Raw genomic sequence first — 68080 nt, forward strand, 5'->3', positions numbered from 1 at the left:
TGACACCAGATGTCAGAGGCTTTAGTTCCTGACACCAGATGTCAGAGGCTATAGTTCCTGACACCAGATGTCAGAGGCTATAGTTCCTGACACCAGATGTCAGAGGCTATAGTTCCTGACACCAGATGTCAGAGGCTATAGTTCCTGACACCAGATGTCAGAGGCTATAGTTCCTGACACCAGATGTCAGAGGCTATAGTTCCTGACACCAGTGTCAGGCTAGTCCTGCACCAAATGTCAGAGGCTATAGTTCCTGACACCAGATGTCAGAGGCTATAGTTCCTGACACCAGATGTCAGAGGCTATAGTTCCTGACACCAAATGTCAGAGGCTATAGTTCCTGACACCAGATGTCAGAGGCTATAGTTCCTGACACCAGATGTCAGAGGCTATAGTTCCTGACACCAGATGTCAGAGGCTATAGTTCCTGACACCAGATGTCAGAGGCTATAGTTCCTGACACCAGATGTCAGAGGCTATAGTTCCTGACACCAGATGTCAGAGGCTATAGTTCCTGACACCAAATGTCAGAGGCTATAGTTCCTGACACCAGTGTCAGAGCTTTCCTGACACCAGTGTCAGAGCTATAGTTCCTGACACCAGATGTCAGAGGCTATAGTTCCTGACACCAGATGTCAGAGGCTATAGTTCCTGACACCAGATGTCAGAGGCTATAGTTCCTGACACCAGATGTCAGAGGCTATAGTTCCTGACACCATGACACCAAATGTCAGAGGCTATAGTTCCTGACACCAGATGTCAGAGGCTATAGTTCCTGACACCAGATGTCAGAGGCTATAGTTCCTGACACCAGATGTCAGAGGCTATAGTTCCTGACACCAGATGTCAGAGGCTATAGTTCCTGACACCAGATGTCAGAGGCTATAGTTCCTGACACCAGATGTCAGAGGCTATAGTTCCTGACACCAGATGTCAGAGGCTATAGTTCCTGACACCAGATGTCAGAGGCTATAGTTCCTGACACCAGATGTCAGAGGCTATAGTTCCTGACACCAGATGTCAGAGGCTATAGTTCCTGACACCAGATGTCAGAGGCTATAGTTCCTGACACCAAATGTCAGAGGCTATAGTTCCTGACACCAATGTCAGAGGCTATAGTTCCTGACACCAGGTGTCAGCAGCTGTCCCTCCTGACACCAGGTGTCAGAGGCTATAGTTCCTGACACCAGGTGTCAGAGGCTATAGTTCCTGACACCAGGTGTCAGAGGCTATAGTTCCTGACACCAGGTGTCAGAGGCTATAGTTCCTGACACCAGGTGTCAGAGGCTATAGTTCCTGACACCAGGTGTCAGAGGCTATAGTTCCTGACACCAGATGTCAGAGGCTATAGTTCCTGACACCAGATGTCAGAGGCTATAGTTCCTGACACCAGATGTCAGAGGCTATAGTTCCTGACACCAGGTGTCAGAGGCTATAGTTCCTGACACCAGATGTCAGAGGCTATAGTTCCTGACACCAGATGTCAGAGGCTATAGTTCCTGACACCAGGTGTCAGAGGCTATAGTTCCTGACACCAGGTGTCAGAGGCTATAGTTCCTGACACCAGATGTCAGAGGCTATAGTTCCTGACACCAGATGTCAGAGGCTATAGTTCCTGAGACCAGGTGTCAGAGGCTATAGTTCCTGACACCAGATGTCAGAGGCTATAGTTCCTGACACCAGGTGTCAGAGGCTATAGTTCCTGACACCAGGTGTCAGAGGCTATAGTTCCTGACACCAGATGTCAGAGGCTATAGTTCCTGACACCAGATGTCAGAGGCTATAGTTCCTGACACCAGATGTCAGAGGCTATAGTTCCTGACACCAGTGTCAGAGGCTATAGTTCCTGACACCAGGTGTCAGAGGCTATAGTTCCTGACACCAGGTGTCAGAGGCTATAGTTCCTGACACCAGTCAGAGGTATAGTTCTGACACAGTGTCAGAGGCTATAGTTCCTGACACCAGATGTCAGAGGCTATAGTTCCTGACACCAGATGTCAGAGGCTATAGTTCCTGACACCAGATGTCAGAGGCTATAGTTCCTGACACCAGATGTCAGAGGCTATAGTTCTGACAGTGTCAGCTTCCTGACACCAGTGTCAGAGGCTATAGTTCCTGACACCAGATGTCAGAGGCTATAGTTCCTGACACCAGATGTCAGAGGCTATAGTTCCTGACACCAGATGTCAGAGGCTATAGTTCCTGACACCAAATGTCAGAGGCTATAGTTCCTGACACCAATGTCAGAGGCTATAGTTCCTGACACCAAATGTCAGAGGCTATAGTTCCTGACACCAGATGTCAGAGGCTATAGTTCCTGACACCAAATGTCAGAGGCTATAGTTCCTGACACCAGATGTCAGAGGCTATAGTTCCTGACACCAGATGTCAGAGGCTATAGTTCCTGACACCAGATGTCAGAGCTAGTTCCTGACACCAGGTGTCAGAGGCTATAGTTCCTGACACCAGATGTCAGAGGCTATAGTTCCTGACACCAGATGTCAGAGGCTATAGTTCCTGACACCAGATGTCAGAGGCTATAGTTCCTGACACCAGATGTCAGAGGCTATAGTTCCTGACACCAGGTGTCAGAGGCTATAGTTCCTGACACCAGATGTCAGAGGCTATAGTTCCTGACACCAGATGTCAGAGGCTATAGTTCCTGACACCAGATGTCAGAGGCTATAGTTCCTGACACCAGATGTCAGAGGCTATAGTTCCTGACACCAGTGTCAGAGGCTATAGTTCCTGACACCAGGTGTCAGAGGCTGTTCCTGACACCAGATGTCAGAGTCTCTAGTTCCTGACACCAGATGTCAGAGGCTATAGTTCCTGACACCAATGTCAGAGGCTATAGTTCCTGACACCAATGTCAGAGGCTATAGTTCCTGACACCAGATGTCAGAGGCTATAGTTCCTGACACCAGATGTCAGAGGCTATAGTTCCTGACACCAGATGTCAGAGGCTATAGTTCCTGACACCAATGTCAGAGGCTATAGTTCCTGACACCAGGTGTCAGAGGCTATAGTTCCTGACACCAGGTGTCAGAGGCTATAGTTCCTGACACCAGGTGTCAGAGGCTATAGTTCCTGACACCAGATGTCAGAGGCTATAGTTCCTGACACCAGATGTCAGAGGCTATAGTTCCTGACACCAGGTGTCAGAGGCTATAGTTCCTGACACCAGGTGTCAGAGGCTAGTTCCTGACACCAGATGTCAGAGGCTATAGTTCCTGACACCAGATGTCAGAGGCTATAGTTCCTGACACCAGATGTCAGAGGCTATAGTTCCTGACACCATGTCAGAGGCTATAGTTCCTGACACCAGGTGTCAGAGGCTATAGTTCCTGACACCAGATGTCAGAGGCTATAGTTCCTGACACCAGATGTCAGAGGCTATAGTTCCTGACACCAGGTGTCAGAGCTATAGTTCCTGACACCAGATGTCAGAGGCTATAGTTCCTGACACCAGATGTCAGAGGCTATAGTTCCTGACACCAGATGTCAGAGGCTATAGTTCCTGACACCAGATGTCAGAGGCTATAGTTCCTGACACCAGATGTCAGAGGCTATAGTTCCTGACACCAGGTGTCAGAGGCTATAGTTCCTGACACCAGATGTCAGAGGCTATAGTTCCTGACACCAGGTGTCAGAGGCTATAGTTCCTGACACCAGATGTCAGAGGCTATAGTTCCTGACACCAGATGTCAGAGCTGTCCTGACACAGTGTCAGGCTGACACCAGATGTCAGAGGCTATAGTTCCTGACACCAGGTGTCAGAGGCTATAGTTCCTGACACCAGATGTCAGAGGCTATAGTTCCTGACACCAGGTGTCAGAGGCTATAGTTCCTGACACCAATGTCAGAGGCTATAGTTCCTGACACCAGATGTCAGAGGCTATAGTTCCTGACACCAGGTGTCAGAGGCTATAGTTCCTGACACCAGATGTCAGAGGCTATAGTTCCTGACACCAAATGTCAGAGGCTATAGTTCCTGACACCAGGTGTCAGAGGCTATAGTTCCTGACACCAGGTGTCAGAGGCTATAGTTCCTGACACCAGGTGTCAGAGGCTATAGTTCCTGACACCACATGTCAGAGGCTATAGTTCCTGACACCAGGTGTCAGAGGCTATAGTTCCTGACACCAGATGTCAGAGGCTATAGTTCCTGACACCAAATGTCAGAGGCTATAGTTCCTGACACCAGGTGTCAGAGGCTATAGTTCCTGACACCAGGTGTCAGAGGCTATAGTTCCTGACACCAGGTGTCAGAGGCTATAGTTCCTGACACCAGGTGTCAGAGGCTATAGTTCCTGACACCAGTGTCAGAGGCTATAGTTCCTGACACCAGCTGTCAGAGGCTATAGTTCCTGACACCAGGTGTCAGAGGCTATAGTTCCTGACACCAGGTGTCAGAGGCTATAGTTCCTGACACCAGGTGTCAGAGGCTATAGTTCCTGACACCAGGTGTCAGACGCTATAGTTCCTGACACCAGGTGTCAGCAGCTGTCCCTCCTGACACCAGGTGTCAGAGGCTATAGTTCCTGACACCAGGTGTCAGAGGCTATAGTTCCTGACACCAGATGTCAGAGGCTATAGTTCCTGACACCAGATGTCAGAGGCTATAGTTCCTGACACCAGGTGTCAGCCGCTGTCCCTCCTGACACCAGGTGTCAGCTGCTGTCACACCTGACACCAGATGTCAGAGGCTCTAGTTCCTGACACCAAATGTCAGAGGCTGGGCGAGAGGCGGGGTCACCTGGACAGGTCGCCAGTCTGTCGCAGGGCAACACACAGGACAAACAACCAGGCACACACACACACACACACTCACTCACACCTAGGGACAATTTGGAGAGACCAATTCACCCTGAAACAGCAAAATAAAACAATAAAAACAAGAAAAGTTGTGAAGTTACTTGGGATTAATGGTTTCAACATTTTACTGCATCGACTGGAGAGTTGGGTCGGACTCTCCGGTCCAGTGCTCAACTGGTTTGAATCTTACATAAATAACAGAAAAAATTATTTTTTGTTGAAAATGGAACACCTCAGGGAAGCATAGCGAGTCCTTTGTTCTTTTTCTATTATGATTAATGATATGTTTGATAATTTGGAGAGTGGAATTGGCTTTTCTTTATTTGCTGATGCTGGAGCAATCTGGAAGAGGGGCACACATTTAAATTTAATTGTTAAAAAGATGCAGGAAGCAATAATATAGAAGATTGGTCTTTTAAATGGGGATTTAAAATTTCTACAGACAAAACAAAGACTATTTTTTTACGAGAAAGTATCTGATAATTTAAAACTGCAAATAATCATGAGTTAGAAAGGGGATTAAATGCTTTCATGCGTTACATTTTAAACACAGAAAATTTAAATTACGGAAAAAAAATTCTGCTGGAAATTCTGTAAAAACGCAGAAAATATCCTGGCAAACAGTTACCAGGACATTTTCTGATTTTGTTTTTTTTCCAGGATTCCCATCAAAATATTTTCCATAATTTAACAGTTCATGTCAAATTTATCAATATTTTTTCAACCCAAAACTGAAATTCTGTGTCTTTACTCTCTTTTGTAATATATTCACAAACATCAAGAGTTAAACATATTCTTGAGCTTGCTAATGTTTATCTTCTGTACATCACAGCTAATTTATTGCATTTCACTATACAAATTTCAACATATAAATTAAATGTAAAGCAATCTTCTAGTCTTTGAAGTCAAATAAACTATTTTGGTAATTACTATAAGATGGAACATACAATTGCCTTTGGATCATGAAAATCATAGTTGTTAAAAGGACCAACATACTTCAAAATAAATGCTGAAAGTCGACCACTATTTTTTAAATAAAATACAGGTATAAATATTTAGTTAAAAATCAAATGCTACATAAGCAGCCTAATGCCAACGACAGTGGAAGACACTGGATTCATGAGTGTGTGCTCTCATTACCTCTAGTCGCTGTGAACATAAAACAAAACAGTCCATTTTATGTTTATGTTCTGCAAAAAAAGGTTAATCCGTCTCTTAGGTCCAGTTACCAAGAGCTTGAAATGTTCTGTGACCAGTTCTTGTGCTTCACAAAGGTTCTTGGTGCACCAGGTTTGATGAGATGATCCATCACGTTTAAACTTCAAAAGGCTCAAATTTTCCATAGATTCCCAGTCATTCAGTTCATGAAGGGACTTGAACCATCTTGGTAGGATGCAAAGCTGCTTCTTCACCTTCGTCTGCGTCGTGTCAGTCGACCTCATTCAGGGTTTGAGCCCAGAAAATCTCTAAACAAAGAGAATGGATACTCAAGTTTAACACAGAAACACTTCATGTTATAAACACACTTTTTACAAAACGCTTCTGAATTACATTACAGCAGCATATCACCTTTCTCATCAGCCGTCGCTGTCAATCAACTTACCATTACAGGAAAACTGTTTATCCACCGTCATCGGTGTCCATGCTAACTATCCTTAACATTCATCTTTAACAATCATGAGAGGTTCCGTTAGCTGCAGCGTAGCCAAATGCAAGAGATCAGGGAGAAGTGGGATGAGCAGCACCACAAGAGTTTGTGATTGACACCTAAAACCTGCCCCGTGGCTCTGACTGTTTGAATCCAGTTAGCACTGGCTAACAGAAGAGATACATTTTTTTCAGATTATCTCTCATGCAATATCACGACACAGTGGCAGTTTCAACATATATGTAAAAAAATGTATCATAAGTTACATAGTGCTGCATTAGACATTATTAGAAAGACACATAAAACATTATGCCTGTTATTGTAGAAAGCACCACACACTTAATTGAAACTAAAGGTTCAACAGGTTGAGTAAAACTAAAACAAATGTACAAACCTATTTTAAAGATGTCTTGTTGCTTTCCAGGAAAAGTTCAGGAGTGTCTGGATGCAGCTGTTGAGGAGAGGAAACAAAATAACCATATAAGGAGAAAGAAATATAAACACCAACACATGCAAGTCTCACAATAATTAAATCAATCATTGGTATTTTAACAATTAAATCATTTGTTCTGACAAATTTAACTAACAGTTTATCCACCTAATCTAATCTCAACACGCCTGATTATATCACCGAACATGCAGCAAGTTTAACGCTGACTGAAACACGAGCCCCAGTCTAACCGTCGATCCCTGGTCTAATGGCCGCTCCCAAGTTTACGTTCGTCGGTGGTTCGAACCCCCCATCCTCCCCACCCGCGACATTTCCCATATTCTAAAACCCCAAACTTGACATGGAAAGTATATTTACCGAAGTTAAATGGCCACCTGCTTTTATGTTAACAACCGGGACGTCAAATCATGTTTAGCAAACAACCAAACCGCAGCTTGACATTTTTAAAAAGCAGGATTGAGACATAAGTAGCATGACGCCATTAACGGTTAGCTTTCACGCGCCCAGTTCAGTTTGACTTGGAGAAAAAAATGGCCGGTACTTTGAGTTCGGTAAAATACATGAATAGTAATACAACAATCACCGCGTTTTACGTTTATAATACACAAGCAAACACAGCATTTTAATAAAATATACCGTTTTTGTAAAAAAATAAAGACGGCAAAATAGTTTGTAAATTTAGACTGTGCCGTATTATTCACAGAAAATAATGTGTTTTTATTTATTTTACTATACCAGGAGGTGCCAGAAAGGTGACTCAAACTCTTGGCGAGCTTGAAATGTCGTCTGACCAGATTTCGCGCTTCGTGAAGGTTCTTGTTCCCATGATGCAATGCGTAAAATTTAAAATACAGTACAAATACCTGTTAAAACTAAAAACGGAAAAATTCCTTCACATTTCTACTGTACATTTACCTGTTTTTTTGTGTTTTTTTTACAGTGAGGGTTAAATAGTTCATTATTTAAAATGGGGAAAACATCCAACAGGAAATTATGATTGTTGTCTTCAAGAAGAGACAATAAAACATGTTTTGTTCTGCTCTACATATTCTGTTGAGAGAAGAAAATTAGAATGTCGATTTATAGGAAATAAATTACAGTTAAATATACACGATATTTTGGACAAAATTTCTTACTGCTGAATTTTTTTAATTAATAAATTACCTTAGGAAAACTAAATTGATAGGATATAAGTGTTATAAATTGTTTTATGTATTTATTTTCTTTTGTGGGAGATTATATATGTTGCATCCCGATCCACACTCCATTCCTGTAGGTGGCGGTAATACACATCAATACGTTGTTTGTCAACCGCCATAAAAGAAGAAGAAGAGAAAATCCTCTTGGGGCGGAGTGACTCCAACAGGAACATCCGGGAAAAACCGGAAACAGTTTAGAGAGAAAAGTCGGAGGAGACGCACGTGGGATCATTTTCGGCTCGGACTGAAATCAAACTAACACTGAACAAGGAGAACAGAGAGAGAACTGAGCGACTAGAGACACAAACTGCTGGAGGACGAAACAACAAGCAAATCAATGTGAAAGTAAGTTCATAAAGTTTCTACAGGAGAGAAAGTGACTTCCTGGTTTAACTTTCTTTCTGCTATGTTTTCAGCTTCACTCTGAGAAGACAAAATGGCGTCCAGATCAGACGATGATCTCTGCTGTCCGATGTGTCTGGATATATTTAAGGATCCGGTTCTTCTGTCATGTAGCCACAGCTTCTGTAAGGAATGTCTGCAGAAATGTTGGAGAGCAAGACCTGGTCGCTCATGTCCTGTTTGTAGGAAACGATCAGCATCAGTTGCTCTCCCTGTAATCTGGCTCTGAAGAATCTGTGTGAGTCTTTGTTACAGCAGAGAAACCAAACAGCTTCAGAGGATCTCTGCTCTCTGCACTCTGAGAAACTCAAACTCTTCTGTCTGGACCATCATCAGCCAGTTTGTCTCGTCTGCAGAGATTCAGATTTACACACCAACCACAGATTCAGACCCATCGATGAAGCTGCTGGCCCCACTGGAAGAACCTTCAGGAAACTCTGGAGCCTTTAAAGGAGAAGCTGGAGCTCAGGAAGAAAGTTCAGGAGGAGTTTGATCAGACAGCAGAACACCTGAAGGTCCAGGCCCGACACACAGAGAGGCAGATTAGGGAGCAGTTTAAGCAGCTTCATCAGTTTCTAGCAGAGGAAGAGGAGGCCAGGCTGGCTGCACTGAGGGAGGAAGAGGAGCAGAAGAGAGGGATGATGAAGGAGAAGATGGAGGCTCTGAGCAGAGAGATAGCAGCTCTTTCAGACACAGTCAGAGCCACAGAGGAGGAGCTGAGAGCTGCAGACGTCTCATTCCTGCACAACTACAAGGCTGCAGTGGAAAGAGTCCAGCGCTGCCCCCTGCTGGAGGATCCACAGCTGCCCTCAGGAGCTCTGATAGACCAGGCCAAACATCTGGGCAACCTGGCCTTCAACATCTGGAGCAACATGGAGACCATGGTGACCTACACTCCTCTGGTTCTGGACCCAAACACGGCTGTTAAAGAACTCCATCTGTCTGAAGATCTGACCAGTTCGACTTTTGGAGAGGAACAGCAGCTTCCTGATAATCCAGAGAGATTTGATTGTTATTGCTTCTCTGCTCTGAGTTCTGAGGGTTTTAACTCGGGGAACCACAGCTGGGATGTTGATGTTGGAGACGGTTCATACTGGGGCCTTGGTGTGATAGCAGAGTCTGTAGAGAGGAAGGGAAACATAGAGTCTGGATTGTTGGATTTATTTAACTCTTCAGGTCAACTCTTTGCATGTTCTCCTTCAGCTCCTTCCACTTGTCTCTCAGTCCAGAACAAGAATCTCCAGAGGATCAGAGTGAATCTGGACTGGGACAGAGGAAAACTGTCCTTCTCTGATCTGGACACTAACACACACATACACACCTTCACACACACCTTCACTCACAAGATGTTTCCATACTTCGGTACGACTAAAACACTAAAGATCCTACCGATGAAGATCTCTGTGATCAAACAGCAGCTCTGATGATCTCAGCATGAAGAACAAATTAATCATTGATCAGATGATTGATTGGTTTTATGATTAATAGTTTCCTGGTTTGGTGAATTTATTGTTTTTACTTTTAAAGTCAGGAAACTGGAGACGATCTGATCATCTGTGTTCTTCACATCTTTCTTTAGACAAAAATCAAAATATATAAATACAACAATTTATTATTCATGAAAGTTTCTGATTTCAGCATCTGGACATTAAAAAATAATGAATTTTCTTTAGTTTTAAGCTTTATTGTTTGTACAAAATGAGCCGTTTCTGATCCAAACTTGAAGTAATTTTGTGTTTTTGTTCATTTTGTAAGAATTTCATGTAACAAATATATCAGCTGCTTCATGGGAACAAATGATTATTGATCCATCTTTTCCAGGCTTCGTATGTAAAATAATTTACGGTAAACTTGTTTTTATTCTCCCAGGTTTGTTTTCAGACTTTTGGCCCAAAAGTTGATATAAATCAGAATTTCAGTTCAGAGAGAAAAAAATAACCAAATGTTTTGTTTCTTTTCCCTCCATTTAACAGTAAAAACAAGCTGCTAGGTTACAAACAGCAGGGCTGGATTTAAACTGAATTATGTTTTTATAAGTTCATCCAGTTTGAACCAGATTCAGAAAAGAAAAAGAAAATTTAAGCTGATTAACACGTTATTGTTTCTGATTCTCAGTATCTGAAACATCATGTAAAATCTGAGCGTTTCTGGTTGAAGATAACTGGTAAAACATTCAAATGCTTCCAGTCTGGAGATAAGTTGATTGAATCAACGAGTTTCTCCTTCTGCTCCTGTAATAGAAAATTTCGTTTTCAGTCTTACTTCATTTTTGAAGGAGCTGATGATACATTTCCTTAAGTTATTTACGGATTATATCTGCTTTGTTTTTGTATTTCTGCAAGATGTTTGTCCATTAAATAAGTTTGCAGATGTTTACGCAGCTGAGATAGACCTGAAGACATCTTGGGTGAAATGCTTGATCTGATTATTGTCATCAGTCCTGATGAAGGATTGTACCTTGTTTGACCTGAACCCATGACTAACTGACAAAGAATTGGACGTTTCTCCTGAAATCCTTATCGGTTCTCTTTGCTGCCATAAAATCATCTCCTCCAAGAGGTGAGAGATAATTCATGAGGTGGGGTCAGGGTGTCTCTGTGGCCATCTGGTAATGGAGATGAGATCAGACTTTGGGAGGGTCTCTGTCTTGCTGTGACTCTATAACGATGTGATGTGTGTCGCTCAGGGCTCTTCTACTGACTGCGCTCAGTGAGACGGGTCTTTGAACGGTTTTGCCTTCGAATAAAGAAACTTAAAGACAAAAAGTTTAATCGTTCTCTTACTATTGAAACAGATTCTCGTTCCTTGATAATGAAATTTCCGTAACACTCAGAATCTGTTGAGTTCAAGAAGCTCAAAGCTTTGATCATCTGGGGTTCTGACTCCGTCACTCTGACTGAATTACAGAAACGGCAGAGAAATAATTGGTAAGAAGCAACAACACAGATTCTGATCAACATGAATGTCCAGATAAATAAAGATATTTAGCTGTGAAGAAGCCGCCAGCATGTAGATAAATGTGTTAAAAGCAGGTTGAGCTCAACCTGCGTCTCAATCAGAAACCCTCAGATTAAAACGCTGCTCCATCTTCAAGTCAGTATTACTTTCCATTCAGTTCTGCACTTTGACAGGAGAACCGAACATGAACTGGGAAGTTAAACTGGTAACAAATCATGTTCTACACAAAAGAAAGTTTTTAAATAAATTTAGAGGCAGCAAAGCTTCAGGCTTGATGGTGATTTTAATTGTAGAGTTAAATCAGGTTGCAAGATGTTTACAAATTGCTCTAGAATAAATCAGATGCTTAATCTGAGCCCAGTTTGGATTAAAAATGAGATTAATTCTTAAATGAAACCAAGTAAACCAGCAAATCGTGGGTTAGACTTTGTTATTAAAGCTTCAACTAAATAAAGTAAAATGAGTTGAACCACGGGCTGCACAGTGGCGCAGTTGGTAGAGCTGTTGCCTTGCAGCAAGAAGGTTCTGGGTTCGATTCCCGGCCCCGGTCTTTCTGCATGGAGTCTCCATGTTCTCCCTGTGCATGGTGGGTTTTCTCCGGGTACTCCGGTTTCCTCCCACGGTCCAAAAACATGACTGTCAGGTTAATTGGCCTCTCCAAATTGCCCCTAGGTGTGTGTGTGTGTGTGTGTGTGTGTGTGTGTGTGTGTGTGTGTGTGTGTGTGCATGGTTTTGTGTCTCTGTGTTGCCCTGCGACAGACTGGCGACCTGTCCAGGTGACCCCGCCTCTCACCCAGAACGTTAGCTGGAGAGGAACCAGCACCTCCTGACCCCACTGAGGGACAAGGGTGCAAGAAAATGGATGGATGGATGGAGTTGAACCACCTGGATCTGAAGTCATGTAGTAAAGTTGATTGTTGTATCGAAGGAGATGCTTCAGGGTTACTAATTTAATCCAAAGTGAAATCCAGGCCGTAAACTTTAATATTTATAAATGCTGAGGTCTGGTTTCAGAATCATAATGTCAAAATCTGTACATGGTGAGAGAAATACTCCTGGATATGGACAGCTTAAGATTTCATTATTTTAAAAAAAGTCCCTTTTGGGATTTCAAACTTTTGTCGTTTAAATGTTTTATTTCTATAGATCTATAACACAAGCTGTTCATTTCAACAGGGGAACCAGAAATGTTCAGAACAGGACGATGCTTCAGATTGAGAGGAAATCTGGATTCAAATTACAAAATTATGACTTTATTATGCAGCATTTCATTACAAAAACACCAATAAGCAGAGAGGTGAATGACTAGATGTTAGCAGGGATGAATGCTAAGACAGAAGTTTGTGATGAAACCTGATGGAGGACGAGGCTGTGGGAGCAGAAAGTGATCGATCAGGTGTGGAGTCTGTGGCTGACATGATGATCCCACCTTGGACAGACGGTGATAAAATCAGTTGATCTCTTCATCGTTTAGCTTTTGGCTTCATGTGTCGGATAACCTGAGACCTCCTGCATCGCTGCATTTAGCAACATCATCAAACGGCTGGAATGGTAAAACGAGCTCAACGAGGCTTCAGAACCAAAAATTAGAAATATATAAAATCCTGAAACAATCAGATTCCGAGGGTGGAAATTAGCACCCGCTACTGGCCAAATGCGGGTAAAAGTGTTAAGTAAATTGCAGCAACGCATCCGTCACTGTGGCGGGTTGACAATTTGAACAGGAAAAACTAAAAACTCCATTCAGTTTGGACTTTTGTGGGCCCTACGCTGTCAGAAGCTGAATGCTGCTTCTCCACGTTTGGTTCTGGTTCTGGGGATGCAGAGCAGAACCAGAAGATCTGAGGGGTCCAGACGGTTGGTACAGTAATAACAGATCTTTAATGTATTGTGGTGCTAAACCATTCAGTGATTTATAAACTAACAGTATTTTAAAGTCTATTCTCTGAGCTACAGGGAGCCAGTGTAGGGACTTTAAAACTGGTGTTATGTCTCCATCTTCCTGGTTTTAGTGAGAACAGCAGCAGCAGCTTCTGGATCAGCTGCAGCTGTTTAATTGATTTATTAGTCAGACCTGTGAAGACGCTGCTGCAGGAATCAATGCGCTAAAGATAAACGCATGGATGAGTTTCTCTAGATCGTGCTGAGACATGAGTCCATGGAATTTGATTAGATGTAGTGGTGTTTTTAAATGTATGCATGATAAATAAATGGATAGTATAAAAATGTATATAAAAGTATGTATATTTATATGTGTGGGTGTGTATATTAAATTACGGATAGAGGAGGACATGAGGAAATGTTCCTATGTATAAATAGTATGAATTAGACCTCTAAGATCTACACTCCATACCAGCAGGTGGCGGTAATGCTACTAAACGTTTGTTGCCAACCGCCAATAAAACCAAGAAAAAGAAAAAAGAAACAGTAGAAGAAGAAGAAAAGACAAAGAAGAAGAAAAGAAAATCCTCCCAGTAGGTGGCGGTAATACACATCTATAAGTTGTTTGCCAACCGCCATTAAAACAAGAAGAAGAGAAAATCCTCTTGGGGCGGAGTGACTCCAACAGGAACATCCGGGAAAAACAGGAAACAGTTTAGAGAGAAAAGTCGGAGGAGACGCACGTGGGATCATTTTCGGCTCGGACTGAAATCAAACTAACACTGAACAAGGAGAACAGAGAGAGAACTGAGCGACTAGAGACACAAACTGCTGGAGGACGAAACAACAAGCAAACCAAAGTAAAAGTAAGTTCATAAAGTTTCTACAGGAGAGAAAGTGACTTCCTGGTTTAACTTTCTGTCTGCTGTGTTTTCAGCTTCACTCTGAGGAGACAAAATGGCGTCCAGATCAGACGATGATCTCTGCTGTCCGATGTGTCTGGATATATTTAAGGATCCGGTTCTTCTGTCATGTAGCCACAGCTTCTGTAAGGAATGTCTGCAGAAATGTTGGAGAGCAAGACCTGGTCGCTCATGTCCTGTTTGTAGGAAAAGATCAGCATCAGTTGCTCCTCCCTGTAATCTGGCTCTGAAGAATCTGTGTGAGTCTTTGTTACAGCAGAGAAACCAAAAAGCTTCAGAGGATCTCTGCTCTCTGCACTCTGAGAAACTCAAACTCTTCTGTCTGGACCATCAGCAGCCAGTTTGTCTCGTCTGCAGAGATTCAGATTTACACACCAACCACAGATTCAGACCCATCGATGAAGCTGCTTGGCCCCACAGGAAGAAGCTTCAGGAAACTCTGGAGCCTTTAAAGGAGAAGCTGGAGCTCAGGAAGAAAGTTCAGGAGGAGTTTGATCAGACAGCAGAACACCTGAAGGTCCAGGCCCGACACACAGAGAGGCAGATTAGGGAGCAGTTTAAGCAGCTTCATCAGTTTCTAGCAGAGGAAGAGGAGGCCAGGCTGGCTGCACTGAGGGAGGAAGAGGAGCAGAAGAGAGGGATGATGAAGGAGAAGATGGAGGCTCTGAGCAGAGAGATAGCAGCTCTTTCAGACACAGTCAGAGCCACAGAGGAGGAGCTGAGAGCTGCAGACGTCTCATTCCTGCACAACTACAAGGCTGCAGTGGAAAGAGTCCAGCGCTGCCCCCTGCTGGAGGATCCACAGCTGCCCTCAGGAGCTCTGATAGACCAGGCCAAACATCTGGGCAACCTGGCCTTCAACATCTGGAGCAACATGGAGACCATGGTGACCTACACTCCTCTGGTTCTGGACCCAAACACAGCTGGTCCATGGCTCCATCTGTTTGATGATCTGACTGGTTTAACTGACGGAAAGAAACAGCAGCTTCCTTATAATCCAGAGAGGATTGACTGGTGGGATTGTGTTCTGAGTTCTGAGGGTTTTAACTCAGGGAATCACAGCTGGGATGTTGATGTTGGAGACAGTAAATACTGGGAACTTGGTGTGATAGAAGAGTCTGTGAAGAGGAATGAAGACATAAAGTCTGGATTGTTTTATTTTGAGTTCTATCAAGGTAAATACTCAGCATCTTCTCCATCAGCTCCTTCCATTTTTCTCTCAGTCCAGAAGAATCTCCAGAGGATCAGAGTGAATCTGGACTGGGACAGAGGAAAACTGTCCTTCTCTGATCTGGATACTAACACACACATACACACCTTCACACACACCTTCACTCACAGGATGGTTCCATTCTTCAGTGCTAATAAAACAGTAAAGATCCAACCGATGAAGATCTCAGTGATCAAACAGCAGCTCTGATGATCTCAGCATGAAGAACAAATCAATCATTACTGATCAGATGATTGATTGGTTTTATTATTGACTTGTTCTTTTAATTTTACTTATAAAGGATTTTATAATGAAAACTATCAACAGTTGCACAAAAGTAATGTCTTTACTTTTGGTTGAAGAGTTATTTACATAAATGTTGTGTAAAAGAGACATTTCCAAACAAGAAGATACTGTTTTTATTATTTTGGAAGAATTATGTACAAAAAACTGATCAGATCCTTCATGGGAACAAATGTCTGTTGTTCATGTCTCCTGTTGATCTGAAACAGCAAAATAAAGCCAATAAAAACAGACATTTACCAGGTTTCTATTCATTAATGGCTTCAGATTAAAGTAAATGATGCGTTAATGTTTCCTCTCACTGATGACTTGATTTTATTGGTCAGTGGAGGAACGTCGCCCTGAGACCTTTAAAGTCATTTCATCTCCTACAGCTAGAAAAACACGATGAAGGATTAAATGAAGGCCAGTTCAGGTAAAAACTCAGGTGGATTTTGTCAACATGAAACTGTAAATATTAAAGAGCAACAGATTCATCGTCCACAGAAGCTGATTATGAAGCAGAAACTCAGGTTGGCCTGAAATCCCTTCATCTCTGTGTTAAATGGTGTCGGCTGGCAAACGGCAACAATTAGCTTAAAGTATTTCAGTGAAATTGGAGCCAAAATGCAACATGTTAAAGATAAAAGAAGGATTTTAGTTGTTGATTTTATGGTTGACTTTTAGTTTCCTGCTCTGTGACTCAGAGCAAAGAGACGGGCAGGAAATGAAGGTTAAAACGTTTAAACAGGTTTTTCTGCTTTGGCCGATCCTCCTCTTAGATTAGCACACTGTAAAAAAGGACAGTCAAGTATGGAGAGCCATTTCAGCCAAAATTAAATAAATAAATGGGTGAAATAAATAAAAAATGAGTAAAATAAATCAAAAAATGAAGAAAATGAGTGAAATAAATAATTTTTTAAATGAATAATTTAGCTTTTTCATTAACCCATTTTTTCATTTATTTTTCATATTATCAATTTCTCAATTTCCCTTTTTTCATTAATCTATTTTTCATTTACCCACTTTTCATTAATCTATTTTTCATTTAACCATTTTTTAATTTAGCTTTTTCATTAACCCCATTTTTCATTTCTTTATTTTTCATATCAATTTCCCAATTTCTCTTTTTCATTTATCTATTTTTTATTTATCCCTTTATCCATTTACCCATTTTTCATTAATTTATTTTTCAATTAACCACTTTTCAATTTCCCTTTTTATTAACCCAATTTTTCATTTATTTTCAGATTATCAATTTCTCTATTTCTCTTTTTCATTTATCTATTTTTCATTAATCTATTTTTCATTTGTCCATTTTTCATTTAGCCCTTTATCTATTTACCCATTTTTCATTAATCTATTTTTTAATTTAAACATTTTTTGATTTCCTTTTTCCTTTAACCTGATTTTCTGTTTCCCAGTTTCATTAATCAATTTATCATATATCCCTTTTTTATTTACCCAATTTTCTTTTATCTATTTTTCATTCAACATTTGTTTGAAAAATCTTTACTTTTCCCATTTTCCAATTCCCCTTATTCATTTAGTATTTCCTTATTTTCTTATTTATCACATTCTATTTCCCCGCAAAACTTAGGAAAAAAATAAATGCAAATGAGGAGAGGCACGTCATCAGGCTACAACTTCCCCAATTGGTTGGTTAGCGTCACACCCATACTCAAGAAAGATGGCGACCTACTAACGGGTTATCAATAAGCTGAAGCTCATTAACTTCATTAGAAAATAGTGTTATTACTCCTGACTTTAGTTTTCGTGTGGCCGCTCAGATAGAACGTGTTTCAGTTGGCGGCTCTCATGGACTCAGAGCTTCACCGTCGGGAGTTTTTATAGTTTGAACGAAGCGGCCGCTGAAGTTGGCTTACGATTGAAGGTTCGGGACACCTTCGTAGCTACCAGCTGTGATCCAACTATAAGGAGCAACTTTACTGTACATCGTAAGTTAATTGCAATATCCAGAGGCAGCTACGGAGCATCGGGCTGAAAGAATGAGAGTGGAGAGCCTTGGAGATCTGCATCGGAGGCCATCTTTCAGACATGCACCGCTGCTGTCCGTCCAGGATCCTCCGGTTGCCCAGACGTTACATGGTAAGCTACTAACGCTGATGTTTGTTTTCCAACTACAGTCATATTTAATCAATAGGGCTCAATTACGATCGCGGGAGGTTTTGAGTTGATCTCGGCAGTAGGTGACAAACTGAACGTCTCCAGGATGTTGAGACCAGCACGTCCTCTGATCCAATACATCTTATTAAGGATAAAATCAACAAAACGTGTTCAAATTAATGCCCCAACAGGTTGATTAAAGACAGTAAAAAGGTAGGAGTGGTTTCGAGTCGATCGCCTTGTTTTACCTTTGTAAACAGACAACCTGAATACAGTGACCTTTAGTGAGGGTACAGAATGGAGAATGGATAAAAGCTGAACTCCTGCTACAATCTTTGCCTCTCTTGGTTACATCCCTGAGGTGTGCCAAGTGTGGCCCACATGCATATAAAGTAAATATGACTATTAATTTAAGTATTTCTTTGTATGTATAACTTGCCCACGTTAGTTTCCCTGTTTTTGGTCAACATGTGCCTCAACATGTGGTTACTGTTCCTTAGAGGTGGACAGAGGACCCACAATTTGTACTCCAGGAATAACAGCAGCACTTCAACATGTTTTTACTCAAAGTAAATCGTAGCTGAATAAGAAATTAAACAAGAGTAAAGAAGCATTTGGTAAAAAGTTTATCAGTACTGAGTAACTGATCAAGTTATCAATTATTTCATATCTAAAAAAATTACACAATTAGAAGGCCCAAAATATTAAGTTCAGTGGAAATGATGGTATTTTAAAGACAAAATGAAAAATTAGTTTAAATAATAGTGATGCCTCATAATAAAATGACTTGAGTAAAAGTAAAAAGTTCAGCATAGTAAGAGTATTCCTAAAAGTTCATTTGAGTTTCAAAAAGTTACTCAACTATATTTAAGTAAATGTAATTAGTCACTCCTAAACTCTGCCCTTCTGAGGGAACAGGAGAAGGAACTGTTAAGGAAATAAATTAATCTTATTTTGATACTAAACATTGTTTCAATTAACAAATGAATCATAACACCCAGAACATATTCTGTTATGTTTATTCAAGGGTGAAGGAACAGAATGACTGGAGATCCTGGCAGAGAGGGACCAGGGCTGACAGTGAGGAGAACCGTCTGCACTGTGAGCAGCACCAGAACTCCTGATGGATCTCCTTCAGGAAGAAGCAGAGATGGCCGACCTCCACAGAGAAGAGTTCACCCAAACATCAGAGGAAAAATGAATGCTGCTCAAACAGAGCAGCCTCTTTTCTTAAACCCAACACACACACACAGTGTCCTTAAGCAGTCTTCAAAATAAAAGACTTCCTCTATTCAAATAAATCATGTCTTGCACTTAAATATATTTCACTTCACCTTTTTTTTCAGCCTGGAGACGACTGAACAGAACCATGGAAAATTAGTTGTTGTTCATGTACAGACCATAAATATGGAGTCCAGCTGTGTTTGATGCTGCTGGGCAGACTGACCACTGGGAACCTCTGAGCTCTGCTGGTCCACTCTGTGGAGGAACCAGGAACAATCAGGAAGTCAGGAAATATTTATACAGCAGGATTCACAGAGAAAATCCCCAAAAGAATCACATTAAAAGTCCTTAAAGCAGAAAAACAGAGCATCACATGAACTAAATACAAAGAAGTTAAAAAGAGGAAGAAGAACTACAAGGATGAAGACCAGTAACACCAGAATCACCAGTAGACATTTTAAAAAGTTGGTGCTGAACTTGGACTTCAAACTGTCCACACTGTCAGCAGATCTGATGCTGGTGGAGACAGAGTCCCAGAGCTTGGGGACAGTGTGAAAGTGAAGGCTCTGCCCACACAGGTCTTCAGGACAGTATGGGACATCCATCAGGTTCTAATGACTGGATCTGATGTGATGTGGAAATGGAGGAGCTCTGAGATATGTGGGTGTGTCCATGTGGGATCCTCTCCTGGATGTTAGAGGATTTAAAATGGATCCAGTAGATCCTGGAAGCCAGTGAGCTCACATTATACCTGCCCACACAGAGACAATTAGAAGGTAAATGTCCATGAAGTGATATCTGGATGTGAGCAGTGAACCAGATGATTTACAAGTAGTTGTAAAGATTTAATGTTCCTGTTGATCCCACTAAGAACCAGCAGAACCTCTGATGGTCCACATCAGCTCAGTCTGGTTGAGTTCCAGCAGATCTCAACTGCCACATTATGAAGCTTTCCTTCCTGCTGAACTGATCTCACAATGCACACAGGAACCAAGTCCTGATGGACCAGACTGGTTTATCAGGTATTTCCCAGTGGGCAGTGGAAATGTGACCCACTGTTAGTCTGACATGGCGCAAGGAAGCAGCAGAACATCATCATCATCACCCAGATATGAAGATATGAAGGTGTTTTCATTAGAACAGAGCAGCTGATTTAGATAATGGATCTAACCTCTGTAAATATAACTGGGAACATCTGAGTTGTTACTGGTTCAGTTTCAACAGTTGGAGCAAATAGAAACAGCTCACCTCTCTGATGATGGAGCTCCAGATTTGAAGTCAATGAGACGACCCTTTGACCTGTCGCTTTTATAGGACATACGGCTGGGTTCTGATTCTTGTCTGAAACTGTGATGGATCCTGGTAATAAAAAAATAAAAACTTTCTGTGGAGTTTTGCTTTAATTAGTGTGACTGATTGTAAAATAAAGAGCAGTGAGAGACAGCAGAATCAAACAGATCAACTAGATGTTCTAAATTTCATCCTCAGCTTAAAAACTGTCTGTGATTCTTTAAATATCACCCAGTTAATTAATAACCCACCAGACTTAATAACAAATGTCCTCTAAAATCACCACTTGATTTAATTATGAAAAACGCGTCGCATAAATATAAAGGGATAGGAGATTTTGAAAACGACCTTAGTGACACAGTTAGAAATCTCAAGTTACCAAAACCTAAGCCACGTATCCTGACAAAAAGAGATTTAAAACATCTAAATGATCAAGCTTTTGTTCATGACTTGTTACATTTTAACTGGAATAGGGTCTCTCTTTTCGATAATGTTGCCCTTGCCTGGCAGTATTTCCATGAAGAGTTTTAAGACTAATAAATAAACATGCTCCTGTACGTAAAATTATGGGGAAGGGATTAAATAACCCATGGTTTTCCTCAGCTATTGGGGTTCTGCTTAAACAAAGAAATGCAGTTTGGGCAAGAAAAAGTAAAACTGTGGAGAGCTGGCTCTGTTTTAGGAAATTTCAGAATAAATGTACTTTATTAATTAAGAAAGCAAAGTCAGATTCTTTCCTTGCCGAGATGACAAAAAATTTAAATGATCCAAAGAAATTTTCGAAAACAGTGAAATCAGCTGCTGAGCAGGCACCACTGAGGGACTTTCCAGATTTTATTTGGAATAAAAATAAAATGGTTTCTGATAAATTAGCAGTTTTAAATTATTTTAACTAATATTTTATTTTTGTAGGCTCTCTATTTGATGATTTAAATTAATTTGGGCCAAATATAAATACTGATTATCAGTTTTTAAATGATTGTAACTTCACCACTTATAATTTTTCCCCTGTTTGTGCAGCTGAGGTTCTCAGAGAATTGAAAAACTTAGACACCAAAAAATCAGCAGGGCCAGATAACCTGAATCCTTTTTTTCTAAAATTAGCTGCAGAGTTTATAGCAGAGCCATTGTCTCATATTTTTAATCTAATTATTATCTCTAATAAAATCCCAAGTGTCTGGAAATCAGCATTTGTTTTGTCTCTATTCAAGGGTGGAGAATCATCACAGGTAAACTATCACAGACCAATTTCTAAACTACGTATCCTAGCAAAATCTTTTGAAAAATTAGTCGCAGTTTTAAAAAAAGTATAGTCTGGTTTTAGAAAAAAACATAGTACTGTTACTGCCACTTTAAAGGTTATTAATGATCTTATTCAGGCTCTTGATAACAAAAAGCTTTGTGTTGCTCTGTTTATTAATTTATCAAAGGCATTTGAGTTCTTGGCCCACTTTTATTCTCTATTTATATAAATAACCTGTGTGAAAATCTGTCAAAGGCTTTTTATCATTTTTATGCAGATGATTTAGTAATTTACTGCTTCATCACTTGTACAGGCAATTCAGTATTTGCTTTTAATGTAGTTCAAACCTGTTTACAAACTGAAGTTTGTTCTGAATGTGGATAAAACAAAAGCAATGGTTTTTTCACACTCTAGAAAACTACCAGAAATCCCTCTGTTGCTTACAACTGCTGTAGGAACACAAATTGAGTTTGTCAGTAATTATAAATATCTTGGCTTTATTTCAGATAAAGAGCTTTCTTTTAAAAATCATAGCAAATATGTTACAAACACTGAAAATGAAGATTGGGTTTTATTATCAAATGGATCTTGTTTTTCTCTCAAAACTAAAAGTAAATTGGTAGCTGCAACATTCCTGCCACTCCTGGATTATGGATTTGTTTTATATATAAATGCTTAGACCAAATGCCTTCAATCATTAAACACTGTTTATCATTGTGTTTTAAGGTTTGTAACCGGTGGCAGAGTCTCACACATCATTATGAGTTTTATGCAGAAGCTGAATGTCGTCCTTTAACCGTACGGAGAAACAATCACCTGATTACCCTGATTTATAAATCTCTACTCAGCTTGGCTCCAACATACTTAAACTCTCTTTTACATAGATATGTTAATTCCCATTTACGTTCTAACAAAAAATTTGTTTTTGCATGTTCCACTTTTCCGAACTGAAAAAAGGAAGAAAGCTTTCAGTGTGATGGAATCAGCTCCAGTCTGAACTCAAGATGTCAGAACTGGTTTCTCTGGACTTATTTCAAGTGATTCTTAAAAATAGACAATGAGATGCTACCAACAGTGTCACCGTTTTTAAATTGTTTTCTACTGTGCAAATGTATTAATTAGTTTTATTCTGTAACCATGTTGCTGTGTGTAGCAGACTTCTGCCCAGGTCCCTCTTGAGAATGAGATCTGGATCTCAACGGGGTTTACCAGGTAAAATAAAGGAAATATACAAATAAAATAAATGATTCCCATCAGAACCGGTCCAATCCTCCAACATGTTCCTGATCATTGATCCTCCTGAATAATGTCCAGCCTTGTTTAAAGAGCAGAAAGATCTGATTCTGAGACAAACATGTTGGTTTAAATGACTGAGAGAAGTTTGGTGATCTTAGTGTTGAGCTCTGACATGGAGAAGAACCAGGAGTCGTTTCCACTCTGACCATCCAAGGAGGATCTGATGGAGCTTCATTCAGAACCAGATGGTCAGTTAGAGACACTGAAGCTGAACCAGATCCACATGATCTTATGATCCCTTTATTGTATATCTATATTCTCCCACTGGCTCAGGTTATAACAGGAGATAAGATCAGCTACCATAACTATGCAGATGATACACAGCTCTACATCACAATGTCACCAGGTGACCTTTGACCCCAATCAATCACTGAATAGATGCTTAGAACAGATAAATGTGTGGATGGGCCAAAACTTTCTGCAGCTGAACAGAAACAAAATTTAAGTTATCTTTGGACCTAAAGAGGAGCAACCTAGAGTTACAGATCTAGAGTTATATATCTAGAGTTATGGATCTAGAGTCAATGCATAGCTTCAGTTATTACAACTAAAAACCAGCGATCAGTCTGAAACCTGAGAGTAGTGATGGACTCTGACCTGAACCTTCAGAGCCACATTAAGACAGTCACAAAGTCGGCCTTCTATCACCTGAAGAACATCTCCAGGATTAGAGGACTGATGTCTCAGCACAATCTAGAGAAACTCCATGTGTTTATCTTTAACCGCATTGATTACAGCAACAGCGTCTTCACAGGTCTGACTAATATATCAGTCAAACAGCTGCAACTGATCGCAATCAAGTTCTAAAGTCCCTACACTGGCTCCCTGTTGCTCAAAGAATAGACATTAAAATACTGTTGTTAGTTTATATATCACTGAACGGCTCAGCACCACCATACATTAAAGATCTATTGTTGTTGTAGGAAGCGTCTAGACCCCTCAGGTTCTGGTTCTGATTATGCATCCATAACCAGAACCAAACAAGGAGAAGCAGCATTCAGTTTCTAGGCACCACAAATTTGGAACAAACTTCCAGAAAACTATGAAACAGCTGAAACACTGGGTGCCTTTAAATCTCAACTTAAAACCCACCTGTTCAGAGTTGCTTATGGAACGTAATCAGTAACTAATTTAATGATGACACTTGACTTCATGTGATGTTTTGATTGTCGATTCAATGTTCCATAACTGTGTTTTTGTGTTTGTTTTTTGTGTTTGTTGGGATGTAAAGCACATTGAAATGCCTTGCTGCTGAAATGTGCTATAGAAATAACATTTGATTGATATGAACAGATCAGTTACAGCAGTTAGAAACAGTTCACCTCTCTGTTGGTGGAGATCCAGGAGATTTAAAGTCAATGAATCCACCCTTTGACCAGTCACTCTTAAAGGACACACAGCTGGGTTCTGGTTCTGGTTCTGGTCTGAGTCTCTGATGGATCCTGGCAGAAACATGATGATTAAAACTGAATCTGTTCAGTCTGGATGAAGCAGCAAAGAGGAGCAGCAGCAGCTTCATCACCACGTCTGTTTTGGCCTGATATAGTGAACGCTGTGTGAAAAGGGCTGTGGACAGTTAGAGATGGTGACCTCACCTCTGACCTTTGCTCTGGCTCTCATCTTCCCCACACAGAGTGGTTTTAGAGGGAGGGACTCCCTCCTCTCTGTCCTCACACTGATCCATGCTGCTGAATTCACATCAGCTCACACACACTTTCTAGCTTCACCTGCAGAGGAAACACACATCATTCATCTGCACATCAACTCTGATCATCCTTTACATCATTAGTGCTGGAAAAAGATCAGCTGCTTCTCCTCTGATTGGCTCTTCTTCTCTGCTTCATATCAGTGTCAGGTGAATGCAGTCAGACAGCAGAGAGGCAGAGGAAGCTGCCATCAGCTGCTGCACTTCTACTATCAGTCCACTAGATGGAGACATGGAGCAACATTTACATTCACTGGTTCAACCTGAACAACAGGAAGGATTTTAGTTAATCATTAATTTCTACAAGTGGATTATCTGCAGGGTCAAATATTAACTATTCAATAATCTGAATGAATCAAACCAATTTTAATATTTATTTTGAAAGGAAGCAGCAGGAAACTGTTGCTGACGTTAATGGTGGAGACTAGAGGTCGGTACCAGGAAAAAAAACATGAATCAGTTCGGAGAAGAAAACAGAGAATCATCAGCTGTTCATCATGTTGTTTGATCTAATAATCCTGTAGATTAACCTTAAAACTGCAGATATTAAAGTTTGAGCTGAAATCAAAAGTGAACATTTTCTCCAAACATCAGAAATTAGAAACAATCAGGAAAGTTTCTGATGAGAAAGTTCAAGAAATAAACAAATTAAACTTACATTTTGTTAAAACGATAAAAATAGTTAAAGAAGAAAAACAACAGACGGACTGGAGCCACACCCGAACAGGTGAATTCAAACTGGAAGTAAATGTGACGGATGTTGCGTGACTGGTGACGTCACAGCGCACCTGACTTGTAGTTTCTCTTTTCAGAGCAACAGAACCAGGAAGTAGAAACTCTGAGGTGAAATCAGAGGAAGGTTGATAAAATCTTCATGAGGAAGGAGAGAAGTTCTGATGGAAATGAGGGTGTACTTACTCTGGTCATGATAAGTGACGATTGATTGTAAAAAATAATTAAGAACAGTATTTTATTTATCATGTCAGGAAAAAAAAAGTGAAAATGCATTTTTCAAACTAATATTTTCATGATGTCCACACGTTCTTTCTAAGGTAAGTTTTTAATTCAGAAGCTAAATATTTACTTTGAAAACTAAATTTTAGGGAAAAAAATTTAGCAAAATATTTAGCTTCAAAATAAATATTGAATTTGCAAACTAAACATTTAATTTTAAAATTCAGTATTTATTTTTAAATCTACATATTTAATTATCTATTTTCATGACGCTCCATCATGTTGTCATGTTTCAGTTTCTCTTTCATTCAGCAGCAGGTGGTGAACAGGTTTAATCCAGTTTAGTGTAATGTGAACAGGTTTAATCCAGTTTAGTGTAATGTGAACAGGTTTAATCCAGTTTAGTGTAATGTGAACAGGTTTAATCCAGTTTAGTGTAATGTGAACAGGTTTAATCCAGTTTAGTGTAATGTGAACAGGTTTAATCCAGTTTAGTGTAATGTGAACAGGTTTAATCCAGTTTAGTGTAATGTGAACAGGTTTAATCCAGTTTAGTGTAATGTGAACAGGTTTAATCCAGTTTAGTGTAATGTGAACAGGTTGAATCTAGTTTAGTGTGATTGACTTTCTAGCTACTAGCAGCAGAATGTGCATCAATATGTAACATTGATCTTTAGTGAGTAAATCTTTGGTGTTTCTGTCCAGCAGAAACAGAAGAGGCTCCATGGGGACATCTGTCCTTAGAATGTCCTCAGTCTGCTGCTTCATTTCCTCCAGAAGGTCTTTATTTGTGCTCAGTCCCAGAAGACGTGTGTGATGACCGACCATTCCACAGATTCCTCCAACATCTATCTGTGGTTGGATCCTGGAAATGAAAGTTTTTAAAGGAGTTCTGCTTAAAGGTTTGTCTAACCAAATTTATTTCCTCCAGTTAATTGGGTCGACTCTTTATTCTGCAAGCATAAACGTTTCATTTCAGCTGTTTGGTTCCTGTTGCCTCCAAGCTGAACGTTGATCCACATGAATGTTTTCCTCCAGTCCCATGAACCTGAGCAGAGACATTTATGACCTTTATGTTGAGTCCGAGCCTGAAGAGGAGAGGCTGCCGTTGTCGCCGTCTCACGTTCTGATGTCTCCAACCAAACACTTGACCCTCAACATCAACGCTGGAGAAACGATAGTTTTAAAAATACTGAAGGAAAGATGTTTACCTACTTTCACACTTGGAACAACTGATGAAACTATTATCATTAATATCATTATTATTGTAATAACAGTGATAGTAATAACAGTGTTATTGTGATTCCAAGCTGCTGTTTCATATAATCAACGTTTCTCTGTCAGACTCCCTCAGGTCTCCACAGCAGAGAGATGAATCACGGCCCCTCCTCCTCCTCCTCCTCCTCCTCCTCCTCCTCCTCCTCCTCCTCCTCCTCCTCCTCCTCCTCCTCCTCCTCCACCGAGTTCTGATGGGTCGGTTCAGATCATCTCTGAAGATCAGACACCAGAACAGAGGCGGATCAGAACCAAAGCCAGCAGCTCTGCTGAAGCTCAGGAGAACTCTGAGTCCAGATGTGGACCCTGGTCTCCTCCAGAACCTCCTCTGTTCTGCTGTGGAGGAGGAACTGTGTGGCTTCAGTTCTGCAGCAGGACCTTCTCAGCTGCAGCAGAAGAAGAAAGGACTTCCTGTGTTCAGGTTGGATAGAAACCTGGATCTTTTTCTAGCTTGTGGCTCTGCTTCCAGCGTAGATGTTCTCCAGGTTCTGGTCTGGATCTAGTGGACTGTAGAGCTCATCAGGTTTCCTCTCATCACTCTGAGATCTTCAGCTTCTTTAGATTCAACCTGAAGCTTCTTCTGACAGCTGCAGCTAATATTTAGCATGATGTTTATTATTCTAGCCTCAGTGTTTCTGTTCTTCATGTGACTCCACTGAATCCAACTCTGATGTCGTCACTTCACAAGTGATGAAGATCCATTTTTCTTTCACTTCCTGCTCATTTCTTTCCAAAGCTCCATGTTTTCCAGGAGGAGCTTCAATGTTCTCCAGCTCTCTTTAGATGATGAAGGAACTCAGACTGACTCCACCCGGCTGGTGCTCCAGGTGAGCAGAAACAAACAAACCCTAAAGTCGTCCCTGCAGACCAGCTTTAGATTTGGATCAACTGAACATCAAGCTTCAGTAACATCTCAGTTAAAGTTTGTTTTCCAGATCTGAGGTCATTTTTCAGTTTTCCCTAAAGTTGAAGGTTTTTACATTGTACAACCAGCTCCAAGAGTTGCTCCAACATGCTGAATTGTTTTGTTACCTTTAAAATGATCTGCAGCTTTTGCTCCTTGGTCCTAATGATGCTGCCTGTTCACTAACGTTCACTAACAAATACACTTCTAGTTGCTGATAAGCTCCATTACCAAAGCTTATAAATGATCAATGCAAATCTTCTGTATGTGTTAAAAAGTATCAAATAGTCAGATTAAGTAAAATATCAATAAACTCAAATCAATCAAAAATATTTATATTTTCTCTAACAAGTAATTTCTCCTTTTCAGGAGCCTAAACCGTATGAACAGAATGATTGAAATATACTATGAAAATATTTAATTTACAGAATCCTGATGATAAACTTCAGTTGTGACCTGAATGATTAGATTGACCCCTCAGGTTCTGGTTCTGGTTCTGCTCTGCATCCCCAGAACCAGAACCAAACGAGGAGAAGCAGCATTCAGCTTCTAGGCACCACAAATCTGGAACAAACTTCCAGAAAACTGTAAAACAGCTGAAACACTGAGAGCCTTTAAAAGTGGACTAAAAACCCACCTGTTTAGAGTTGAAACATAATTAATTAGACTTAATGTGATGTTTCTGATTGTTGGTTCTGAGCTGCATGACTTTGTGTTTTGTGTTCAAAGATGTAAAGCTCTTTGAAAAGCCTTGCTGCTGAAATGTGCTGCACTAATAACATTTGGTTTGATTCTGCACTGAGAGTCCAGAGTTTATTCTGAGGGAACAGACAAAGTGTCATCTTTTAATTTTACAAACAATGTTTCTTATGATTGGAAGTGATGTTAGTGAATCTGATGGATTCAGCTAAAGACGAGGCTGAGCTCAAAGATTTGAAGCTTAAAGATTCAAAATATCAACAACATGGAAAATCTGGACAGCTGCTATAAGAAGGTTGTGATGGTTTTCATATAAAAGAAAGAAGTGATTACTGAGAAGGGTGTAAAATGTTCAACATGGCCGTTTAATAAAACCTAAATAAAAGCCACTAATCTTGTTTTTATTTAGCTGATACACTGTAAAACACTCCAGTGTTTCCAGATTTCAAGAACCGTTGGGAGTTTTTTCTATTTTTGGTTTAAGTTCCTCTTTAAAACTTGATAAACTTTTGAATTTTAACTCTAAACTGTGAATTTTATCAGCCTGTCATCAGATGTGAACCAGTGAACTGATGTATTAAAAAATGTGATTTTATTGAAAATGAGAAAAATTTATCCCAGCAATGTGTTCAGTTTACAAACGAAACATTAAATTTAAAAATATTTATTATCCAGACTAAATATCTACCTTTGAGTTAAACATTTAGTTTGTAACTTTGACATTTATAAATAAATGCTTTACATTTCATAAATGCTGAATTTTGAAACTGGACAAGTTTCACAAAGTAAAGAACTGTTCACAAAACTGAACAATACAGTAGATGAACAGAATGGGGTTGTGGTTATAATTAATGTCGGAAGAGTTCACAGCCCCTCTTTGAAGCGCACAAGGCAGCCATATTAGCTTCTACATTAGCGGTAGCATCTCCTGGAAAATTACATCTTTTACTAAGACTGCCCATCTCAGTCTCACCTAAGACACATACAAACAACCCGGAAAGTCGCTACCCAACAGTTATCTTTAAAGATTCTAGACTTGGCGCAAGTGATATTCCTTTTTTAAATAAAACAGGGGAAAATTGGGTGTAGGACAGCCAAGAGAAGGGGGTCTAGGAGGTAGTGAGAACTAATATGCCAGCATTACATGGCGTAAGATTAACAACGGCCCAAACCCGTGTTTTAAATCAAGCTTTAATATCATGTATCAAAGTTCATGCGCAAAATAAAATATACCACAGAAATATGAAAGCATAGACTCACTGTTGGGTTTGCGTTCGCCTCCATGGTCGCTGGCCTCAGTGATGCTGGTATTTCTTCAATATGACGCTTAGGTCATGTGATTGGCTCAGTGTTGAAATCTGACAACGATTGCTAATGTCTGTGACCTGAAGTAACCTCGCCATTTTTGTACAGCAAATTTTTAGACGCTGAATGTGAGACGGTGAATTTGAGCAAGTTGAATTTTTAGGACACTGAAAATATTGCATTTGAATATTTAAAATTAGAATTTTTTTATATGCTGAATTTTTAAACACTGAAAAATGTAAATATTGAAAATTTCATCACTTTGAAATAGGAATGTGAATTTTTTTAACAAATGAAAATTGCAAACATGTACAAATAATGACACTGAATTCTTTTTAGGTCAAAATTATATTCTGAATTAATTTTGAAATTGAAAAAGTAAGTGCAAATATACAACATTTAAGTTTCAGATTCCTTTTTTATTCAAATTCTGATGGCACATATTTACTTCCATAGAATTGATTGCAAAGTTTTTCTCAATAAATGTATTTCAACCTTTTTCCTTTGACCTCTCACACCACATGCCAGTAATAACCAAAGTAAAACACATTTACAGGAAAGCAAATTGATTCACAAGATGAATTATAGGTACAATGTTGGAATATGTGTTGAACACAAAAGTACAAAAGTTTTGGGGTTTTTGTGAAACGACTTACAGGCCGACCTTGAATAAAGAAACTAGTCACAGTTGTCCTGGTGTGACTTTGATCAAATTTTTCACATTTTTTAAGATTCTCAATGCCGATTCAATGCACTCCATATAATTATTTTCTTTCCATAGACTTTCAATTGTATACAAGTTAGTTAATTGACTAGGCCATTGTTGGACTTTTACTGACATTATATCAATTAAGAGTTACTTATCATGATTTTGGGACTATTATCCTGCTTAGAAATCCTCACTTTTTTCATCTTCGGGAATCTACAAGTACATTTATACATTCATTCTTTCATCAGTTATATGAAGTCTGACAGTACTAGTAGTTTCCTCCTGCATATTTCCTTGCTAATTTTTAACTGTTCTGCTTGTTTTTCTGGGGTTGATATACAGAACCACTCATCCAACCCAGGCAGCTTTGCTCTCATCTGACCAGATTATATTCTTCAAGTATTTCATTTGCTTGCTTACCATACCATACCATACAAACTTTATTTATAAAGCACTTTAAAACAACCACAGCTGATACAAAGTGCTGTACATTAAAACACAGCATAATAAAAAAAATAAAAACTCTTACAGTTTAAAAACAAAAACATACACTCTAAAACTAGATCCCGCAGGAGTTAAAAGCCAAGTAAAATAAATGGGTTTTAAGACGAACTTTAAAAGTGGACAGTGAAGGGGCCTCTCTGACCTGCAAAGGCAAGTCATTCCATAACTTAGGGTCAATGACAGAGAAAGCCCTGTCCCCTCTGAGCTTCCTCCTGGATCTTGGTACCTCCAAGAGCAGCTGATCTGCTGACCTGAGTGACCGATAAGGTACGTAGGGGTGAAGAAGCTCAGAGAGGTAAGCCGGGGCAAGATTATGCAGTGATTTAAAAACAAACAAAAGAATTTTAAAATGAATCCTAAAATATACAGGCAGCCAGTGAAGTGAGGCCAGGACAGGGGTCACATGCTCCCTCTTCCGAGTTCCTGTCAAAAGTCTTGCAGCTGCATTCTGAACCAGCTGCAGACGTGAGAGCAGCAACTGACTGACTCCCAGATAAAGTGCGTTACAGTAATCCAGTCGAGTCGAGATAAAAGCGTGGATCACTGTTTCAAAATGCTGCCTGGAAAGAAAAGATTTCACTGATGCCAATCACCTTAAATGATAAAAGCTGGACTTAACCACGGCTCTGATTTGGCTGTCCAATTTAAAATCACTGTCCACCTTAAAACCAAGGTCCGTAATAACATGTTTAAAATATACCTCCAAAGGTCCAAGGTCAACAGAGGAGGACTCAGAGGAGCCACTGGGTCCAAACACCATCACCTCTGTTTTGTTTTCATTACAATTTAAAAAGTTCAAGGCCAACCAAGATTTAATATCACCTAGACATGCCAGGAGATGTTTGATAGAGTGGACCAAATGTTTTGAACCAAACCTTAAACAGGCTGCAGCATCTGTTTTTTTATGTGCTGGAGTGTTTTTGCAGTGTTTGTTCATAGAGGACATTGTGGTTTAGTGCATTACTTAGTTTTTATGGAAAGGTTTTCAGAACCTCTCTGCAACATAACTATTACATCCATAACTATTTTAATTATTCTTGGATTCCTCTGTCAAATCCTATGAGTCCCAACAGGCTATTGCTAGTTTATGGTGAAATTATGTTCTTTCTACTTCCAGATTGTGGCTTAAACAGAACGCACTGAAACATTCCAGTTCATAAATATAGCTATAATCATTGCCAGTAGTTATGTTTTTGCAGCATTGTTGATGTTTTTGTAAAACTCTCTTTGCTTTTACAAACTGCACCACTCTTTTCAACACTTTAAAATTGAGAAACTTTTTTCTTAGTTTCAGAATAGGAATTTTACAAATACAAAACTGCTTTTTACAGAATCTATGTACATCATAGAATAGTCCTGTCTAGCTTTGATGAGTCTAGATATTATGACTTTATATCAAATGCAGAGAAATCAATTGTAATTATTGTTAATGTTTATGCTGCTCTTGACATGTCAAACTAATGAGAGTAATTCTCTATATCTACATTTTCTTCACTACAGAACGAGGCGTCCTAAAGTATCAGCACGGAAGATGGGACTGCAGAAAGTGTGGGAGTGGTGCACTGGCATCATTCAGATGACCTCCCTGCCTTGGAGGATTGTTATAGGACGGTTAGGCAGATTGGGTCATGGGGAGCTTAAAGGTGAATAAGTGCTCAGAACAAAATGTTTTTTCTGATAAGTTTTGCTTTTGAATATAACATTTTACATTATTAGCATTTAAACAATTGAAAAATGCAATAATGGGACATTTACACCCCATTTGATTTTCTATTATGGAATAGAGATTTTTTTCTTTCCTTCCTTACTTGTTTATATATTTATTTTTTCTTCTTTCTGTTTCTATTTTGCTATTTTTAAATTGAGCACTAATAGACATCTGTGGGAAAATATCTTCAATAAAGTCGTAGTAAATTATTTCAAACTTTCAGTAATGAACAGAGAATCAAAAAAAATAGTTATGAGAAAATTGCAATGTTACATGAAAAACTATAGGAAACCTGCTTAGTCTCACTAAGTGCATCTTTGATATTAGAGGCCATTTGGCTTTCTCGATGTAAGATGATATTATAGAATATAAGGGGAGAAAAAGACTTCTCACTCAGTTTATCTCCCAACTAGACTGGAGTTCACTCCTCGGGGAGCATTCCCTCCAATCAATAGGACGGCAGCTGAGGGAGGCTTGTCGTGTGTGTGGGATCTCAGCTGTTGATTCTCCCTCCATCCTCAGTGCCTGCTTGGTTGCCATGGAGCCCCAGGGCTCATTTGTGATCATGCCAGGTATGTAGGAACTGCACAATAAATGCTTCTTTCATTGTAACTAAGAAATCCAGTAAGCTTTAATAGTGAACGTAAAGTACAAAATTGTATTCAGTTCCATTCCAAGTTATAAAAAAGTCTTAATTGTACCACAGAATCTTTGTGTTTCATTTTAATGCTGAATTTTGTGAGGGTGAAGTCCCACTATAGAGGGATAATTTCATTTGTAGCATTTCAGTTGTGCTATTATTAACTGCACAATTAATAATATGCACAAAAAATCACTATCATATTTCCTTTTTTCTGCATCTAGATGCGGTGACCATGGGTTCTGTGTTTGGATGCAGCAATGCTTTAAACCTACAGACATCACAGCTGAACACACCTTAGGATGCTTCCTGCACACATATCTTAGTCTTCCCAACTTCACCCAGCTGGCTCCCAGCTCCTACCCCACTGAAGACAATAATGGTAATTAAATATAATGAGGATAATTGTGTAAAATGTGACTGAAACAGGGATAAATCTAAGCTCCTACGGACAGAAATTTACATTCTGATACTCGAAATCTTGAATACTGTTTATTTCTTTCTTCAGATGACATGCTCCCTGATCTTCCCTTCCCTGATGAACTGGAAAACGATATCGGCCATGACATGATGCTGATCACATCTCTTCACTCGCCGCCCAACACCTCTCGTGCCCTCGCCTGGGTCACCATCAGGGATTGGAATGGGATCACATTTTTACCATACCAGGGTGAGTCAGGGATTAGTTATGCAAATAACATTTAAGTGAATAGAAATTGCACATGATCCCTAGAGAAAAAAAAACATTAATTATTGTCAACTAAAAATAAATAAGTTAGAAGTATTTTCATGTGCTTTCTTTAACTCTTTAATGGGCTGTATTACATTGTCTTCGAGAATATATTGATTAAAAATGTCATTTTGAATTAGTTTAAATCTTCAAAGTCGACTTGTTTATTTTGTGTAGCAATAGTTCAATTATGTGCATGGGAATTAAATGCTCACCCAGAGGAAGCCACAGTTAAAATTACTCTGGAGGTTTTGGAGATTTTCCTTATCACCTGGTACATTTGTAAACACAAAAAGTAATGGAAGAGCCGAATGAAGGTCCTGATTTTTCTGGTTCTGCTTTGTGTCTGTAGAGCCAGGGAGAGCGCCTGCTGTCCAGGGACAACCCTCCAGAGGAGCTGAAGCAGCAGCCGCTGGCTCTGGGCTACTATGTCTCCACCGCTCAGGCAAATGGACTTCCTCACTGGTTCTGGGCGTCCTGCCCACAAGCTGAGAGACAGTTTCTGCTCTTCCTTAAGGTACTGAAATCATAACGTGCAGGCCGTTGGAGGGGATGGGGGGCTTTTGGGATTGAGGTTTTACACAGTCTCCCTGTGAATGCGCCAGTTCTCCCCGGTTACTCTGGCTTTATTTCTCTATATGCAGAAAATTAAAACAATTTTAAATGTTTAATTTGAATCAGCATTTGACGCTGCAGTTTGTTTCTTCCCTCTAGGCATCTCTCAACCACCGTATCTCCATAGCTCAGTCACATGAGATCCCGTCTGATAAGACCAAGCGGACCCCTCACACCTTAGACTCAAAGACCACCTCTGACGTCTTAAGGGAAATGCATATCACCAACCAGCTCTGTCTAGATTTTAAACTATGAAATAAACCCTAATATTGTCAGAATTTTATATATTTCTAATGGTAAAAAACTGAATATTTTTCTTGCAGGTTTGTGTTGGAACAGTACAACGCCCTCTCCTGGCTGACATGCACACCTGCCACACAAGACCGTCAGTCCTGCCTGCCTGTCCATCTTGTCGTCCTGGTCCAGATGTACAACGCCATTCTGAACATACTGTAGCTTTTGTGGACCGATGGGAGTCTGCAGTTTTTTTGTGCCTCTTTATTACCACCAGAGAGCGCCAGTCCTCCTCTGCTGCTCTGAAGTAGATGTGGATTTCATGGGCAGGGCTGAAACGTGGAGAAGTAAGGTCAGTAGTGACTCCATGATGGTGGCGTGCAAAGAGCAAAATGGGGGCAGCATTTTGATCCCATTTTTTCCCTCACTTTCTAAAGTGTTGCAGATACACACACAATGGAAACTATTTGACAAAAAAAGATGTGTTATTTATATTGTAAGGCATACATTTACAAAGAATTGAGACTTATTTTTTAATATTTATAAACAATGAAAGAAAGAAACAAAGCCTTTTTCCCCAAGTGACTGTTAATTGTCATGGGATGCGAAATGAAATGTCAATTAATGCAATTGTAAAAATGCCATATTTATACAGATTTTATCATGTCTTAGAATTTGTTATATATGAATCTAAAGAAATATAAATAAATGTAAATACAAAAATATATATTACCTCTCACAAACAGGCACTTAACAATGGGGACGGGGTGGGCAAAGCTGAGCCTTTTGAAGTGTGCACGGTTATGATGCATTTTTGACCTTTTTCTTTTTATTTTCTTGACTTACAGACATTTTTATTTAATGATTTTAACTTAAATTGATGCAGAAAATACAGTATGCTGTATATTTATGAGGTTTTCATATTCAGCCAAAAAAAATAAATGACAAAACTTGAAATAGGAAGTAAAATTTGCTGATAGTTCAAATTGATCAGATATTTTAAGAGAGACCCATTTATTTAATTCGCTTTCCTTGATGATGTCAAGCAAACCATCAAAAAGGTTCAGCTTTTTCCGCCTCCCTCAGTCTGCTATTTGTTAGAGTCCAAGCATGTTTGTATATACACATTTCAGATTTTTGGGGGGGGTTATTATTGCTATTTTTTTTCAGAGCTTGTACATTTCATGATGGTTGGTTTATTTTAAAGTAATTCATATAACTTTTATGATTATTGTTTTTTGCCGTGAGTTTTTTTTAGATGCATTATGTGCAAAAAGTCATTGAAGTTCAGCCAGTTGCCAAGTAAGTGTACACACATGTACAGACAAGTGCAAAAATTTGTTACACCTGTCATCACTTTGAATATTAAACAAATTACATTTAGTGGACGTGATCTGTTACTTTTACACTCTTTTTTTAGTAAATTATTAAAGCTCTTGAGAATTATGCTGCATTCAGTGCTTCTTTCTAACACATTTTTTTTTTTTCATGTTGAAATCCAGATGTTAAGGTGTTGGATCATATACGATCAAATATTGTTGCAGGGAAAAAAAGAGGAAATTTATTCAATATTCCAGTTATTATTTTTAAGTTTTTAGTGGCTCTATTTTGCTCTATTTGATAGGAAAGTTGGTCATGAAAGATAGGGAGAGACATGCGGCAAAGGTCACCAGGCTGGGAATTGAACCTGCGACAGTCGTGTTGAGGAGTAAGGTTTTCGTACATGGGTTGTGCTTAACCCCTGCACCACCACAGCACACCCAGTTATTATTATTATTGAAAGCAACCCTATAGAGGAGGGTTCTTAGCCTTGATTTATAAGAACTCAACGTTTCAACATTTTCTCAGTTTTCTGAAAGTTTATTCAAGATTAGAGGAGCATAAAAACTGAAAGCTTCTCCATGTTTGGTTCTGGTTCTGGGAACCAGAGTAGTTTCGAACCAGAACACCCGAGTGGTCTGGAAGGTTGATATAACAACAAAAGTTCTTGATACCAGAAATTTCCATACACCAAATAAAAAGATGCATACACCTTTCTTTCTCAATGTCTGAAGTTACGACAGACCACACATGTCTTGTATTTGCTCAGTTACAATTAACAAATGTATTTCTATTATTCATGCAAAATAAAGAAAGTATTTTTTAATGTCTCATTAATTAGAACTTTGTGGATGATTAATTAATTAGTAACAGTCCTGCACAAAAAGTTCTTTATCTGAATTTTAGAACCTTGATGATCAAGTTACATTTTTCATCAGAACTTTATGTACCAGATGATTACTCTGTAATCATCTGGTACACTCTGTAATTACTCTGGTTCTCATTACTCTCCTCTTTTCAAACAATAATGAAAAGCTTAAGTGATAAAGTCACGGCTTTGGAAACTCCTGATAGGCCAACTGACACATTTGAGTTAATTGGCGACACACCTTAGGGTTTAACTTACGGTTCCCACCTTAGACACACATCCTTCCAGTTTGATATGATTGGAATTTGAAAACAAAACATCAAAATCAGGAAGAGATATTTGTGGTGGACTAACTCATCATGGGGAAGAATTCTCGGATGCTTGAAGGTGACGCATTTATTTGTTCAAACAAATATATGCGAGTCTAGACATGATGGGAATATCCGATCATCGTACTGCTCAGGAAGGCGCTAGACTTATTTTAGCCGAAATGTGCTAATCTAACTCCGAACAAAAGCCTAAGATCTTGTGAGGATGCTGGCTGACGCTGGTGAGACTGTGTAATTACTCTGAAAGAAAATTCAGATTGCAGTTTGCCAAAGCATGCAGAGACAAAAACCTCCTTTTTGGGAGAAATAGCCTGTGGTCTGATGTGGAACTGTTTGGCCATGACCAGCATTGCTGTACTTGTAGGGAACATTGTGAACACCATCCCAACTGTGAAGGACGAGGGTGACAGCGTCTTGTTGTGGGACTGTTTTACTGCAGGAAGAACTGGATCACTTCACAAAGAAGACCACATTTCAATGTGGAAATTTTGAAGCAATATCTTAAGATATTAGCCAGCCAGTTGGTCTTCCACTTGTTAACTTGGTCTTCCAAGTTAACAGTGCCACTAAGCATACAGTCAAAGTGGTTAAAAGTAGCTTGAGAACAAAACATCAATATTTTGGAGTGGTCATCAAAAAGCCCTAGTCTCAGTCCTGTGGAAAATTTGTGGGTAGATTTGGAAAGTTGTGTGTGAGCAAGACGACTTACAAACCTGGCTCAGCTACACCAGTATGTGACAAGAACGGGCCAGAACTTCATAGGCATAAAACATTTTTCATATAGGCAACAGGCAATGCTACCAAACTCTGAGGAAATGTATGTAAACTTTAGACTTTTTAATGAAATCAATAAATAAATCTGACACATTCAATTTCTCAAATTTGTGGCATTTAGCAAACACAAATAGTCGCTTTAATTATAACCGACATAAAACAAGAAACTTTTTACCTGACCTAATGTCAGACAGAAAAAAATAAATAAAAATTTTTTTTAAAACTGCATGTGTCTTTTTATTCGGTGTGTGTAGACTTCTGGTTTAAACCTTATATAATTAGGGCCTGTTATCAATTTGCCTCTTTTTTGTTTGTGTAAAACGTTGGGAGGCGGAAACAACCTTTGCAAAAGATCAGCATGTACTGAAAGTTTGTTAGAGCAAATAAAATGTATGAATGCCACAGCTGAGGAACTCTTCCAACTGTCGGTCTTTCTTGTTCAGCAGGATATTAACACGCAGCTTTCTCACCTCAGGAGCTGATGAAATGCCTTCTGATTCAGCTCCCACAGATCAGTGTGCAAGCTGTTTGATAATAAGGGGATATGTTCATAATAAAATCAAACTTGCAGGAAGCTGCACGTTGCAGTAAAATTAAAATACAGCCAAAATGTCCTCTGTGGATAAAATCAGAGTAAGTTCAAAATAGGAAATGAGGTAAAAGTAAGTTGCCTGTTATGTGTTAAAAATAATTTTGTGTGTGCATGTATGTGAGCAAGGCACACACATACATGTTGGACTGTGTAATGAACTAGTTTATTGTGCTAATGTAATGTTTCTAAATGATGTCCTCCTAAAAGAAGGTAAGAGCTGTGTTTCCTTTGTGTGATGCAGCAGGGAAGAATAAGGATGAGTGGGAGCAAAAAAAAAATCACTTGTTATAAAAGGATTTTATTTGTCCATCAGGGACATGCAGAATCACTGAGTGTCTCTAAGCTGCCTAAAAAAAGCTTAGCGGAAAACAAAACCAGAAAAAAAACTGTCTTTGAGGGACTGGGCAGCTTGAGGACACTGTGACTGAAAGGGATTGGCTAGCTGTGGAGTAAAAGCTACTGAAGAGTCACTTGTTGTGGTGGGCCTGTCTAATGGAGATCACAACTGAAGGAAGTGGACTCTTTAATTGACTGCAATGTGTTTTCCACAGATAACCTATTAGACCACGGTTATTCACCTGTAATGTGGGTTGCCAAGTTCTGTTTTGCTGCCAAATGGCCTACAGACTGGACAATTTAGGCCAAGGGCTGCCTTGACATAGCACTGGAAACACAATTAGAAGTCAATTACATTTTACAAGTGCGTCTCTCCTGGCAGCAGTGCAGTACCTTAGACGTCAAGGTTCTCCAGAAAAAATCTAATCAAATCTTGGATCAATAGATTCAACTCGGTGTCCACGATGTGGCCCAGCAAAGAGGGAAGGCAGAAATAATTTCTCCTTGAAGACATTTGAGACTTGAATAGAAGCCTTAGTGTTACAGAAAATACATTTTAATGAGTGACTAAATCTTAGGGAGGTGCACCAAATCTCAACATGGTGCACCTCCCTAAGCTGACAGATATTGTTGAATATTAAAGAAAATGCATGAAATGAAATGAGGAACCCTGAAAGATACAAGAACTGGTCTGTAAAACTGCCTTGAAGGACAGCAGCTTTCATGCTTTTATGATAAAAGCATGAAACATTTCCGGTGTATAAACAGTTAGATTTGGGATACTGCCTATAGGTCTGGCATAGGATATGTGACACAGCATGGGTTCCTCTAAACATTATGCATTGTCTGATACAAAGGGCAAAACGACATGGGACTGATTCTAACCTATTTTTTCTTTATTTTTTATGGTTCTGTCTGCCTAAAATAGGGGGGTAAAAATGACCTGAATGTTGAGGAAACTTTTTTTGCAAGAAATTGGGTGTTCATATTCATGTTCAAAACAAAGTATCCATTTTTTATTATTATGTTTTTAGAATCTGTGTTTACACCAGATGTTTGCTGATATGAGATTTCAACCATTAAAGTCTTCCTGACACTTTATAAAATGAAATCCATGAGAGAAAATTTTCAGAGAGAAAAATTTCCAATTTCTTCCCTCTGTCTAATTAGATACATTGAAAACAGCTGATTAGTTCATGTGCCCCTGCTGTCATCTGGATTTTGGATGCTGAGTTGGGAGTTTAGATAATATTTAAAAATATTGCCATTTGTAGTAATGGTTAATGTCACTGAAAGCTATTCTACATCTGCAACTGCTGGAAGAGCTTGTCTCTCAAAATAAACTTAAGTATTTGCACAAAAGAAACAACTGGTAACAAAAATTAAAATAATAATGGTCAAATGAGTAACCAGCAAATAAAAGGTCACTATAAATGGAATGTGATTCTGTAATGAGCAAACTAGACTCAGTTCAATATTCAAATTATTCCCATTGAGCTTGAGAAGCTCTAAAATCCCATCTCAATCCTGTTGCTTACGACTTAAATTCCAGAAACTTGACAATTATTTTAATGCTAGAACTATTAAACATAAAACTATTTGGCTCATGATCTGCTTGGTGTATCAACCTGAATTCAAATGCAATAATAATTAAAGCTCTGCGGAGCATCGAGCGGCCCTCGCAGCCAAGCGCCGCTCGGCCTATAGCCACCGCGTGGACCCAGCACCGCCTTCTCCCAGCCACCGCTGATGCTCTGACGGAGCAGCCAATCCAGCCCTCCTTGAATTACTCAGTGTGTCATGTTTGGCTTTGCTCACAGACAAAGCACAAAAATCTGTTGCTGATTGGCTGCAGCGAGTAGATCAGGGGTCACCAACCTTTTTGAAACTGAGAACTACTTCATGGGTATGTAATCATACAATGGGCTACCAGTTTGACACTCTCTTCTGAAATAAATTTACTCAGTTTGCCTTTAGTTATATATTATCAATAATGATTAATGATACTCATCCATGAGAAGACACTGATCACGTTAATGATTTCTCACAATAATTAGCAATGAAAACAAGGTGGGAAACAGATATCAATATTCAGCACTTTATCTCTTTTAATCTCAGTAATTGGGTGATTGTTTTTTTACGGCAATATTTCGGCCTCAGGATTTTTGAAAAAAACGCATTGTTTTAAGTTTTAAATATTTTGTTACAACACTGACATGTTTAACAATAAGAAATTAATAATGGGCAAGATCAGGATTGGATAAATTAATAATTACATGTGTGTTTTTTTCACCATTGTCTCTGAATGTGTTCCACCCTTTTATGAACATTTACATATGGACCACAAATAGTAAAACATTTAAATTTTGAAAAATCATAACTTTTTCTTAGAAAGAGTGTGTCCTTTTTATAATCAGCCGAATCTGTCCTCCTTGAATTACTCAGTGTGTCATGTTTGGCTTTGCTCACAGACAAAGCACAGAAATCTGTTGATGATTGGTTGCAGCGAGTAGATCATGGGTCTCCAACCTTTTTGAAATTGAGAGCTACTTCATGGGTACCGAGTCATATAAAGGCTACCAGTTTGACACGCTCTTCTGAAATAACAAATTTACTCAGTTTGCCTTAGACATTATCAATAATGATTAATGATTCTCATCTATGGGAGGAAACTGATCACGTTAATGATTTCTCACAATAATTAGTAATGAAAACTAGGTGGGAAACAGATATCAATATTCAACACTTTATCTCTTTTAATCTCAGTAATTGGGTGATTCTTTTTTTGCTGCAACATTTCAGCCTCAGGATTTTTGAAAAAAATATTATTTTAAGTTTTGAATATTTTATTACAACACTGGCATGTTTAACAATAAGAAATTAATAATGGGCAAGCTCAGGATTGGATAAATTAATTATTACATGTGGGTTGATTTCACCATTGTCTCTGAATGTGTTCCACCCTCTTATGAATATTTACATATGGACCACAAATAGTTAAACATTTAAATTTAAAAAATAATGACTTTTTCTTAGAAAGAGTGTGTCCCTTTTACTATGTTTTATTCTTGAAATTGTGACACATCATGAAGTTACGAATCATTTATGACTGTATTACAAAGAAAACCCTGTTTTTTTACTCATTATTACTGACAGCATTGGAAATATTGGTGATTTAAAAAACTTATACCAATATTTGCATTTATTGGTCTTCAACTCCCAACATGGCTCAGAAAAATCCACAGTACTTAATGTTTCTGTAACAATATTTAATAAAAACATGTGTGGAATGGAACGTAACATGGTGGATTGTCCCATAACAGGGTGAAAAATCAAAGCCTTTGATTCTAAAATCTGATGATTTTCATTATTAGTTGCAGGATTGGCTCTTTCAAATCAAAGTATAGGTAGAGAATTTGTCCTGGCTCTATTTGGAAAGAACATGTGATATCCCTGTAGTGGATTTTCCCATGACATGTACTCATTGTTCCCCTCACAGGAGTCAATGGGGGTAACTAGTTAAATGAAAACAGACAAATGGCAAAGACATCTGATAATACCTCAGGCTACTCTGCAACTCTATTCCATCATCTCAAAATTTTTTATTTGATTTAAAATTATTTCTTTTCACCCTAATTTCTACCTTATTTGGTTCATGAACATAACAGGGTGGAACATAACAGGAAGGAACTTTTCTAAATAATTTACCTGAAGCTCTTCATGTGGATAACATTTAGCTAGCTAACATTCAACCGAAAAACAAAGCTTTGTGACTAAATCTAACATTATGTTTTTTAAATTCTACTGAATAAACATTTTTCACAATCTTTCCTAACAGGGTGGAACAGAACAGGGGGGAACTTTCTAACTAATCGAGCTGTAGCTCTTTATGTGGTCAACATTTAGCTAGCTATCCTACAACAGAATTACAAACCTTTAATGACTAAATCTAACATTATGTTTTTTAAATTCTACTGAATAAACATTTTCACAATCTTTCCTAACAGGGTGGAACTTTAAGCTTTACATATACAGGTTTAACATATTTAAAATAAGAAAAAGTACAGCGATGGTGACAGTTGAAGCTTACTTTGTTTTCCATGGTTGAATTCACATCAGAACCAATTGATGTCACTTACATTAAATGGTTTATATGAAATTTTAGACTTTTTGAAGGCAGAAATGAAACATCCTAACAGGGTGGAAAGTTAGTACTGGCACATGAAGAAAATATCAAATGAGAAAATAGTTTCAGTAGATTAAATTGCATATTAAAATAAGGTTTAGTCCAGTCAATCAACTTATTGAAGAAAAACATAAATATAAATATATTTTATAGTTTAAATGTCATGAGGAAGTCTATTACGCTGCACTGGGGACACATGAAATTGAACATGTCCATCAACAAAAAGGTGTGTAAAGAACAAAATAATATTTAAAAGGCATTTTGTTTATATTTGAATAATGGCAAACATCTAAATCCATCCATCCATCCATTTTCCTGCACCCTTGTCCCTTAGTGGGGTCGGGAGGGTTGCTGGTGCTCATCTCCAGCTAGCGTGCAAACATCTAAATGTATAATTAAAATACTTTGTTGTACATATTTGGCACATTTTACAAAAAATAATTGTAAGCAAAACATGGGGACATGGAATGTTGCCGCAAAAAAAGAATCAACTTACATATTTTTAAATAAATCTCATCAGATTTTGAACTCATGACCAAATCTGCTGCATTTTTAACAAAATTGTAACTGTTACATGTCATGAACACACTTTTAAATTGAACACAATTCCTCAATATTTTAATTAAACTTTGCCATGACACTGCCATGTTGCTACTGACATCTGGTATTGGTTTCCTTATTAGTGAGAAGACTGGCATTGCATGCTGTTCACCAGTGCTCTGTAATCTGGTGTGTAACTTGAAACTGCAACTGTGAGTGCATCTTTCAGATGTGCATCAGTGAGACATGTTCTGTGTTTGTTCTTGATGAAGTTCATGTCAGAAAACGCTGATTCACAGAGATAGGTTGAACCAAACAGGCTGGTAACCTTCATAGCTGCTGTGCATACACCACTGCACCATCTATTTTACTTTCAATACCAGCAGGATCTAGTTTTAAATTGTATGTTTTAATTTTTTTATTGTTGTGTTTTAATGTACAGCACTTTGTATCAGCTGTGGTTGTTTTAAAGTGCTATGTAAATAAAGTTGGTTTGGTTTGGTTTGATTCCACTTAACCTACAGGGCTAAGTGGAATCAAGTTATAATGTAGCTGTCACATTCAGTCTTCAGTTGTTTCAGTGGCTACCTGTATTAGATGTGTGCAAGTTTTCCTGCCGTGTTGCCCGTACTGGACTGTGTTTGATCTTCTCTTTAATGAATTATAATAAACATCATCATCGTCATCATCATCACCTGGGTCTCAGTGTTCATCCTCACCACCAACAACCACAAATCATGACAATTTCAGTTTTCGGAGAATGTATGTGCATCTGAACAGCTGGATTGATACTTTATCTTGTCACTTGTGTTATCAAGTGACATATATATATAAACAAAAAAAAATAAAAAATAAATAAATAAATATATATATATATTTAAAAAAATAAATGAATAAATAAATAAACATTCGAAAAACAATAGGCCTTTGCAGCGCTTAGCTGCTCGGGCCTAAAAAAAAAAAAAATAAACATTCGAAAAACAATAGGCCTTCGCAGCGCTTAGCTGCTCGGGCCTAATAATAAACAGCACGATTACAATAGGCCGTCGCAGCGCTTTGCTGCTCGGGCCTAAAAATAATAAACATTCGAAAAACAATAAGCCGGCGCAGCGCTTAGCTGCTCGGGCCTAAAAATAATAAACATTCGAAAAACAATAGGCCTTCGCAGCGCTTAGCTGCTCGGGCCTAATAATAAACACTTGAAAAACAATAGGCCTTCGCAGCGCTTATCTGCTCGGGCCTAATAAACATTCGAAAAACAATAGGCCGTCGCAGCGCTTAGCTGCTCGGGCCTAAAAATAATAAACATTCGAAAAACAATAGGCCGTCGCAGCGCTTAGCTGCTCGGGCCTAAAAATAATAAACATTCGAAAAACAATAGGCCTTCGCAGCACTTATCTGCTCGGGCCTAATAAACATTCGAAAAACAATAGGCCTTCGCAGCGCTTAGCTGCACCGGCCTAATTAAGAGTCCGTCCTGGGAGGAACCGATCCGCTGTAGCAGACGCCACTCAGAGCGGCACTAGAAGGATAGTCCGAGCTGGTCACCAATCAGCCACACTTGAACGGGTGATAGGAGCCTGCTTTACGCCGACCAGAACGGCGGGCATGAAGCCAGCAAACAGAACGACAGGTAGGCAGCCGACAGATTATCCAGATAACGGGCGGACAACCAGAACAGCAGGCAAACAGCCGGCCCAGGACAAACAGCCAGCCAAGGACAAACAGCAGCGGCACTGAGCTCTTTATGTAGTGCCTCTAACAGGAAGGAGGAGACGTGGAGCTTGTACAGGCGGCCAAAGGTACGATTGATCGCCGATCAGAGTGTCGTTAAGCGCATTGTTTGAGCGCACGCATTAAGTTGCAGCTAGCGTGCAGCACCAACAAACACAGAGGTCTGAACTGGAAGGAAAACAACGTCATGTCAACCAGGTGAGGGAGGGCTCTTTATATACAGGCAGCCAGCGAGCGCCGCAACCAATTAGATTCAGGCACTTGTGTGGTGCGTTCAAAACCTACAGGGCATCCTGCCACATAAACAAAGGTTTTTAAAAAATAGAATAGACTAGTCATCTTATTCGTTCCTAGATCGTCAGTATCGGACGCTTAGGGAGCATCCGATACGCTTAAGGGGGTTAATATATTGACCCCCTTCACATATTGAATGGGGTCCTGCCCAAGCGTCAATATGTGACGAGTTGGGAGTGAGAATGTGTTGAATAAACAGGACAGCATACATTATATCACTTGCAGCTCCACTTTTATTTTTAGCTTTTATTTTTTTTTCCATTTAGTCAGATGCTACTGAAGCTTTTCAACAGCGTTGCATTTGCTTTGTGTAGCAAATTAATAGCACACAGAACATTCCAGATCCCCTTGCCACCCCACTCAAGGACCGCCTTGGGGAATACTGTACGTCAGGAGTGTCAAACTCAATTTCACTGAGGGCCACTTCAGCATATTGGCCTCCCTCAACGGGCCACATTGACGGTACAAATCAGGGGTTCCCAGGTTCAGGCCTCCAGACTGCAACTTTTAGATGCATCCCTGCTAAAACACCCCAGACAAAAGGTTGACTTTCCTCATCAGCAGCAACTCAGTTCTGTAGAGGCTGATAATGAGTCAATGATCCAGGTGTGTTAGATGAGGAACACATCTAAAGTTCCTCATCTAACTGACCTGCTCTGGAAAACTAGACTTGGGCAGCCCTAGCATAAATGTATGAAAATACAATGTTAAAAATAAATTAAACACCTCATATTGTTAAATAACACTTTGGAGCGTCTGGTTAGGAAGCGCATTCAAAACCTTTGGTTGAAATGGCGAGTTAAACTCAAGTCTCCATTACAGACCAGAGAAAACTAAAGAGAATGCAACGTTGTGTTAATCCATTTGAGGAGCCGGGAGTTTATCTTGAGGAAATAAATGACGATGCAGAAGTTAATTAGACTGTAACATGCGCAGTCCGCTGCTCAACCACTGCGGAAGAATTAAAAACCGCTGGAAGTAACTCATCCAGCGGATTTAACAAATGGAGTCTTCTTGGTGCAAGTTACCCAGGAGAGCGGCGCTCTGGAGGAGCTGCAGACGTAACATCTGTCCGTTTCGGAGAAGCGAAACCACGCAAAAAAAAAAAAAATAAATAAGTAATCCTGGTAAAAGCGCACACCGGACAGCACACAGGGTGAAACACTCACAGAGTTCAGTTGATCTGTTTGGATCAGACAGATCCAACTGACTGATGAATTAGCGCAGATTTTTCTGCAGATGGGAACCAGGAGGAAGTGAGTTCAGACCCCAGCGGGTGAAGTGATGCTAATTTAAGTGAAGCCGCTTAATTTAATTTATTATAAGTTATTGGGGCCACAGTCAGTGGTTTGTGTCACTACGGAGAAAAATGTAGATGCATTTATCTGCTTAATTTTTGATGGGATCTGGATTCACTGTGAATATTAATTAAACCGCATAAAATGCGGCTAAATAGCCGATGTTAATATGATTGTAATTTCATGGATAAAAATAGTACATGACAGATTTTTTTTTATGTTGTCCGTCAAGATGACAGATAACAAAAAAAGTCCGCCCTGACACCAACTCACACACATCTTCATTCACAGTCTTACTTGTAAATCGATTTTTCTTTTCTTGGACATTTTGATGTTCGCTTGTCGATGTCTCAGTTTTATTCACTGGGAAAATCAATAAGCAGCTTGAGGTGACTCTGCTGCTCTCTAGTGGCGAGACGCCATAATGTTGGCTGGTAACAATCGGAATGCATTATGGGAGATGTAGTTTGTAGTCAATTCGTGCTCAAAACATGTTAAGTCAATCATGGGCCTAAAGAACGCTGGGGGGGGCGGGGGGGGCACATAAAATGACATTGCGGGCCACATGTGGCCCGCGGGCCTTGAGTTTGACACATGTGCTTTACGTGCATACACCGCTCTCGGTTTCGTGCGCACACACGTACCGTGTCTATGTAGGGTAAGGCACTGTGCACTTCATTTCGACAGAATTAACGCAAACCCACAGAACTCTTCCAAACAATATTTTTGTTTTATTTTTTATTTTTTGAGAGAGAGAGAGAGAGAGAGCAACCGGTGTGAGATTCAGCTGTAGCTCTGCCGTTTCGCCGCCTAAGTTAAACCCCGAGGCTGCAACTGGCATGTTCAAACTCCATACTTCAAAACAATATAGGCGTCCATTATAGTTTTATGTGCAACAAGTTCATCACATGTTTTAATAGCTGGCTTGTGAGAATGGATGCTGCAAAACAGAAAAGGGAAAAGATAAAACGCCACCAAATAAAAAGAATATCACGGTCCCTTTCTGTCAGTTTTCTCGTGAAGTCCTATCACGTCTCCACTCACCCACCTTCCACATCCTCTGAGGACTTTGTGACCCACGCCTGGATCCACGAAGGCAGACAAGAGACTGGGAATTGATGACCAATGTTTCTCCGGTGGCTCACCTCTCGCTGCACTCTAGTTTGCTCATGAATTTGTAGCAAAATTGCATTTTGCAGATAACCGCTTTGCTGTGATGGCAATATTATATCACGGAATAACGATAATAATAAGATATATCCTTTGTATTAGTGATTACATCCTTATGGCCAAAAAGTACTGACTGCAACCCAGATGGTTGCAGTCAGTATAGTGGATGAAAAACAGATTATGACAGATATGATCAGCTTCTGAAATAATAACATATAATAATAAAAATTAATAAATAAATACACTTGAGCATCCTGTTTCACAGAGATACTGAAATTGTCTCCCTGAGAGTCCTTACCGGAAAACGAGAGCTGTGTGAAACTGACACCGCACGTCAAAAAAATCCAGCAAATAGTCTGAATGGTTAGTGCTCCGTTTAAAATTTTGCCGTTAAAATTTTCGTTTGTGCACTTGACCTCTGGATGACCTAAAAAATACATTTTAATATCTCAGAAACCAAAGCTGCACAAACGAAAATTTTAACGGCACAAACGGAGCACTAACCATTCAGACTATTTGCTGGATTTTTTTTGACGTGGGTGGGGTGTCAGCTTCACACAGAAAGCGAGGCTATATTTAAACACTCAATTGATTGGGAGCAACTCAAAACAATTGACGTTTTTAAAGAATAACCGATGATCTAGAAACAAAGGGTAAACACATCACTGAACTCTGCTCCGATTCAGGATGACGCGTAAAATTTCAGCAAGTTCTGTAAAACTATATATATATATATAATTTAAAATTAGAAAACGAAAAGTAAAACAACTTAGGTAACTGTTAGGATCATCATAGTAGGCAAGTAAATGCGCATGAAATATCTTTTAAAAAAGAAAAAAAACTATAAGCTGATCATATATTTTTTCAAAAATACACACAGTAATTTAAAATATAAACTATAACAAACCATTTCAAGGAGTGTAAATGGTTATTTGCTATTTTATTAATAGAGGAGAAATACTACATAAAATTTCTTGTAGGTTACCAAAACTTGTACAAAAATAAATAAAAAAATAAGCACAGATCTGTTTTCTTATTGTTTTAAGTACAAGGGAACAAAACAGAGAATGGGAGTGAGCATGCAGTCAGCAGCGCAGCAGATCGGTAACATCTCCCCGCCTCACAGAGCCGCTCTGCCGGGCTCGACTCTGACAGACCGGCCGATCGCGCAGCTTGTGCAGCTAAAGATGTTGACATATTCACACAACACCCGAACGAGCCAGGGGTTGGCGTTTCACGGCGAAGCCCCTCTTTATTCCCCGAGTTTCAAACACCTTTTTATAAGTCTGAAAGTCTGTCCCCTTCACCCGACCTGTTAAAACCACGCCCAAGCAAGCCACCCAATTGGTCCGAAAGCGTCAAAGAGCCAAACAAACGGAGCTCTGCTGGTTGTAAGGCGCAACACATCCACACTGTATGAAGCCCTATGGGCCACAGAGGCGCTAGAAAAATCACGGAGCTTGGATCTTTCTCTCCCTCTCTCTCTCTCTCTCTCTCTCTTTCTCTCTCTCTCTCCATCTGACTCATGTCTCTCTCTCCTGAAAAGTGTGTGTGCTCCAAAAGAAAGCGCAGGAATAAAGCGTATGTCTCTGTGTGCGTGTGTACGGAGCGAGTGAAGACAAGTGGTGCGGGTGGGGAGGGGATTATTCGGCGCTATCGAAATATTTCAACACGTCGCGCTCTAGGACTGAAGCCAATAAGAAGGAGCCCATTTTAACAAGAATGCCGATATTGTAAACAGCAGCGGAGGAAGAAAGGAGAAAGATTGCACCGCGGTCAATTAAGAGACTTACCCATGTTGGTTTGATTCAAACTTAATGTCCGAAAAGGAGCAGATAGGTGTTCCGATGCGCGTCAGCATGCGCTCGTGAAGATTAATGGAGATCATTGTTGCTATTTTGCTTTGCGGACTTACGATCAAAAATTAACAAAAGGACAGCATAGATTTTGCCCAAAACTCGTCACACATTGTGGATGTTTGTCGGCGTCTTGCTGAAGGAGTTCTAATTTCTTACGTCTTTTTTTACATATCTATCTATCTATCTATCTATCTATCTATCTATCTATCTATCTATCTATCTATCTATCTATCTATCTATCTATCTATCTATCTATCTATCTATCTATCTATCTATCTATCTATCTATCTATCTATCTATCTATCTATCTATCTATCTATCTATCTATCTATCTATCTATCTAAATTAAGAAATTTTATATATGTATTTGGGTTCATCTTGCTGCTCCTCTCACTCAAAGTACGATATTTCAAGAAATATCGCCTTTTTGTACCAACCCTATTTGCTGCTTGCACTTGGATGAACTTCCTGATGAGAGATCCAGTCATACAGGGATCAAGTATGGCATATAATCCGTTTATACCTCACCGGGGTCCGGAATTTGCCTTTAGCGCGATGCTGGGTCACCAGCCGCCTTTCTTCTCGGCACTGGCGCTCCCTCCCAGCGGTTCCCTGTCTCTACCGGGCGCCCTGGGGAAGCCGATTATGGACCAGCTGATGGGAGCCGCCGACACCGGCCTGCACTTCTCGCTGGGGCACCAAGCCGCGGCCGCGCACCTAAGGCCTCTGAAGACTCTGGAGCCCGAGGAGGAGGTGGAGGACGACCCCAAAGTTCACCTGGAAGCCAAGGAGCTCTGGGAACTCTTCCACAAAAAAGGCACGGAGATGGTGATCACTAAATCCGGAAGGTGCAATTTTCTTTTTATTATTATCATTATTGTTACTGCTATTATTATTATTAAAACTCATGTTTCTGGCGATATTTTAAAGATGTCACAACCATGATGTGTCAACACCATAACCGGCAATTTACAAAACTTTGAGGAAATTTTGTGAAATAAAAGCTTAATTTTGGTTTACTGTAAAAATTTAATGGTCCTTCAGAATAAGATCATATAAATTGAGGTAGTTTGGCATTTCGTCAACTCCGTCAGAGTTTTTGTGACTCTTTTAGTGAAATTGTTGTCAAATCTCACTTAAATGTGCAATTAATTTATTTTAATGTATTTTACATAAATTGCATTACATCACATGTACCAAGTTTTTCATTTTACTCACTAGTTTGTCACCACCTACAGTTCTGTGTCAACTCCGACAGACGTACTTTTTGTTGTTTTTTTTGTTTTAAATAATATTTATTTTGTTTCTTGAGAAGCATTTGTTGGTAAAATGAGTAAAATATCACTAATAAGGTCATTAAAAATTATTTTATATTTATTTTTGTCAGATGGTGATGACAACGTTCTAGATCAGGTCGATTAAAAATGTAATTTTTTTTATTTTTATTTTTTTATGTTGCAACTGGGAGCCTGCACCTCAGCATCTTTACATTTCCAAAACATCATTTGTCATTTTTGCATACTTAAGGTTGAGAAATGAAAAAAAGGGAAAATTAAAACCCATTTTGTCCCTATTCTCAAGAATCACTGACATGAAACCCCCAGTAAAACAGCAGATTAATTTATGAATGACGTGGGATATTTTTAGTTTGCTCACTAAAAACTTTATTCATAATAGCAAATATTTATTTAAAAAAATACATACATGCACGTGACTCCTCTAGAATTTATGTACTATCATTTCCAACTTAATTTATGAAAACCTGTATTCATTCTTCCACAACTCTTAATTTAAATGCTAATGTTTTTTTGTGCGCCAAACTTGGATGCACTGCAGAATCTTCTTAGTCATCGTGGCGTGACAGCGTGCAAAACCTTTGTGTTTCTACGTGTGTGTGTGTCTGCGTGTGTGTGTGTGTGTGTGCGTGTGTGTGTGTGTGTGTGTGTGAGTGTGTGTGTGTGTGTGTGTGCGTGTGTGTGTGTGTTTCCGTGCGTAGGTCTTAAGAGACAATAAAAAATCAAAGCAACATTCCATCAGTATTCAAATTTCTGTTGTGTGTATGTTGTGCTCTGAGAAGGGATGAATTCATTAAGAGTTATGACAGCACAGGACTTTTTTTACGCTGATAGATTTGGATTAGATTTTCAAAATGCAAATAAGTCACATGCAAAAATGAAATCCAGTTTCTGTGATTAGATATGTTTTTGTACATATATTTCTAACCGCTTTTATTTATTTCCAGGCGGATGTTTCCTCCGTTCCACGTGAGGTGCATTGGTCTGGAAAGGAAGGCCAAGTATATCCTCTTGATGGACATCGTCGCAGCTGACGACTGCAGGTACAAGTTCCACAACTCCCGCTGGATGGTGGCAGGGAAGGCTGACCCCTTTGTACATCCGGGTGGATGTACAAAGAGGATGTACATCCACCCGGACAGCCCCGCCACGGGTGAACAGTGGATGTCGAAAGTGGTGAACTTCTACAAGCTCAAGCTGACAAACAACATCTCCGACAAGCATGGATTTGTAAGTTCAACTAATGTATGTCAATTTTTACTATTGATCAAATTACTATTTTTTTGTAAATGAGCGTGTTGTAGAATGCATAAAAAATTAATATTAACTTTGTTATGCCTTAACATTTTCATGATTTGTCATATTTTATGTTTATAATATTTTATTAATTTGTATTGAGTTAATATAATTTCACTGAAAATGTCGGACTTCGAAAGGAATCACTTTTTAAGTCCTTATTTTCATCGAATGCGCTCACTCTTTTTATTTCCGCAAAACTGAGATTATGCTCAATTTACATTGGACTTCCTGTGCTCAGATTCTCCTGACGATGTGTGTGTTTGTGTCTGTGCGTGCGTGTGTGTATGTGTGCGTGCGTGTGTGCGTGTGCGTGTGTGTATGTGTGCGTGCGTGTGTGTGTGGGGGTGTGCGCGCGTGTGTGTGTGTGTGTGTGTTTGTGTGCGTGCGTGTGTGTGTGTGCGTGTGTGTATGTGTGCGTGCGTGTGTGTGTGCGTGTGCGCGCGTGTGTGTGTGCGTGTGTGTGTGTGTGTGTGTGGGGGGTGTGTGTGTGTGTGTTTGTGTGCGTACTTGCGTGGGTGCCTGTGTGTGTTATTTCTGGTTTTGCAGACCATACTTAATTCCATGCACAAATATCAGCCTCGTTTTCATATCGTGAGAGCCAACGACATCCTCAAGCTCCCGTATAGCACTTTCAGGACCTACGTGTTTCCCGAAACGCACTTCATAGCCGTGACTGCTTACCAAAATGACAAGGTAAGCTCAGCAAGTTTTCTTGTTTGATTTTTTTTAATCTAGTTGCTCAGTTATCGTTGCAGTGTCGATCAGATCAATGTATTGTGTCTTCCGATTATCCAGCGCTTGTCAGACGAGCTTTCTTTCTCGCTTTGTGTCCCTTTGTTGTCATAAAATATAGAAGACGAAAGATTTGTTTGATGCAGAGAGCTGGGATTGTAGTTGTGTGCATATGCGTTTGTGGGGTTTGTGGGGTGAGGGTGAAAATGTAGCGTGGAGGGGGTGTAATTTGTGGTAGGAAAGTAATTCTGAGGAATGTTATATGCAGGTTACCTTTCATTTATTTAATCATGTGGAAGGGATTTGGCTGTGGCTCAGCCTTTTTCTCGCTCTGTTAGCGTATTTAAGCAAGTGTGTGTGTGTGTGTGTGTGTGTGCGTGCGTGCGTGCGTGCGTGTGTGTGTGTGTGTGTGTGTGTGTGTGTGTGTGTGTGTGTGTGTGTGTGTGTGTGTGCGCGCGCGTGTGTGTGTGTGTGTGTGTGTGCGAGCGCGCAGAGCTAACAGGGTAGGGAGTTGGAAATGACGAATAAGAAGAAAGGGGAGAGGCACTTTTGACAGACCGTGCTGCTTTGGTAACATTGTATTCTCAAAAAAACAGGCAGCATAGAACCAACCAGCATATCATCTTAGCAGTCTTGTGAATTGTTGGAAAGCCTTTTGGCACCACATCTGTGACCTCCTTTAACCAATAGCTGCGGGGGAATAATTTTTGCTATATAGCTACATAAAAAAGCTACAAACACACGCAGAAGGGGCAACGGAGGCCGTACCGTGCATTTTGTGCGCTTTTACGCACGCATGTGCTCATATATATATATATATATATATATATATATATATATATATATATATATATATATATATATATATATGCAGGTTACATATGTGTGTATATATACACACATATATAGGTGTGTGTGCGTGTGTATAAGCACTTCTTTTATTTTTATTTATGTGTATTTATTGAATTCTACATTCCACTGTATGGAAGTTTGAACAACACAGTTTTATTAGCTAGTCTAAGTACAAACACTTCAAATGTGCAATTAAAAAAATCCCAGCTCAGAGACAAGCAGCAAAAACTGAAATTATCTCCAAATGAGTATAGATGATTGGTCCCGTCATATAACTTTTGAACCCAAAGTGCACTTATGCCTTCGGCCCATCGTGAATTCTATCTGGTGTTGTTATATTAAAGGGGTCGCTTTGTTTTCTCTGTTAACATGAACACACGACATTGCTTCTTTCAGATAACTCAGCTGAAAATCGACCATAACCCATTTGCCAAAGGATTCCGTGACACCGGCAGTGGGAGACGGGAAAAACGGTAAGCCAGGAGGAGAAACATACATTAATCAAAAAGAGACGGGGGGTGGGTGTACGGGGTGGGGGGGGAGGGCAGGGGGGATGGGCAAAGACGCTTTACGCTGAAAGAAAGAGGGGGATCATGGTGGATTAAACCATGCGTTTAAGCTTCCAAATTAGACCCCCCCCCTCCGCCCCCCCGCGAGTCCCCGTCTTGTCTCACTTTAATTTGAACCCTAATTCTGAAAAATTCTGAACGTCTTAACCTCTATAACACCGAGAAAGAATTGCCAAACTAGTGGCTCTGGACGACTGTGGCTCTGTGTGGTTTATCCTGATGCTGCTTCTGAGTGAGAGCCGTGTGACCGGCGCCACCTGTAATAACCTGGACACTGGTGCGCAGGAAACAGCTGGCTCTGCAGTCTATGCGATCCTACGAGGAGCAGCAGAAAAAGGAAAACGGCGCTTCGGATGACTTCCTCGGCGAGCAGGCTTCCTTTAAGTGTTTCGGCCAGGCCTCATTCCCCGCCCTGTCCACAATGGGCCCCCCACACCTGAAAGGTAGGCCCTACCGATGCTCACAGCTCTCGTCACAAGCCATGAAATTAGCAATATAGAAAGATTTATACAGTTTACCAATGCCTTGTCTTAATTAGTGACCATGAGCTGATTGTAATTGAGTGGGTTTGTGCTCGCAACAGATAAGGTTCTGTATGTTTATTGGAAATCTTTAATGATCATCAGAAAAAAAAAAGTATATATATATATATATATATATATATATATATATATTCATCAAATGACGTGTTTCAATTGGTTTTAGACTATTCTGCAAAATTCCATTCAAAAAGCCCTTTTACCCTATTAGAAATAGCATTATGCTCCGAGGATAATAGTGTGCTTACTGATAAATATTCTTTTCCTTGTGGTGGGGGACAGACAGCCCTAAGTGTAAAGAATATTTTTTTATCCATCCATTTTCTTGCACCCTCGTCCCTTAATGGGGTCGGGAGGGTTGCTGGTTCCTCTCCAGCTAACGTTTCGGGCGAGAGGCGGGGTCACCTTGGACAGGTTGCCAGTCTGTCGCAGGGCAACACAGAGACACACAGGACACACAACCATGCACACACACACTCACACCTAGGGGCAATTTGGAAAGGCCAATTAACCTGACAGTCATGTTTTTGGACTGTGGGAGGAAACCGGAGTACCCGGAGAAAACCCACCATGCACAGGGAGAACATGCAAACTCGATGCAGAAAGACCCCATGCCGGGAATCGAACCCAGAACCTTCTTGCTGCAAGGCAACAGCGCTACCAACTGCACCACTGTGCAGCCATATTTTTTTATAATTATGAAATAAAGACAGGAATAATAATTTGCAGCTAGAAATGAACCAGCCGAGACATAATTATCAGATTCTAGTTTTGGTCAATTTTTCATATCAAATATGTAATAATTCGATCAATCCCATTCCTTTAAATGTATAAAATCTAATAAGTCACACTGTTTACACTCTGAAAATATTTTGAAACACTCACATTTGATTTACTTTATTAAAACAAGGTAAAGATTCAAGTACTTTGACTGGTAAAAGGGGAAATTCTTAATGTCAATTTATTTTGTGATTCAGAATTTACTTTTATCAAAGAAGCTAGTCTTTTATGTGTTATGGGTTTTAGGAGCCAACATTATAATCAGTAGGGCTAACCTTAAAAGAAACCAGTAATAAGTATTGGCCTGATTTCTTTCTTTCTTTCTTTCTTTCTTTCTTTCTTTCTTTCTTTCTTTCTTTCTTTCTTTCTTTCTTTCTCTTTCTTTCTTTCTTTCTTTCTTTCTTTCTTTCTTTCTTTCTTTCTTTCTTTAGTGTCATTTTAGTTTTACCCTTCAGTTCATGGTTTTAATATCAATCCTTAACATAGCAATGATGGATATTGCTAAGATACCCTGTAGCTTAGCAAAAACAATTTTTAAAATAATTTCACAACTAAGCGAGTCTGGTTGTTTAAAATAACCTAAGTTAAATATGAACATAATTAAATGATTACATTTAATGGGCGACTGTGGCTCTATGTGATACAGTAGTCATCTTGCAATCGGAAGGTTGAAGGTTCAATTCCACCTTCCTCCATGTGTCAATGTGCACCTGGGTAAGGCACCCAACCCTAAATTGCCCACCGAGCTGTGTATCGGTGTATAAATGTGTGAGCCTTTGTATGGGTGAATGTGACTCCAGTGTAAAGCGCTTGAGTGGTCAGAAATGATTGGATAAAGCGCTATATAAGTTCAGTCCATTTACCACATAAATAAAAAAAATTAACATATTTTTATTACTGTGTATTTTAAAATTAGGAATGTTAAATTTAGTTAGCATTTCAAAAATATGTGCTAACCCTTCAGAATAAAAAAAAGACATGAACACGGTTCATGACAGCAATAAGAAATACAGTTAAACTGTCTTTTTTTCCCCAAAAAAAACTTGAACAATCAATATTTTTTATGATTTTTGTACCTGAGCTTCCCCGCTTTAGTATATGACAGCATAACATACCAAATAAAACTGCTGAAATTGTGTTGTGGCTTTTGGCATTGGTGTGCTGCTCCAGCAATTAGCACTGAGCTTCAGGTGGTCGTCCATCACAAACTCAGTGGAAGTGCCCCATTGCCCTTTGCCGTGTCAGAGGTAATGTAACGTTCTGCTCATTCTCATGCAGATTTCTGTGACAGCGAGGAGGACAGTGACGACGAGAGCAAGGATGGCAACCCTAAACACGATCTGGACTCCAGTAAGATCTCCACCACCACTGGGGACGGAAAGGATCACGAGGCCAGCCCGGCTAAAGGACATCCCTTCAGTAGCAGCGACTCCACGGGCAGGAGAACTGAGAAAAGTCAGGCGGACTCTCGGCAGAGTCCCATCACCGTCATCTCCAGCACCACGTGTTTTGGGGAAGAACTCAAGTGTCCGATTCTGGACCAGTCCAAAACAGACGAATGTAGGTCGATAAGCAAGGACAGCTTCATTCCTTTGACTGTTCAAACTGACACCGCATACATGGGCCACAACCACTTGCATAACTTTGGATTTCCACCGGGGCTGACAGGACAGCAGTTTTTCAATCATCTGGGGAGCGTGCATCCGTTCCTCTTGCACGCCAGTCAGTTCAACATGGGGGGTGCGTTCTCGAACATGGCTGCTGGAATGGAACCCTTACTAGCAGTGGTGTCTTCGGGAGGGGTGAGCACCATTGACACAGCCAGCATGGCATCCCCGCCACAGAGCTTGACAGGGGCACCGGGCCTGCCCTTTCACCTGCAGCAGCATGTCCTGGCATCACAGGTAAAACATATTTTCTTTGATTGGAAACTTGGGAGTTTTTCTTCTTTTTTTTCCCTGCAGCTCAGCAAACTGTCAACCATGGAGGCCAATAGTGGCCTCCATGGTTGAGGAGTGGCCTCAACCTCCATGGTTGAGGCCACTCCTCAACCATGGAGTTGAGTGGCCTAATAAATTTTAGTTTATTTTATAAACTAAAATATATTTTAGTTTATATTTTATGAACTAAAATATAAACTTTTAGTTTATATTCAATGGCTTGAATATAAACTAAAAGTTGAACACTTTTAGTTTATATCAAGGATTTTTGCAGTGGCTGAAACATGTCAGATTAAATTTGATACTGTTAGATCCATGAGTGCAGTGCGACTATTTAGTCCTTCACATTATTATTATTATTATTATTATTATTATTATTATTATTATTATTATTATTATTATTATTATTATTATTATACATTTTGTGTTGTTTTTTCCACAAATTCTAACACATAATTGCATACATTCATTACATAAATTCTATTAAAATGATTTATCAGCAACTTAGTAATTTCAACCAGACCAGCTGTGCAACAGGTGAAATATCTCATGGTCTAGAACAGCAAATTTTCAAATCACATTGGAATATATAGAAAATTTCTATATATAAGCTGCAAGGAAAGAGTATGACAGCAATGCATATTTTTTTTGTAATTAGTTACATTTGTATCTTCAGAAAAGTGTTAGTCTATTTCTCTGGTTGAAAGGACTGACTTAGAAAACCTTTTGTTGGCATATTTTGGTCAGAAGTCTTACTTTTGATTTTTCGCTAGAATTTAATTTCTTTGAAACATGGCTATGGAAGACGTATACATGTATATGCTTATTACTTCAAGGTTTTAGAGCTGGGGAATGGTGCATTAAATTGGATCGTCAGCTCCAATTTATTAAATAAGCAATAAATGGGCAGCATTTATTGCTTATTTATTTAAAGGGCAATAAACATATTTCTCCGATTCTTTGTCAAACAATCTCGATAGCTGCAGCATTATTGGAATCTCGGAGAATGGGCTGAGATTATTATTATTTGCATTACAAATGCGTAAAGTAAACAAGGAAAAAATTTGTTTATGTGGAAGCTAAAAGTATATATTTGCTACATGGAGGGATTTAAGAAAACTAGACAGTTTTCAGAAAATAAGAAGAATAATTGGCACATATTCTCTTTGAATCCACCTCTTGTATAGCTTTCTAGTTTGACACGCATTTTCGGTTTATCCGCAGGGCCTCGCCATGTCACCGTTCGGCAGTTTGTTACCGTATCCCTACACCTACATGGCAGCAGCGGCCGCCGCCTCGTCCTCGGTGCACCGACACCCATTTCTGAACGCGGTGCGCCCCCGCCTCAGGTACAGCCCTTACTCCCTCCCCATGACGGTGCCGGACAGCACGCTGCTCACCACAGCCGTGCCCCCCATGCCTACCGGCGCAGGAGGCGGTGGTGGGTCCGAGCTGAAAGCGGACGGGCTGGTTCCGGCCAGCTCCGCGGTCACCCTGGACTCCACCTCGGAGGTGACCAGCCACTCCTCTGGGATACCCTCCGCGTCCCCGAAAGCCTGCGCGGAGAAGGACGCTGTCAAGGAGCTGCAGAGCATCCAGCGCCTGGTGAGCGGACTGGAGTCCAGTCAGGACAGATCCAGGAGCGGATCCCAGTAGCCCCTCCACACCCACAGCCCACCTGCTGCTCCTCTGGTTGCTGTCAGGAAAAGCGAACCGTCATGACGGTGATGAAGACTCGTGCAGGTTTTTAATAGAACAAAATAAAATAAAATAAAAACTAAAAACTTTTAGTTTCTGAAATGTACTTTGTTTATTACACACCTAAAATGTATTTTTCTATCTCCTCCGCGGCTTCCCCTGTTCTTAATTTATTGTTGACACACCTGTGTAAAGGCAGTTTGTGGACTATTACCCTATCTGCATTTATATCTTCTTTTAAAACACGGACTTCATATCCCAACCCTCTTAAAAAAACATCCTCACAGAGAGATAATTATTCACACTAATGTGCCATAGTATTTTCACCTGTCCTTGTGTGTGAAGTGCTACTGTTTAAAGCGAATGGAAAAGCGACAACGCACTGCACCAATGGCTTGAAAATAAAACACTTTTTTCTTTTGTTGTCTTTGAGAAGTGTCGTTGCCGTGTGACAAAAGTGAATTTATTTCTCTCTTGTTTATTTTTTATTTTTTAAGAAAAAACTATCCTTTTTTTTTAAAAGTGCCGCATAATCGAAAATATAAAGGTTTTCTCTGTGTGTAAATTTTTTGTGTTCCTTAAGTTGTCTGTGGGTTACGTTGTATTGGAGTTATGTCTAGTTTAAATGATCGACATTGTGTTCTTGAAAGTTTCAATAAAAAATATTGAAATACCGTTTTTGCAGTGTGCGCCTCGCCTTTGGCAGAAAAATCGCAGCTATTTTTATTTAAAAAGCATGAACTAATTTAAAAGTAGCTTTTAGTTGCGTGCAAAGAATCAAGTTGAGGTGCGTCTAAAATCGCTGGGAACATTCTTCCAGAGATGAGTACCTGAGGATCGCCTGAGCGTTTTATTTCTCTACTGCCACAGAGATGACTCTTAGGTCAGGTTATGGAAATTAACGATGGCAGTTAATTTCACTGTAGGGAAAAATGGGAGAAGGAAGACGGGAAGTTATGCAAAAAAATTAAATTTGTCTTTATTTTCCCCTCTTAAAATCAAATAAACCAAAATCAATACACTTTGCTGAAAAGCAACAGCACGAAAAGCCTCGTTGACGAGGTGTCATCTCATATTGAAGAAGCTATTACTTTGTGACAGCAGTAACCAAACAAAAAAGCGGCTCTCCCTGATTATTGCTCCTCTATTGCGCCTTAAAGTCAGGAGTTTATCAACACCATATCTTAATTTGTATATCGCCTGGTTAATGTGTAGCAGGGCTGGCGCAGCTGGATAGGTGTAAACGCGATACGAACCGTCTGAATTGGTCCGTCTTATTCCTCACCTGGCGCTTTGCAGGAGCATATCTTCCATTTTATTGCACGGAAGGCGACAATGCGTCTGTAAATGGCGACGCCCCCTAGAGGCGGCTGCGGATGAAGGAACTTGTATTAACCAACAGACCAAAGGACAAACCTGGATGAGAAGCTCACCGATGAGGCATGGATCGGGTGATAAGGATATTTGACTCGGTCATAGGTCTATTGCAGCCTCTATTATGTTTGCTAATAACTAATAAAGAAATCCTGAAAGAGTCTGAAATAGCCTACAAACACACTGGAATAAAGTTAATTTAGCTGCTTAGCAAGTAGCAGCCTAATCATACATTTTCATCTACTTAACTTATCTGGGATTTGTAGTCATTAAGGTGCAATAAAAGTAGAATAACATTGGTGTACCTTTAAATCAAAAGCTTTAACTTAATTTCTAAAATTGTCTCTTGTAGTCTGTTAGGTATGTGTTTATATTTGCAAGAAAGACTGTCCTGCTCAAGAAGAGACTGTTTTGTAGCTCAAGAAGATATTAAATATTAAATTACTCATTAGTTGAATATTTACCAGATATTAATGAGAAAATGCTCTCTTAATTTAAAAAAAGCCTTCCAAAACTGCTTCACCATTAACTCAGATTTTACACATTGATATAAATGTGAGCAGACAAAAACACTATCCAACTTTTCTTTATTTTGTAAGTGCATATTTAAACTATTTACAGTAATTTACGGGAAAATGCATGCAAACCTGATGTTGATCAAGGCTTTTGAACTAAATGGCAACTTTTTTATTGGTATCCTAATCGTTTGGGGAAGGAAGTACACAAACAGCAGAGGTGGGTAAAAATGTGTTACACTTATCTGAGTAACTTTTTCAGGGGGGAAATAACTTAGGGAGAAGCTTTACAACTCCATACTTTTTTGGTTTTAATTGAGTAATTTTAATATTAACTTTTGCTACTCTTACTTGAATAACATTTCCACAATTTAAACACAAATCTGGCAAATGCAGAAAAAACCTGTTGTTTATGTTAAAGTGAGACTTTTGTTTTAGCACAAAGTTTGTCATTTACAGCTTTGGATGGACTTCACCTGTTCTGCATGTCATCTCTTGACAATTTGGAGAACAAGAGGCTAAAGCATGCAAAGTACATCGCATTATCACATTATTCAAGAAAGATGCTGCAATATGTTTCCTCATGTTATTCAGACATAATGGTGTCTAATGACAGTCTTTTTCATGACATCTAGCTTCTGGAATAACCTGACTTTGAACGTAAAAATTGCACTGACTATTGATCCTTTGAAGTCTCTTAAAAATGCATCTTTACCCCCCACATGGATTTTGAGTTGTAGTTGTCCTGAACATTGTGACATTTGTTGTGCAAACTCATATTTATTGTTCTTTTCAGTAGTAATTTTATCTGATGTTTTATTCATCAGAGTTGTATAATAAGAGCTCAGTTTTAAATACGTATTTGGTTCAAGTTCTTGAATGATGTTTTTTCAACTGCCACGTTGGAATGATCTGCCCCTGTGTTCTTCAGTCATCCAACAGGAAAGGAAAGTTTATGATAACACCGGAGGGCAACAAAGAAATAATGTTGGCTTCTATTCATGCCGTAAGAGTTCTCACACGCTCATGAAAATATATATATTTTAAAAAGTTTGGCAAGCCTTTAATGTCATGGTTGTGAGTTTAAACAAATCTTTTATTTTGGACAAATGCGTCATACAATGTCTTGAGATAGGTTATACAGGATGAGCACTCTTCCAGTTACACAGTCAAAATGCGTTTAATCTTTAGGAACATAAAGAACATTGAGCAATCGTAATTTTAAATATTTTTTCTTATTTTGTTCGCCTTTAAGCTCCCCAGGTTTCCATTTAAGTTTCAAAGGGATCTGGAATAGGTACTTTCAAACTAAAGATGAAATGTAAATCATGGACTCATTGTGCGTTTTGCAAAATCACAATACAGACAATAGAGGGGAGAAGCTAAAACACCTGACTCAGAGAAAATAAAAAATACATTAAATTAAAGAAATCAATGGCCCTGATATGATTCAGGATTTCTTGCATGTTTGTGCATCAGTGCTTTTGCTTTTTTGTCTTTTTGTATGGAAGTTCTGTTTCAAATACTGCATGCCAGTGCACCCTTTCACTTGCATGTGGTGCACTCTGGTGTCCAATAAGCATTATTACAAAAGAAGTTAAAGTTTGAGTACACCATGCAAAGAAAATGACAGGGATTTCGTTTCAATTTGAAACTACACAAAATAAAAGTGTAAAGCAAAAATAAATAACTCATTCATCATTCATGATATGAGTACTTGGATTAAAGAAATATTTTTTTTAATAAAATAACAAAGAAAGTTTTACTTGAAGCATCCAATACAGGAAAAAGAATCAAGTCTGACTCAGGACATGTTAAATATGGTGGCATCATGCACCTGTAAAATTTTAAGTCTAAGTTTGCTAAACCAACTAACTTTTTATTAGCAGATGAAAGACAAATTTTCACCGACTGTTAAAACGTATTCAGTTCCACTAATGTTTTACCCTTATTTTTTCTCTTTTGGACAAAACGCCCCCCTCTTAGAAGGTCAAAGAGAAAACTGAAAAAAGGGCGTCAACTGAATAAAAACATGTAACTAGTAAGTAATTACATAAAAATCCACCTCCATTAGAGTGATTGACTCAATTCAACAGATCCAGCCAAGTGGTGGGTGTCTCAAGTGATTGTGGTAAAAAGAGACAGTCTGGAAGGTCCATTCACTGGTTGAGTATTCTTGAACACCATTAGAGCATAAAGACAAAAAAAACATTTCAGGCAAATCAGAGAAAAAGATTACTGAAAGCTTAAAAAATCAGGGGATGGATAAAAACTACCACGAGGGCTCAGAGTTTCCCCTGGAGTTAATTTAATCATCAAGAAATGGAAGACACATGACACTTGTGATAAGCCCTTTCTCGCAAACTGAGGGACCATAGAAGAAGGAGACCAGTGAGAAAAGACACCAGGATGCCTGTAAAGGAGTAAGAAACTTCAGCAGATTAAATGAGAGAAACTCTACATGGGACAACTGCTGCACAAGTTCTTCACCAGTCGAGCCTTTGTGGGACAGCAGCAATGACAAAAACACTGTTGAAATAAAAACTCACCTCAAGACTTGATTAGCATCTGTCAAAAGGCATATGAGAGACTTCATGATTAAATGTAAGAAAGTTATTTGGTCTGATGAGACCAATTGGAGCATTGTGGCCATAAGACAAGATGCTATGTTTGGTAGACACCAAGCACTACACATCACAACAAACACACCATTCTCACTGTGAAGCAAGACTATGGCAGCATCATGATGTAGGGATGCTTCTCAACAGCAGGACCTGGAAGCCTTGTAAAGGGAGAATATAAAATGAACACAGGGTGATTAAATGCTCCGTTCTTGCATTTTTCCAATGCAAGAATGTGTTTCTTCCTGGTTAATTGGAAGTAAATGAAAACAGATAGCTTTACTATCCAAATGAAATGCAAAATAAAATGTTGAACAGAACCTCACTTCCAAATAGTTTTAACTATTCCTTTTACCAAAGACTGATGTTATGAAGGCATTTTCACTCTAGCCTGGTCGAGTTCAATAGATCAAACAGCTTATTTTGGGTTATGAATCCAAAATACTTATTTGGGCTTTAAAAAAACAGTGCTTAAAGTGTAGAGTGATTGCTCACCTCTCAAGGTTTGAATTTCTACCAGAAACTATGGAGCTGGAGGGTTATAAACAGCATTTACTTTTTTTGTAAGATTGTACTGCGCTGCTTTTTATTTATAGACCTCATTTTTATAGAACAGAGTCCTGAATGCCAATTACCACTAACAACGCTGAGGCTTTGATCACTTCCATTTCCTGCTTGAAGATATACTGCTGTCAAAAAAGTATTTGTACTTTTTTAAAATTTTATTTTATAATTTGCAGAACCAGCTGTCAATGCAGACACAGCAACAAGTCTTTTTGGAGTCGGTCTTTTTGGAGATTTAGCAATTCTATGTTGCACAGTAATTTAAAAACGTAGTTTAATCATTCATGTATAACATATATATATATATATATATATATATATATATATATATATATATATATATATATATATATATTAATCAGTGACGTGCGGTCAGGGAAGGCAGGTGAGGGTCATCATGGAAGAATAGTAATAAAATCATTTATATTGCCATTTTCACCCTGTGGTTTGAAAATAGCAAACCACAGGGTACTTGTAACTTGGCTTAAACAATTCTGTTTAGTTTTTCTTCAAAATTGCTAAATTTTCGCATTTTCCCATTCAAATGCTCAGAAGCGAAGCCGGTGAGGCAGCAGCGAGCTGAGCCTCACCTGGGATTGCGCAACCTCTCGCTAACTGCACTGGCTGCCATTATGACAGCATGTTCGTCCTGTCTGTACGCCGGCAATAAAATGGTTAAAAAACATTTAATATATGGACTGATTTTCCATAATTTCGCTTATGTATATAATGTACAGTGTTTTTGTCACTAACTGTGTGTGTATCGTGTTTTGTGTGCGGAGGAGCGATAAGAAACGGCAGAGAACAGACTGGAGGTGAGGCAGGCAGTTCTCTTGCCTCACCGCTGGGGGCGCTCATGATCCCAGATATTGTGACTGCACAACTGCAGAGTAAGACACAGTGAGCTAGCCATGGAGCTAGCCACACAGTAAATAAATACAGCGATATATTTGTTTTCTTCTCTCTTCCGACGTCAACATGAAAGACTACATTTCTACACTTGAACAGTTTTCTAAAGTGGATTTTCAACTGAAGCAGGAGATAATAACTAAAGTTAGACCAACACCGGAGCTGAAGGTTTTACTTCAGGACAGTTTGATTCTCAAACGGAGTAGAAAAGACATGGAGGATAAACTTGGCTTTGGATGAACGGATATTATTGTGCAGAATTAGCGGCGCATGGATTTCATTGATACGTAAAGGTAAGACAGCAATAAGATGTTTTTGTTTAGTTTTTTAATTAAATGTGCGTTTTGTGGGCTACAGTTAATGTTTAAATAATTCAGTAAAGTAGAAGCGGTAGCTAATCTACCACAGCAATTATTTATTAACATTAAGCCCAAAACGTACTACAACAACAGACTAAATGTTCTGTGTGAAAAATTCTTGAATGTGTTTTAGTGTTAAATCCTAAAACATGAAGTGCCATTGTTGTCAGTTGCTGACAGTAGCGATAAAACTCTTTCCTTTTGCTGTGGATCAGCATGAAATTAATTCCTACATTCCTACATTTCACTGAGTTAACGCGGCTGACATGTAAAAGATTAGTCTTTTTGCCCCCCAGCGTTGTACGCATGCGCAAAATTTCCGTAGGTCCAACAACATGGATGGCGTCTATAAAAGTCATAAGTCAGAGCCTCACCAGCAATGAACCTCACCGCACGTCACTGATATCTATATTACAGAGCCTCCAGGGGACATGGGGAATTTTTCTACTTTTGCGTTCGCTCGCAATAATCTACTGATCAGTTCATGCGGCATAATTGATACTGTAAGCCTTTCTTACGGTGGCCGCCATACTTTCTGCTTTAATACAAGCTTATAAGGTTTTTCCAGGGACTATTGAGTTATTATGGCGGGTAATCAGTCATCTGATTGTCTCTGTTGTTCGTCTGAATGGTTTAAAGAGCTGCTTTCAGTCCATCTGAGCCTCAACAGACATAAACTTGCAGTAAATTAATCGATTTTCAATCAGTTTTTTGCTGTGAGACTTATTCTTTACAGTGGTGATTGAAATTGTTAATAATTTCATTTCCTGTAGTTATTAAAAGTAGATGAGGGTCAAGAAAACCCCCAACATCCTGCATATATTATAAAAAATAAAAAATGAGACACTTCAAATCTGGACTAGATTATTCTCCTCTTCAAGAAGAATCTTTATTACCATGTTTGCGATTTGTGAAACTTCACTTAACAGACCTGCAGAAGATCTTTCCTTCCTTCAGCCATCACCATTTGCAATGACTCTTTGAAGAATTAATGAGTTACACCACATTTAATTTCCCATTGGGATTAATAAAGTGGTTTTAAAATAGAGTTGAATTGGAAAAAGACAACATGGAACAAGTGTGAATGGTAATCTGATCTTTATTGAAGTCTGACAAATCACATAAAGGTTTCACAAATCCCAAACACGGGCCAGTTTTTATTGAAGAGAAAAACGGCCACAGCTGCTCGTAACCTAGCAACCAAACGTCAACAAAAGCAAGATGGTGGCAAAACAGAAGCAGATCCTGAAGCACTCTTCAAAATAAAAGACTTCCTCTATTCAAATAAATCACTTAAATATATTTCACTTCACCTTTGTAATTATATACAATCATGTTCAATTAATAATAATCATCATGTAAATTATGCTGAACATATAATTGTAAATCAGTCACTTATCATGAAAATAAACTGAACACAACATGGATTTTAATGCTGATTATTAAATCAGGTTGAGCTTCCAGAAATGTTTCCTTAGTTTCCTGATGTCCTTTTAGGCTTCAGTGAGTTTCTTCAGGTTGTTACTGAGGGATTTCCTTTCTCCTCTCTGTTGGAGCTTTTCCTGTGTTTGGAGAAATGAGTTGTGCTGCAGCAGCACCAACTGTCCTTCCTACATCCACTGCAGTTTGCAGTCCAGATGTTGGACTGTTCCTGTCTCAGTGGAGGACAATTTGTGTCTGAGAGACATGTAATGTCCATGTTTGCTGCTGAAAGAGACTGATGGTCTGACCCCCCTCCTCCTTTCAGGGTGGAGCCTGCTGGAGGCCGATTCTTGACACCACATTCAACCATCTTCAAAC

General features: G+C 39.3%; 4 protein-coding genes and 1 long non-coding RNA gene across 6 annotated transcripts; 4 read left to right on the forward strand and 1 right to left on the reverse strand.

Moving 5' to 3' along the window:
• The first annotated feature begins 14014 nt into the window (after window positions 1-14014).
• LOC145554289 (E3 ubiquitin-protein ligase TRIM35-like) lies at window positions 14015-15822 on the forward strand. Its single transcript, XM_081613828.1, has 2 exons — window positions 14015-14223; window positions 14295-15822. Exon 2 carries the CDS (start codon window positions 14315-14317, stop codon window positions 15698-15700), a length of 1386 nt encoding a protein of 461 aa, XP_081469954.1. The 5' UTR covers window positions 14015-14223; window positions 14295-14314; the 3' UTR covers window positions 15701-15822.
• Window positions 15823-17240: 1418 nt separating this feature from the next.
• On the reverse strand, window positions 17241-25427 carry LOC103460609 (uncharacterized). The gene is made up of 5 exons (XM_081613990.1): window positions 25316-25427; window positions 24548-24679; window positions 24275-24394; window positions 20372-20482; window positions 17241-19378 (listed from the first exon to the last, which is right to left on the reverse strand). Exons 2-5 carry the CDS (start codon window positions 24634-24636, stop codon window positions 19288-19290), a joined length of 411 nt encoding a protein of 136 aa, XP_081470116.1. The 5' UTR covers window positions 24637-24679; window positions 25316-25427; the 3' UTR covers window positions 17241-19287.
• Window positions 25428-32561: 7134 nt separating this feature from the next.
• Window positions 32562-33693, forward strand: LOC108166015 (uncharacterized). Its single transcript, XR_001776329.2, has 3 exons — window positions 32562-32650; window positions 33129-33287; window positions 33580-33693. It is a non-coding gene; the product is annotated as an uncharacterized LOC108166015 (long non-coding RNA).
• Window positions 33694-35156, forward strand: LOC145554060 (mediator of RNA polymerase II transcription subunit 13-like). The gene is made up of 5 exons (XM_081613322.1): window positions 33694-33737; window positions 33864-34025; window positions 34438-34602; window positions 34800-34915; window positions 35024-35156. The coding sequence occupies exons 2-5, from the start codon at window positions 33999-34001 to the stop codon at window positions 35154-35156; spliced, it is 441 nt and encodes a 146-aa protein (XP_081469448.1). The 5' UTR covers window positions 33694-33737; window positions 33864-33998.
• A 15155-nt stretch (window positions 35157-50311) lies between these two features.
• LOC103460837 (T-box transcription factor TBX3-like) lies at window positions 50312-60590 on the forward strand. Of its 2 annotated transcripts, none has more exons than XM_081613795.1 (7): window positions 50312-51082; window positions 52477-52774; window positions 53375-53521; window positions 54809-54885; window positions 55267-55424; window positions 57579-58204; window positions 59465-60590. In XM_081613795.1, the coding sequence occupies exons 1-7, from the start codon at window positions 50694-50696 to the stop codon at window positions 59894-59896; spliced, it is 2127 nt and encodes a 708-aa protein (XP_081469921.1). In that variant the 5' UTR covers window positions 50312-50693; the 3' UTR covers window positions 59897-60590. The 2 variants fall into 2 exon arrangements, with proteins under 2 accessions (XP_081469921.1, XP_081469920.1); XM_081613794.1 differs by having other exon boundaries at window positions 50486-51082; window positions 52477-52759.
• The last annotated feature ends 7490 nt before the right edge of the window (window positions 60591-68080 follow it).

Source organism: Poecilia reticulata, chromosome 12, assembly GCF_904066995.2.
Source record: "Poecilia reticulata chromosome 12, P_reticulata-male-v2, whole genome shotgun sequence".
NCBI classification, from domain to species: Eukaryota; Metazoa; Chordata; class Actinopteri; order Cyprinodontiformes; family Poeciliidae; genus Poecilia; species Poecilia reticulata.

Bases quoted from the DNA above. Each gene is read 5' to 3' on its own strand.
- LOC103460837 (XM_081613795.1), top strand. From the start codon at position 50,694: ATGAACTTCCTGATGAGAGATCCAGTCATACAGGGATCAAGTATGGCA. The intron at 52,775-53,374 runs GTATGTCAATTT...CTGGTTTTGCAG, and splicing joins GATTTGTAAGTTCAACTAAT to ACCATACTTAATTCCATGCA. The intron at 58,205-59,464 runs GTAAAACATATT...GTTTATCCGCAG, and splicing joins AGCATGTCCTGGCATCACAG to GGCCTCGCCATGTCACCGTT.
- LOC145554060 (XM_081613322.1), top strand. From the start codon at position 33,999: ATGGGATCACATTTTTACCATACCAGG. The intron at 34,026-34,437 runs GTGAGTCAGGGA...TTGTGTCTGTAG, and splicing joins CACATTTTTACCATACCAGG to AGCCAGGGAGAGCGCCTGCT. The intron at 34,603-34,799 runs GTACTGAAATCA...TCTTCCCTCTAG, and splicing joins AGTTTCTGCTCTTCCTTAAG to GCATCTCTCAACCACCGTAT.
- LOC145554289 (XM_081613828.1), top strand. From the start codon at position 14,315: ATGGCGTCCAGATCAGACGATGATCTCTGCTGTCCGATGTGTCTGGAT.
- LOC103460609 (XM_081613990.1), bottom strand. From the start codon at position 24,636: ATGGATCAGTGTGAGGACAGAGAGGAGGGAGTCCCTCCCTCTAAAACC. The intron at 24,395-24,547 runs GTGAGGTCACCA...TGTTTCTGCCAG, and splicing joins AGCCAGAGCAAAGGTCAGAG to GATCCATCAGAGACTCAGAC. The intron at 19,379-20,371 runs GTGAGCTGTTTC...GTTCCTCCACAG, and splicing joins GGAGCTCCATCATCAGAGAG to AGTGGACCAGCAGAGCTCAG.